This window comes from Vanacampus margaritifer, chromosome 2 (genome assembly GCF_051991255.1).
Source record: "Vanacampus margaritifer isolate UIUO_Vmar chromosome 2, RoL_Vmar_1.0, whole genome shotgun sequence".
In the NCBI taxonomy this organism is placed as follows: Eukaryota; Metazoa; Chordata; class Actinopteri; order Syngnathiformes; family Syngnathidae; genus Vanacampus; species Vanacampus margaritifer.
In genome coordinates, this window is record NC_135433.1 from 30,488,948 (window position 1) to 30,549,895 (window position 60,948).

Here is a 60,948-nt window from a genome sequence, read left to right on the forward strand (position 1 = left end):
ACATTGTTTGCGCCATTTTTTTATCTGCCCCACTGAATGCTTAGATTACATTGCAAGCACAGTCATATTTGCTGCAGTCATTTTCCCCTAAAAATGGGTTACTCCAAATTTAGCTATTATTTTTTATTCAGTTTCTTAATGAAATAATGGGTTCATTCAGTGATTTTCAAAGTATGGTAATCACTGAATTTTAGAAAATTATAAAAACAAAATCTATTTTCTGAACTGCTTATCAAATACATATGAAAAGTGTAATACAATGAAACATATTTCAATAAGGAAAATATCAACCAAAATAAAATCTAGTGAGATAAAAATTGAGACTTGTGATGTCATTGGCTACTCTAGTAAACTTTGGGAACATTGCTCTCTCTGTAGAAACAATTAAAGCCATATTTTTGCACACCTTTCTACTGAGTTGAGGTAAGAGGAGCCGTCATGCCCTCCTACAGCATAGAGCAAATCATCCAGGACACTGACACCCACTCCACAACGCCGTTTACTCATCGATGCAACCATCCGCCACTCATTGGTCTGAGGATCGTAACGTTCCACGCTGGATATGGCATCCCCACTGCACCAACCGCCAACTATGAGAAAATAAAAGCCGAATCATTATCCGTCTTCAGGAACAGGGACAATTCTAGGATATGAACCAATGGTGAGCTCAAAATGTCAAGGTAGTTTGAAGATTGCTTAAACAAATATATAGGCATACAGTAATTTCTGGACTACAAGGCGCACCTGACAATAAGCCGCGCTAGCTAAATATGGGGAATACTCGACTTTGTTACACATATAAGCCGCACCCGACTATAAGCCACAGGTGTTTTAATGTTACCGCACCGGGTTTCCGCTACTTTTTTTTTTCCATAACGAGGGCGCAAGTTGGCTTGCTCTCGTTCTGTCTCTCCTACTGTATTTGTGCTCACTTGGTTTGTTTTGCTCTGCCTGACGCTCTTGTGCCTCCTTTATAGTGCACCCCTTTGTGATCTAATGGATAAGCCGCACCTTTGTTTTAGCCACAGGGTTGAATGCAAGTGAAAAAAGTAGCAGCTTATAGTCCAGAAATTACTGTACAGTTTTGCTATTTCTTTGACTGTATTTCTGATTTAAGTTTGTTAGTTTGTGTTCAACCTGTAAAAATGGTCAATATTGATATCTAAAAGTTGTGTTTCCATTTTAACACTTTCAAAAAAAACTTACCTGCAAAAAGAACTTCACCACAGCGTATGGGTTTCCTCGGTCGAGTTCTTGGGCCCTGCATTAGTGGCCTTTCTTGTGGCAGCAGCAGGTAGTTCTTCGCCTCATCGACCAGGTCTCTAACAGCCACAGAACAGAGTTAATAGCACACACAATACAAACTAATTAAAAATATAATTGATATTGTGAGAAATGTTGCGAAATAATATGTGATGAATGAAATAATATGTGATGAATGAGAAGGGCCCAAGTGCAAATTTTACATGTTCGACCCATTCTAAGAATTACCTGCACTCTTCATCACTCTTGATCAGAGGGTCTGACCCCACAGTGCCCACCAGGAACTTGGGACTAAGGAGCGGTAGTCTGACATGTTGCAGAACCTAAAACGAAAACAAAATCAATGTAATCAATCAATCAATCAATCAATCCATGTAAATGTATCCCACTACACGGGTAAAACTGCCGTCAGTTGACATGCTTTTCCAACCAGAAACGAACCTGGGGTAGTTGCAGTCTGCGTTCCTGAATGCTATACTTCACCCAGGCCATCACAGCATTAAAAACTTGCTCCTCACTTAGCACATTAAGTTCATCGCTGGAAATGATATCAATCAACTGGTTGGCAGGTAGCAGCATGAACTCCTCACTTTCCATAACCTGACAAGACAACGAAAGAGCACGTGATTTTTTTTTTTTTTTATGTAGCATGAACTCATTCCACTGCCTAGTGCAGGTGGGTCCACATTTACAACTATTATTGCATTTCTTTTAATGATACTTTTGCAGTAGTATTGTTCAACATATGCATGTCAATAATAGTCCATTCCAACACTAACGAGAGAAAAAGAGTCCAACGAATATCTTAAGAATTTTTTTTTTTTTTTTTTTTTAAACGTAAGCTTATCCCAATTATTAGAAAGGGGAAAAATGCTGGAAACAGACACACGATAAACCTACTGATTAAGTGATTTGTCATTGCCATAAATTCCAAATACATGGAATTCCAAGCGCCTTGGCATACACTAACCACAATTCTCCAGCATGACATCCAGTGTTAAGGAAACATGCCTAACAAAAATAAACCTTGTTTAAATATTTCAATATCTAACAATAGACCAGTGGATAATACAAACTTTGTCAGGTGCCATGTATATACATATATTAGTGTTGTCACGATAAACCAAAATTTTGACTTTCATACCTGCATAAAATACCTCAATACCGTTTCCTGAAACGGCACCCAGACAAAAAATTAAAGCATCAGTAACACATTGAAATAACAGCTGACAGCTAAACATTTTGAACATTTCTTTTATTTGTATTAATTAAAATAATAAGATAAAGATACTAATTAAAATACTTAAGCTTTACTTTGTTTTGAATGACAGGTCCACCTTAACAATATCAACAAATGTCATTTATAGATACAAGGTTATGATAAAGATTTCTCTGTAATAAATAATGAGACCAGTGTTACTTGTGTACAACTGTTGTAAATGGTTAGCGTAAATGAAGGTTAAAAAAAAAATCATCACACATTGACAAGCCATAACCAGCCGATTTGAACAGCCTATTAATTAATCAGTCGGGCCCTATCAAAAATGCCCATATGATTTATTGTCTTTTAAATATCGTCACATTCGGTTGCTTATTAATAAGGGATGCAGATGACAACTGCTGGATCACTGAGTGACGTCTGCATTGTAAATGCCCTTGTTCTTACCGAGTGCGTGGAAATGTATTGAATTGAAAAATGTTCAACATGATTTGATTCTCACCTCTTGGAAATTGTGTTGAGTGAACTTGTCTGCAATGCGAAGCAGCTCGCGGCAGGAGTGAGTGTCTGCAAATGCCCTGATACCCAGACAGTTGGAGGGATCCAGCTGCCTCTTGAGGAACTCGCAGCAGGCCTCCTGGATCTCAGCAAGCTGGAGCAGACAGGCCGCGGGAAGCAAAGTCTGAACATTTCCCTCCTCTACAGTCACCTACAAGTGGACGGAGCACATCTCATTTAACCGGTGGATTTTTTGGGGGCCACGGATATACATTTACAAGTTAAAAGAAGTTTACAGCCAATAACACAAAAACACCTGTCATATAAATGTTACCTGCGAAGTGTAGGCAAAGTCGATCAATAGTTCCATTGCTCTCTCATCAATGTCTCGAATAACCACTTCTGTCTGCCTACTTTCAGCAAGCTCCCCAGTAAACATAGCCCTGAAAAGAAGAGCAAATAACATTTTACTTGGCATCAAATTGATTGACCATCATAATGCGCACCAGAATGGCAATTAACTAATTTCTCTGTTAACCAAATGGCCCTTTTACCTGAAGTAGGGGCTGCAAGCAGAAAGGATGACGCGATGGGCATAAATTTTCTTGGCACCCACCACAAGTACCACATCACAGAGCTCACGATGCTTCCTCAACAGGTTTATCACCTCCAGGGTCTGCCGCGGGTGTTTGTCCGAGACGTACGGCATGCGCGCAGGCTGAGGGACGCCTTCGGGAAGCTTGTTAGGGTCCCCCAGAGTACAGCGGCTGGTGATGTCCATTCCCGTGGTGTCTTGACGTGCGCCGGTGGCCCTAGAGATGAACCACATGGTCAGTCAACTGACTATATGTTTTAATCACGGTTCATTGTTTTCTCTTGTTAGTGTCACATGATCTGAAATCTCTCATTTGAATGTTGCTATATAGTTGAAAATGGGTAATATTTTCAGATTTCTCTAACGCTCCATGAAAGCAGACTGATTATCTTTGTTCAATCAAAATAAGACATTTGCAAACATCTAATTATACTTTGGAAAACAATGATCATCAATTGATCAAAAATATATATTTTTATCCAATTCATCAATTAATTGGAAAAAACAAACAACAGAATAAATAATTGATTATTAAAATAATTGACACAGCCCTGCATCCCAAATATACATTATTTACAAACATACCTGCGCATCAGCTTTGGGTCCATGCAAAGTAGAACAGTGTTTGGTACCACACCTTAAAAACCTGAAAACACAATGAAACTATATCAGAATATAAAATGGTGTGCTCCTCCTGCCTCTTAACAAATTCCGGTAATCTGTAGTAAAACAATGCTACATACAAAGAGCCAAATTATGACAAATGCCATGTCAAAAGGTGCTATTGTTTTCGCAGGAAGGCTGTGCCTGTTTTAGGAGTTTCTTCCCACGAGCACACCTGATTCATATAATCAGCTCATCAGCATGCCTTTTAACGATCCTGATCTTTAGTATTAGATGTGTTGGTAACTTGGTAGGCAGAAACCTGCAGGATTCCGGACCTCGAGGACCAGAATTAGTGAACCCTGCAATAGTAACAAACATCATGGGTTATATTTGTTTCACCCAAAGTTTGGTTGAAACCTTCAAAATATATAATAATTTAATCAGATTTAAATAGCGCTTTTAAGACGCTTTACAATGGAATGGATACATTATTCATGCATTCACAATGTGGTGGCGGTAAGCTACTTAAGTAGCCACAGATGCCCTGGGGCAGGCTGACGGAAGCGTGGCTGCCAGTGTGCGCCTACGGCCCCTCCGGCCACCACCAAACATTCGCATCTTCCATACACCAGTGTGAGTAGCACAATGTGTGTGAAGTGCCTTGCTCATGGACACAACGACACATGACTCGGGAAGAGCGGGAATCGAACAGTCAACTTTCTGGTTACCGAGCGACCGTCTCTCTCATATCCTGACTACTCCATTGTATCAGGGAAAAGAAACTTAATCTCAAGAGGGAGGGTTTAATTTCTTAAATCAAATATATATTATATATTGACACTGATCACACTCACTGTGTATATAACAAATCATCAGCCTTGAGAAGAAAATAGCAGCTACAAAGCAAAAGGTTGGCAACACCTTTGCAGATGTATGCATATTATATGGCTTATATAATTAGCCAATTCAAACAATAAACAGATCTCTTTTTTTTTAATTGGTAAAGGTAATAAATGCCGAATGTTGATCGAGTTTTTTGTGGCAGCTTGAGTTACTGCAGTATTTAGATTCCCCCCATAATTTACCTTACTGCGGTATTAGCTAATTTAAGACACTAGGTCGGCTTACTGAATGACTTTTCATTGGTTAGTGAACGTACTAGCGTCAGTCATTTTTCACAGAATACATTATATTGTTCGCTAATATTGTGCAGGTAGTACGTTTTAAAAATAACTGAAACTGTCCATAAAAATCAAACCAATCAAAAAGAAAAAATCAAAAAGTCCGAAAAGGCGAGTAGTTTCGTTTCCCGTTAACTGTTTGTAGCTTCGGCAAATGGCAGATAATGTATCTGAGCAGGGCATTTTGTTTCAGATCGATATTATGGACCAGTCAAATTCCAAAACAATCCCAACTACTGTTAACTTTATGTTAAATCAAAAATACAACGAAAGAATGGGACTGCTTTGCGGACAACTAGTAAATTAACTTGCATGCTATCAGTAGCCAAGTGACAGGAGCCACAGACGATTTCCCATTACGACTTTTGTAAGCAATAAAGAAAAAAACAAAGGTGATTCAATATAAGAATAATAAAACGCATTAACAAGAGTACCATTTTTCACGGAGCAGATATGTGAAAACTCGTAGCATTACCCCAAACTGCTATCATCAGAATGGAGAATGCCATGCTAACATGAACAGCCAACACGAAATGACCAGAGGTCTTATTAAAAACGCTGACTGTATAGCTGAAAGAAAGTGTATTTGTTTAAGAGGACCATTACCTTATATTTACATGCCCAAATCAGACGAAGCAAAACACAGGCATCTCGGGACGCTAATGTTTACAAGTTAAATGGTCTACGCAGCCTTACTTAATCGCTGGTGTGCGCATGTCTGACATCAGTGGCATGTTTCGCTTCCGGGCAAGGCGCTTTCAAAATAAGGGACAAGATTACGTCATCAAGTTAAACGCGCCAGACTAGTTCACGTTTATTTTGGTTGTGTACTTAGGGTGACTTATATATGAAGCAAAAAAAAAGTTGACTTTAAAATAAAAATAAAAGTAATTTCAGACATTCTACATATAAAATTAATACAACATCCCATAATGACGAAGTGAAAAAAGTTTTTGAAATGTTTACATACATTGAAAAATAAATAAAAGTACTGAGATATCGCATGTACTTACTGCCTTTCACGAAGCTCAAAATTGAGCTCAAGTGTATTATGTTTCCACTAATCAACCTTGAGAGATTCCTGCAGACCACCTGTGGTAAATTCAGATGATTGGACATGATTTGTCTCCACTAGATAAGGTCCCACAGGTGGCAGTGCATGCCAGAGCACAAACCAAGCACAAATCTGGGATAGGCTACAGATTTTTTTTTTTGCTGCTTTGGAAGTTCCAATGAGAGCAGAGGTCTGTCTCCAAAATCCATATAGAAGTTCCACACCACCAAACTCTTCATAGAGTTGGATACTCATCTGAGCAACCGGGGGTTAGCAGCTTTACATTTTAAACATTAGGGACAAAAAAAACGAATGTTTAGAACATTTAAAGTATTTTGTTTGGCGACAAGAAAAACTGTTTGCAAACACTAAAACTTTTGGATAACATCTGACAAACGTTTTTTTTTTTTTTTTTTACCTTGAATGAACCCTGATGGAAAAGTCAACATGAAAACAAGCATTTCCAAGATCAAAAGCCTGTGGCACATCTGTACCAAAATCACAACAGCCGCGCATCAGCTCAAATGTCTTACACTGCTCAGATGACTGATGAAAAAAAAAAAAGTAAAACTGCTGCAGTGGGTCTGAATAGTATTTTTGAGTGTTTTGTCTCGATGATCTACTTAAAGTTTGACTGCCTGCTTAAAGGAGACACTGAGTTACATACTGTAAATTAAAGGCAAGTTTTTTTTCTTTTTATTTTTGATTCCTATTTTTTTAATCTCACTTATTTTACAGGCAACATATTTGTTTTGAATGGAAAAAATACCTTTTACACTGTACTTTTGAAGAATCAGCACAAATGAGTAAGGCGTACTCATATGAAAATTTTGTGGGTACACAACCTAAGGGCAGTCAGTCTAAGATGATGAAAAAGTTGGAATAAATACTGCACAAGCACCATATATAAGTTCTCTTTTAGCTTCTGTCAGTGGACCACCCAAAAATACTGTTTCTTAAATTCTGTTCATTGTTTTGCAGATTTTGTTGTGTAGTTGACTAAAATATCAAGACAAAAGATTCACAAGAGTACACTTTGGTAAGCAGCCTAAATGAATGTACATTGACCTAACCATATCCTGTCGAGAAATGTCAGGTGAGATAAATAGCTTTGATAGAGTCAAAGACACATTGCTACCAACTTTCATCTCTCGTATAAGATTCCCTTCTATATTTATATGTTGTTTTACAAGACAAAGAGTGCAATTAATACATGTATTACAGCATTCACAGACAAATGAGACCATGTATTTTTGCTCAGTTTTACATTGTGGTAAGGCATCCTAGTGAAAATACATGAGAATTGAGTACAGTACATGAAGAATTGAACATAGAAATGAATCAAGCTTAGCTTGCTAAACAATCATTGCACATGAGTCTCGCCAGTCAAGAAAAGTGAGGCAAAGTACAAATGAAGTACTGTTTCCAGTATTACCGGTAAGTTGCAGTTGAACTTGTGGCTGTGAATTATGTAGTAGTATTAAACAAGACATGTTACATTCTATAAATATAAAAGTAGAAACTGAAATATCATCTTAAATCAAATATTCTACTTTGTGGTGCCTTATTTCATCATACTTGGCAAATAAATTAAATGTATAGCATACTTTTTTTTTTTTAACATAACATTTTAACAAATCAACACCTTCTCTAACTTCCCTGTGCGTCTGAAGGAAATTTTAAGTGCATGAGACCACATTCGGAAGTGTGAATTTTACAGTAACATTTGCAATATGTGATGACCCTGCGACTGGCTGGCAACCAGTCTAGGGTGACGGGTGAACTTGGCGTCTCCAGGAGTCATACGCATCTTAAGTGTGGCTGACGGGCAGCTGTGTCAGTGGCTGGGAAATGAGTGGCTGAAGTAGAAGCGGGTCTGGAGTTTGAACTGGAAATTGACATTACAATACAGTCTAAGTCACAATGAAAACCAATACAACTTGCAACCATTTCTTCTAGTGCTCCCAAAGTCAAAGCGTTAACTAATTAGTTAATCACAAAAAAATTATCACACTAATCATGCGTTAACGCAGATTAATCACACTATTTGATCGCAGATGATCCTTTATATGACAGCGGATGGTTATGTTAAAGGTAGCACAGGTTTTGTTTGAGCAATAATCATAAACTACATGCATTAAAGTTTGACATTCTGAATATTTGTTCTATTGGGGTCATTTTCCCCCCATTTTTAATTATGCAAGTAATTAACTGATTAGCAAAAGAGGAAGATGAGCATGTGCAGCGGCTAATTTTTTTTGAAGACGTTCTCATAACATTAAATGTCGAAAAAATTAACACATAACTGGTGCTCTTTAAATTTGGTGGGCAAAACGTGTTGATTTAAAAAAAAAAAAAAAAAAAGGCTTTTTAATGAAGCAAATTCTAAGATGTGATCAATCTGATTTAAAAAGAAATATGGTTTGACAGCTCTAATTTCTTCATAATTTTCTAATAACTTCCTGTATATATAAAATGTATACAATAACTTTCACAGTACTGAAGTCACTGATAGTGATAAGCTTCATTTAGTGCAAGCTATAGTAAGGGTTCAACATTTTTCTGTTCTGGTTGAGACGAGTGTGAAGTGAGGGTTCTTACCATCCACATAGGTCAATGTGGTGAGAAGAGGAACATCTGGGGTAATATAGGGCGTGTATTGCAAGTCATCCATTAGTGATGGTGTCAGTTGACCAGTAGGAAGTGATGTCATTGGATTGGAGGCAGAATTTGGGGTGTTGTTTTTTTTTTGACGGGCTCTGCAGTTCTGAAACCAGACCTGCAATTGAGAGAAATTGCCAGGAAATTAAGGTAGAAACCTAAAATACAATGTAATTTGTTATCATCAGCATGCGATCTGTGTTGAAATTAGTATGAGTAGAAAAAAAAACTCAGTTGAAAACAACAGATGGATAATTGAAAGTATTGGCAACAAATTGTTATGTAGTGCAAAGCAGCAGACTCTATGGGACCCAGAGATTGCTCTCATTAAATATTTGCGACTTAAAACCAATAAATCTGCTGAATTTGGATGATGCAAACACTGGTGGTTAATGGTTAGATCTTGATTAACCAATCACAATCAAGTCCTGATGCTTTCCATGTGAGCAGCGTGTCTATGTTGACACATATGCTGAAAAGCTAAGTTATGGCTACACTGTATCCAAAGGCAAGTTTGAGAAAAATATTTATGCTCAGTCTAGCCAAACAAACTTGTTCTCAGTATCATTTTAAGTTTTATAATAAGTGACAATAGTCCGTTATTTACTTAAGGTACGGTGCTACATTTGTGCTAGGGAAATGGCGGTCAAGTCTGTGAAAGAAAGCTCTCCGCTAATAGAAAAGCATTGGAGTTTAGATTTGTGAGGATTTTGATTTCAAAATGTGAAGAAATGTTTGAATGGCATTACAACTTGCTTGTTTTCACCGTGTAAGATAAGGAAGGCTTGCATCAGGCCTGTAAATCATGCATAGAAAATATGGTGGAAGCCGGCATCCCTTAGAATGGGCATTGATAACATCACCGAGTCCATGTCTTGTAGTTGAATGTTACTAGAGTGGCTTTCTTTGCAGGCGAAATACACATGTAGCAATGGTTCTCATAATATTATTTGCTGCTCAAAACGTCTTCAAAAAAGAAAGATTAAAAAAAAAAACGTAATTTATTACTTCAAGAGTTCTGGTATTTTCATGCAGCAACCTTTGTGCACTACCAAAAAAAAAAAAAAAGAGTTGACGGATTATTCGCTATTAAAATAATTGTTAGTGGCAGCTCAACTTGTTTTGACCCACCTGAATAACCCGGCGGCTTAGACCAGTCCTCTCTGACAGTTTCTGGAGAGTCTGAGCATCTGGGTTGTTGTCCTGAGAAAACTGAGTTTGCATTACCTGAAGATAGAGTCGAAGGCATGAGGTTCACATAATCAGTGTTCTGAACAATCGTGGGCCCCTCACACCCACATCTTCAGTGAATGTGAATACGAGCAAAACATGACTCTAAAGTGAAATGAACAGTTTGGTGGAAGGCTCGACATCTTAATATAGCATACAGTACCTGTAACTGATCCCCAGTAAAACTGGTCCTGGCCCTCTTAGCAGGTCTGGTCATGGTGCTGGAGTCATCTGTCGCTGCTACCTGCTCTCCATCTATTTTGGACTGGTCTTCAGAAATAACACACATAGAATTTCTTAGACAGTTTTTCATTGTAACCACCTTATTTGTGCAGTTTTCTTGTCCAAATGACATTTTACTTCTTTAGTGTTGCAATTTTTTATTTCTTCAGTAACGACCCTTAAAGATACACGATTATTTGATCATTATGTTTTCCTTTCATATGCTCACCATTTTCTTTCGAACGATTCATATTCTCCATCATAACATCATAGTGGGGTCGGCAGAAGACTCTGTTCTCCAATAGTCCACATTCTTCCCCGGTGGTCAGCTGACGCTTACAGGTGGTGCAGGAGAAACAAGCCATGTGGAAGGTGTTGCCTTTTGCCTGCCGCACCCAGTCGCTGGTATGGATGTTACGGCCACAACGTGTGCAGCGGGTCCCATACTTCCTGATAAAGAATATAAAATTTAAAAAAGGTGGAATAAGGACTGTATCACATGCCCTTGAACAGGCATAGAAGACCCAAGAGATACATTTGAATGGTGCATTATTCAGATGCCATATAGGTGTACTTGTACATGATTTTTAAAAATATATATATTCTCCAAAGTTGTGGGTACTCATCTGTGCAAAACACAACATATTGCCTATTCTATTGAGCTCAATGCCAACAAAAAAACAAAACGACAACATTCAAAAGAGCTACTGTAGATTTAATGTCCCTTTGAAAAAAATAAAAAATAAAATGCATTACCGGTACTCTGATGTGTTCATTTTAGTTAAACCACTAAAAAGAGTTAGAATTAGGTTAACCAATTCACGTGTCAACTTATAGTAGCCTATATACAGTATAAATGATTTTGTAATGAATACATATATTTCTCAAGTAAATGCCAACACAACCCATTTTGTGATATAAAACCTCGCAATACTGCTAGTGACTTACCTGAAGTAGTCCAGTTTACAGAAAATTTGTCTCTCTTTGATGTAGCAGCTCACATGTCTCCCAAGTGATGTCTTGCACACACAGCATGACAAGCAGCGGATATGCCAGCACAAATTATTCACCTGAAGAGAGAATAACGTTAAAAACATTTTCTGTTTCCATACAACCTTAACACAGAATATTGTCATATTTGGAGAGCTTTAACATGTCTGTGTGACAATGAGCTTAGAGTAGACCCATCATGACATTACCGTTAGCTCTTTGTTTACATGTTCAAATAGCAATAAATTATTTCTGTAAATGATCATACAAGTTGTATGTCACTTATATTTGAACCTTAACACTGTAAGACTCTGGGGGATTTTTGTCATCTGTGCTCCTATTAAGTTAGTCTCCATTGGCTTTACCTTGAGGAGATATCTGTCCACTATCTCCTGGCAGCAAGAGGAGCAGACGATTTTCCCCTGCTGAGAAGCCACCGTGGGGTTGGAAGAGGAGCAGGACAAGGAGCAAGGGGAAAAGGAGTCTTCAAAAAGGTCTTCAGAGCTAGAGGAACCCTGTCGTGTCAGAAGACGCAGTCGGATATGTAACTTAAATAACTGTTTACAAATCATACCATACCCTTAAAAAACACATTGACAGTTTACGTTTTGCGTTTAAATCACTTGAAGTGTATAAAATGTGACAGAAAAAACTAAAAAAACAATACATTATCGGCTTTGCTAGCACAGTAACTCTTGACATGTATTTGATGGGCGGCGGCACTTTGATGTGCGCGCTCAGCCACTCAGGGCCGTTTTACACTGTTTGACCACATAAACGCCGAATGTTTAGGTAACAGAACCCTAATATTGTTCTTTTAATTAAGAAGGAAAAACTTACAATGTCGACCAAACAATTTCCTAGTTGGACAAAGGTGTCCGTAGATCCGACTTGTGTCTCCGACATGTCTCTGTCCCAACTACTGACCGACTGTCAGATGCTATGACCAAATCAGGAAGCGAGGTTCATATTCCCATAACAACCGTATTTCATTCCATTATAACCAATATTGAAACAAAACTTTAATCTTCAAAATTATTCTCGTTTTTTTGGGGGGTGGACATTGCATTCGTAACATGACCACAATACAGGGGCCGAATTACAGATGAAACACTTCACAATTGTATTAATAGTGCCGGAGTCTCATCCTAAACACTGTCCTGCTGACGTGTGCACAGCTGGACGCAGTTTGTGAGTAATTGGCCTCACAGGTGCACTTGATTGATAAAGCCGCATTATCCCCAATGGCTTCGTTTCATAAAACAAAGTTAAACTTTGGGTGCAATAATTAAAAATAACAACAATAATTATAATTATAATAATAAATATCCTTCGCACAAATTGGTATTAAGATGAGTTGCGTTTGTATTATGCACAGAATGGGGTGGATTGACCATATAAATTAAACACCAAAAACACGGGAAAATACCAGAAAGTACTCATATTTTGACGTGCTGTTTGCGTATTTTACATTGACAAAAGTCTACTGTATACAATATATAAATGGACATAACTCAAGGCACTGCCCTAAAACGAAACTAAATGTTTAGCTCAATAATTAAATTAAATGCAAAATTAAAACGCATGCATCGATTTGAGTTTTTTTTCTTTTTCTGCACTTTATTATTATTATTATTATTAAATAAAATCACTTTCTAGTTTTTTATGCCTTTATTTAGGAACTTACCACGCTGTTGGAGACAGAGTTGAACATTTCCCCCATGAGCGTCAGACAATTTCAGCTTCCAGTTTACCACGTTCTTATTTCGTATTTCTTCTTCCCAGTTCTTTCGGCAATGTTTGTTTTAATTTGTTCTGTCAGTTGAACTTCATAAAAAAAAAAAAAAACTACTGCACCTCCCACTCAGATATTAGGCCCGCCCGCTACAGCATAATGAACCTCACACTTCACACAATACGTCTGAACTCTTATCTGACATCTGTCATTATTTCACGGACATGTACAGTATACAAGATATATGGATGCAAATGCACAAAACAATTCTATTCTGAGTACTGTTTTGTTTATTGTATATGTATGTCACATAAAATAGCCAATATATTTCCAAGTGCATTAGGTGTTCTGAAGTGTTCTGCAGGTAAGCATTTAGCCTCCCCATGCAGCTTCTTTGTTTTTATTTACAGGACTACCTTATTTTGTGATTATATTTTTATTTACTTAAGGTCAGAGGCACAGTCACATTTCCTAGTAAATAAGTGTTCGATGAAATAGGCATACATAATCTCAATATTCAAATCAAATACATGGACTTAGTAGTAAAAAACAAAAAAGTACTGCTTTAGTTCAATTTCCTCAATAATACGTTTGTAGAATATGAATTAAGCAGCAATAGCCACCCATTTTTACCCATCTCAGAGGCTGCCATTTTCAACTTGATGTCAAGTGAATATGACATCACATACTATATTTAAATCTATAAGTAATGTTTTAATGTGTGAAGCATGGTGACATAGTTGTTAGCATGTCTCCCTGCAGTCCAGAAGTCCTGGGTTCCCTCCTGGGTTTTCTATCTTCCCATTCCTAAAACATGCAAAATAACTTGTTCATAGTGGTGAATGTGACTGCATGCTTTTGCCCCGTGAGTGACTGGGGACCTGTCCAGGGTGAGACCTACCTCTCATCTAAAGTCAGTGTACAGTGGATATACTGTACTGTACAGTAGGCTTCCGTACACATGTGACCCTAACAAGGAAGATGGATGGGCGAATTATTTTCAATCAAATTTTAATGTGGGACATATCATTGAAGGTAAAGAGATGTGAAACAGCTAGTGTGAAGAATAATATATAACAAATAAAAGGCCAGTTTCATTCCTTATGAATGCAACAGTTCACATGTTTCACTCATGATGTTGAGGCTTGTGAGAGATGACTGTTTGTCAGCCAATGGGTTTGGCTTCCCCTCTTTAACCAAAAACAACCTAACATCTCGCAAACATTGAGTTGTTTTGCTTTAGAGCAGCAGTTGTTTTGTGGCTTGGTCATGTCATATTGTGAGTGTGTGTAAAAGTAGTTTTGTCACACTACCTAGTAACCCCTCTATTGCCACGTGAAGTGTGAAAATAGGACAAAAATGCAGGGTAATTGGGAAACAAAGTGTCTTTATATACAAAAAACAAATTAACGAAAGAGAGCAAGGCTGGACTCAGATGGCCTTGAAGAAAACTCTTGATGGAGAAACCTTGATGAAGAACCTTGAGCGGGATGGATGCAGAACACATGGACGACAGCTTGCATGGCAGGAACTTCAACATGTCGAGAAGAACCTCGACGTACTGACAAAAGTGTCATTCAGTAACTCATGCAAGAGCAATGCAGAATTATATATGACAGAATAAAGGCGTATATGACAAACTAAGAGTGGCTAGTACAGTCCACTTCTAAATTTGCCCAGATACACACCGTTCAGCCATTCACTATTTATGTTCATTGTTCACTAAATATTGTGATTTGTTTTATGACATATACTCCGTTTGCCTCATGATAAATACATTTTGCATTCTTTTAGGCTGCTTGTATTACCAAACTGTTCTTAACAAGTCATGATCATTTTATTATTGTGAGCAAATACAAATGACAGATCTTTAATTTTTACATGTCACCGTTTCTAAAAGAGGCCTTTTGGGGGGCACTTAAAAAAAAGGTGAAAATTGAGAGTATACCCACTTCTCCAGAGACCACTACACCACTGACTACAAATATCACAAGGGGCATAACAACTGCATTAGCAACTGACAACATCAATATCATAACAACACCATGTCATGTAATGGTGTATAAATCTGTGCAGATTGTTGACAACTCTCAAAACCTCAAATCAAGTATTCACGTTCAGTTAAATACCAATTTTGTATTACAAAAAAAGAAAACACAAAAAAATGAGTCCATGGCAAACATAGCATAGGCCTCTTTAACAGTCCCATGAATACTCTCTGGTAGATCCAGCATGCCATGTAGTATGAGGGCTTGATTCAATGTCACAGATCAAAGTCCGTCAGTCCACACAAGTAACACCAGATACGGCCAAAGCTTCAAGCTTTATTGTTATTACGAAGCTTTCACCACTTAATCTGTGCACGCATACCCCAAGACAATTGCTTGCCCAATGATATGATAAGCATGTCTATAAATGAGTTTCAAAGGTAGAGGAGAAATATTTTGGGATGTTTTCATGTTCTTTTTTCCTCCCTTTATGTCTGGACTTTCCTTCCTCTTTGTAGTCCTCCTTGCAGGTTTTGTTCTCTTCTCTCTTCAAACACATTTACTTACCTCACTTCAATTCTTTTTGCCCCCTCGGCCCTCCTGCTTCTATCGCTTCTCCATCTCTCTACCACTTCTCCCTGACATGTCTCTAAGTTTCCTGTCCTTTGTGAAACCCACTTCACAGTCACATCTTGTTTTCCTCCTTCTATCCTGTTTTAATTGAGTTCCCGCCCCCTGATATAGCAGAGTCACGCTATTGGAGGAAACGGGTGAACAGTGGCTGCAGAGTGACAGGTTATTCTGGGAAACGTGTGGAGATAAACATAGAGGGGTAATGGAGGTAAATGTCCGTTCCGCTGGATGGGTGTTATGAAAACAATGGGCCAGTAGGTTCTGGCATGACAGGAGCACAATTAACACTCATACTGTACTCATACTTTTAAAAAACCCTTCGGACCCATGAGAATCACTGCCATAGATGATTGTAGTGGACATGATATATTTGCGTGTCTAAACCAATAAAAACGCATAATTTGGATGATGTCAACACTTACACTAACCAATCACAATCGCAAGTTGATTTGCATGATATTCATGTTAAAAATGTTACATTTAAGCTTGGTAAGTTTACAACACGTTACAGCCATACTGTCCTGGCGACAAATAAAAACATGAGATAACCCCCCAAAAATGTCACCATGTTGTTAGTATTATTGTAATATTAATAATAATAATAATAATAATAATAACTCCCTCTGGCATCGTCTTTTTGTTAAAAAAATTTCCCACTCATCCCGGACAAGTTGGTCATCAGATGCATTGACAACAAAACAAACCCTAACCTAACCAATTAATATTAGTGTCCTGTGAAGTGAGGTGCATGCATCATTCAATAGTACAACTAAAACTGTTGCCTTTTCTGGTTTCTGTGTACTTCTTTGAAGCAGTTGGTAATGCTTCCTTTGTGTTAAGTGTAGTGATGCCATTCAGATAGGCGCAGACCCACTTACGCATGGCCTGGCCCATTTAGCAGGAAGTTTTACATTTGTCCTGTCGCTCTACGTGTTAAGGCATGTGCCTTGTCTGTGGTGGGTTATGTCTCCTTTGGCACACTACTTCCCTCAGTTAATCTAAAGAGTTGAAAGCAACGTATCACTCATGGGCTTAGTCATACAAACATGGTTTGCGACAGGACACCAGAATGAATGGAGTGATGACAGATGTAGCGTAGGAGGCTATTGTGGAAGAAATCTACAATTTCCTCTAACCTGTGTTCAAGTCCATAAGTGACGGAAGATAAATGTCTTTAAAAATAAGTTGTTTAATGTTTATATTTTTATTTTTGTAAATGCTTTTTTTGGTTATGTAACACTTGCAATTGTATTTTTTTTTTTTTATGTGGCTGTATTTATTATTTACAGTACTATACAAAACTCCTAGACCACCATTAGAGTTTATCTTGGGCCTCACCAAATTTTAATGATGTCTTTCTTTGCCCATGCATCAACTGCGTTTAACGATTTTTTGCACAGTCCATTTGATTTTCAATGCATGGTTTTACTCTATCAAAATGACAGCAGTGGAAAAGATTGATATGTTCATGTTTTGGTTTCTCGTTAATTCATATATGTTCGCTGGACTGCATTTTCTACTACTGAAAATATATCAAATATGTCCATCATCATCATCATCATCATCATCATCATCATCATCATCATCATCATCATATAAGTCTTGCAATAATTTATTGAAGTACAATAATTTTTTGGTAAAGTTTTGTAAATTTGGCAAATTACTCATTTTTTCCAATGTAAGAATGTACAAAAAGTGCTTTACAAATAAAATGTATTATTAAGGTACAAATGGTAATTAAAACCCATGAATTTCTTTCATGAATCAAAGTTGCACAAACTCTTTTTGTCCAGAAGAGGGTAGTGTGTATCCATGTTGTTGTAGGGGGCATTGTTTTGAGGTATGCTACTGTAGTTTTAGTGGACCACAAATGGATAAATTCTACGTCTTCACGTAAAAAAAAAAAAAAAAAAAGTATTCCAATTTGTTATCAGTGAATTCTGAAGTAACTTTCTTTTGTAATTTCTTATGCCCCCTATTTCTTTTTGTAGAACATTAACAACAACAATATTGATATGATCTTTTTCCCTAAAAAGAGATGGTAACACTGGTGGCACAGAATTGGTTTTGATTCATATTATTGTTGTGTCATGAGTTGAGTAGATTTAAAGAAGCCATAGAACACTTTTCATGATTAACAGTCACAGTCAGTTATTGCATGCTTTGCACACTCAACTTGTGTCCTGATGAAATTTTCCTCTTTGAAAAGATCCTGCCACACACTGCTGGGCGTGAGTATGGATTTCATTCTCATGATGACCAGGGACAGAGTTGGTAGAACATATGAACGTATGAATGTAGAACATGTAATTTTAAAATGCTGCTGCAGACAGCAAATTGCAAATTCCCCCCCACAACACGACACAACAGCATTTATTACATCTTCATTCATGGAGGTCGCACCAAGCAAATTGTACATGCCAACATGTGTGGACCTACATAGCATACTGTATGTGACATAGCCGTCTTTCAAAGCAGAAGAAACTGAGAATTCATTAGGAGAGACGGAACGTACGAGTGCTCAGAAATATTACCCTGTAACCTTGACCAACCTCCCAAACAACCTTTTGTAGACCTCAGTCTATTTTTTTTTTTAATGAAATAATCTCTTCTGGCATTCCCAATTCCCCATTCTGGTCTCATCCGCCAATCTAACCCAGACACCCCCTGCACAGCCTCACTCCAAATCCCCTTACAAATTTACCCACTCTCCCCTCCAAATCTTTCATTCAGCCGCACCCCCTGGGTTGGCCCGACAGCCAACATCACTGACTGACAGAAAATCTCCCCATAGATAACTATCTTTTTTAATGTAGATATTATTTTGTTTCTGGGAAATGTCATGCCAATTCTCTTGTCTCTATGATCTGTTTGGAAATTTGCATTCCAATACAATTCACTCTGTAGCTTTAATGCATGCTTTGAATTTTAGGACATTTTTAAAAATGATACATGCTACATATTACTGTGTCAATCTCTAAACTAAGCTCCAGCACTGCAGGGGTTCATTCCTTATTTAGGTCATCATCACATGGATGAGGTCTACTGGAAATTCCTCTGGATTGGTCCACAGATCTCCAACATCTGGCCTGTGTGGCCTATTTTATAATGTACTGTATGGTGTGCCATGCAACCACGCAAGTACTTAAAATTAATGTTAGTACACACATGCAATTAGTTTTGCACATAATTATGACATCATTTTATTGCGAGTGATGCTTTTGAAAGCTGTCAAGTGGGCCAGAAATAATGAACCTGTGCATTAATCACATTATAGCCCAAAAACACTCTCCTCGTAACAGTGTCAAAGATGAGCTACCAAAGAAAGTCAGCATTTTTTGACAGGTTTTAAGAACCGCACTGTATTTTAATCTGGATTTGAAAGATACGGTATTTGTCTCCCTGGATAATGGATAGTTGCTGCCAACTGTGGCCAAAGCAATGTTATGTAAACTGTTCACTGTTCACTGCCAAATGCAAAGTCACGGCCAGACTGCGCTGAACAATAAAGTCATTACACATGCTTTACAACTCACTGTAAAGTTTGATAAGCGCAGGCAGACCACAAAGCAAGATGCTACTTGGAGTTTCAACCTGGGTGGCATCTTGTTTGGTGGCCACTTTCCACATGGACCCTGATGCAGAACCCTGTTTTATGCACTCTTAGAACCATTTCCATGTTACCTTGAATCTGAGTTGATAATGCAGGTTGTCCAGTGACTGAAGATTTGCTGGTTCAAATCCCGGCTCTGTCTGTCTGCAGTAGAATAACCTTGGGTAAGGCACTCAACCCTAATTTGTATCTGCCCAATGGATGGATGGATGAATGGATGAATGAATGTGAGGATTTGTAAAGCGCTATGAGCATTGTATGTCATAAAGCACTATGTAACTCTATTTACCATCTAGCATTGACACTACTGAAGCCATCTCTTAATTGAATAGCAAATCAAATTACCCAGAATTGTAATTAAGACAACAAACAGCACAGATAGTGTTTGGGGTCTTTGAAGACCCTCTCCTTTCTGTTGATTCCGGGCAGTAATCCTTGAATTCTCCTTGCCCTCAGCTAAACTTTGAATAGTCAATCACAATGTTCTTATCAGCCATCTGAAACGGCGTACCGGTGTCAGTGATCTCATATCTGTCTAATAGAAATTTCTGTGAAAGGGTAGGTGAGGCCTGGCTGCCTGATATTGTCAATCAGGGCGTGAATGTCACCAAGGGCCCCATGCTTGCAATACACTCCTGGTAAACAGTGTGGGGGAGGCAGAAGGAAATCACCCTAAACTGTCAATACTGAAAGGCAAAATGGAGAAATGGTCTGTGATGGGAAACATTGGGGACAACAAAAAACAATGTATTTTATGTCAGTGGAGAAGAATTTCCTTCTGCTAATGCAGAATCTTGGCAGCATTCAGCATTTGAAAGGGCGTAATTTGTGAAATCAGTACCTGAGGAGCTAAAACAACCAGGCAAGTGAAAGTCGTGAGCCGTCTGGTTGGGAAAGGCATATGCATACGCGGATCCTGTTTGCAATGATGCTGAGAGAGTTACCTGTGCAACCTGCAGTTCAAGCTGCAACATCATAAACCCTCGAATCAGTGACCGCAGACACCTTCCATCAATCTTTAAGGCCTCATCAGGAAAGGCCTCATGCCCTAGCTGCACATAAAGACAGCCCACTTTCAAAAAGAGCTTGCCCTCCTTGGCTTTTTGAGTAAAAAACTTGCTTCTTGTTCCATCAGTACAACTCTTAGCGCTATCAGAGTGAAGCCAAGCCAGCTCTTAATCGCTGTTAAAAAAGTGGAAATTCAGTATCATTGAACATCAAATGCTGCAGGCAAAGCAAAGCAAAGCATCCACTGCCAGCAAGTTCACAACTAATAAAGTTGATACAGACATCACCGTAGTGGGTGTTGCACTTACAATGTATGGAAAACACAGCAGAAAGATATTTGAATTTGGAATGTATTTATTTGAAAAGGACAATGCACATTAATCAACATTTTACTATGTAAATGTGCCCATATGACTGGACAACTACAGCAAATGTGATCAGAGAGACAGGTAGGACAGTCCTTGGTGTGTCATCTGGAAGGGAAGGAGATAAGAAGACTTGGTGGTGGAATAAGAAGGTGCAGAAGTGGATCCAGAGAAAGAGGTTAGCTAAGAAGAAGTGGGACACTGAGAGGACTGAAGAAAGTAGACAGGAGTACAGGGAAAGGCAGCGTATGGTGAAAGTAGAAGTGGCAAAGGCCAAACAAGGGCACAGTAAGGAGGGAGAGATTGACCTATACAGGTTGGCAAGGCAAAGAGATAAAGATGGGAATGGCGTGCAACAGGTTAGGGTAATCGATGCCAGTAGTGTGATGTGAAGATTTAAAGAGTACTTTGAAGAGTCGATGAATGGGGAAATGAAAGAGAACGAAGAGTAGAAGAGGTGACTGTGGCAGACCAGGAAGTAGCAAGGATTAGTAAGGATAAAGTGAGAAGGGCATTGAAGAGGATGAAGTGTGGAAAGGCACTCGGTCCTGATGATATACCTGTGGAGGTATGGAAACAGTAGAATTTCTGACTGGGTTGTTCAACAGGATCTTAGATAGTAAGAAGATGCCTGAGGAATGGGAGAGAAGTGTGCTGGTGCCCATTTTTAAGAACAAGGGAGACGTGCAGAGTTGTGGCAACTACAGAGGAATATAGATAATGAGCCACACAATGAAGCTATGGGAAAGAGTAGTTGAAGCTAGACTGAGGGCAGAGGTGAATATTTGGGAGCAGCAGTAGGGTTTCGTACCAAAAAAGAGTACCACAGAAGCAGTATTTGCTTTGAGTATGTTGATAGAGAAGTACAGGGAAGGTCAGAAGGAGCTGCATTGTATCTTTGTAGATCTGGAGAAAGCTTACGATAGGGTGCCCAGAGAGGAACTGTGGTTTTGTATGAGGAAGTCTGGAGTAGCAAAGAAGTATGTTCAAGTGGTGCAGGACATGTATGAGGACTGTAAAACAGTGGTGAGGTGTGCTGTAGGTGTGATGGAGGAGTTCAAAGTGTTTGCAGATGAAATTGTGATCTGTAGTGAGAGCAGGGAACAGGTGGAGGAGAAGCTAAAGGCGTGGAGGTCTGCCTTGGAAAGGAGGGGAATGAAGGTTAGCCGTAGCAAGACGGAGTATCTGTGTGAATGGGAGGGACCCAAGTGGAAGAGTGAGGTTACAGGGAGAAGAGACCAAGAAGGTGGAGTAGTTTAAGTATTTAGGGTCAACAGTCCAGAGCAATGGAAACTGTGGAAAAGAAGTGAAGAAGCGTGCGCAGGCAGGCTGGAACGGGTAGAGAAAAGTGTCAGGTGTGATAGAAGAGTTTCGGCTGAAATGAAAGGAAAGGTTTATAAAACTGTGGTGAGACCAGCGATGTTGTTTGGTCTGGAGACATTGCCACAGAGGAAAAGACAGGAGGCAGAGCTGGAGGTGGCAGAGATGAAGATGCTGAGGCTCTCTTTAGGAGTGACCAAGATGGATAGAATCAGGAATGAGTACATCAGAGGGAAAGCACATGTTAGAGAGGCCAGACTGAGATGGTTTGGACATGTCCAGAGGAGAGATTATGAGTGTATTGGCAGAAGGGTGCTGAGTTTCCAAATGTCAGGCAGGAGGTTTAGAGGAAGACCAATGAGGTTTATGGGTTATGGATGTAGTTAAAGAGGACATGAAAGTAGTTGGTATGAAAGCAGAGAATGCAGAGGACAAGGTTAGATGGAGGCATCTGATTCGCTGTGGCGACCCCTGAAGGCAAAAGCCGAAAGGAAAAGAAGAATATACAATAATATTACACAAGTACATCTCCTGTACAGTTAATAGTGCTAACTAATCGCTCTCATTCAATGAGAGCAGTTTTGGCCCGACTTGAGCCACTGTTTGAGTTTTTTGTTGAAGACACTTTTATTCGTTTTCAATTTAAGTTCAGCGGGGAGAGCATTCCATAGTTTACTTTCCTGATAGCAGAAGCTAGACTGTCCAGAAGTTGTCCTAATATTTGGGAGCTCACAGTTCCCACTTGTTGAGGCTCTGGTGGTCGGTCTACAAACGCTTTGATGTCTAACCATGAGACCAGATAACAGTGGTGGCACACAGATGTACAAACATTTAAAAGACAGTTTCAAAATAGTAAAATTCACAAAATTTTCAAAGGGAAAAAGCTTGTTTTTTATCGATGATTTTACAATGATGCCAGCTCATTGGTTTTCTAACAAAAAATCTTAATTGCCCTTTTATACAGAGAAGTTATTGGCTTCAAAATGGAGGAGTATGTGCTGCAAACACTTTCACCGACAGGATAAATTGTCTAGAAAAGACCGTGAAAGAGGGAGTGCGTGCTCTGCACCCTAAAAACGGATTAGTCAAATGTACACACACACACAAAAAAAAGGTTAAATTTGACCAATCTAGTTGTTATATTCTTGTTTATTTTAGCCACTGTTTAACCCCTAACCGCCGGTTAAATTCTTAACATGCCGTTAACTAACCGACCGTTAAGTATGCATTGTTGAAAACATGGTTAGTAACACTGTTAGTTAACGGCACCGTCAAAGTTAACCGTGCCGTTTACCGCACTGGTTAGCACAGATATTACTTCCGGGTCGGCAAAAGAAATGGATACTATCCAAACGACAAACCAAACAAACGTTATTCAATCAATGGTTGAAGCAATTTCCGTTTTTGGGAAATATTTTTAATTTTTTTTAATTTTTTTTTATTTATGCTAATTATTTTTTTTCTAGTGTGTGTATTTTAAGGAAATATTTTGTGTTATATTTTTGCCAATGTTTTTGTAGCATAGAATATTGCATGTTTTTTGTTTGATTTTATTTCTCATATTTTTGTAAGTTTTTTTGGTCCATCCATCCATCCATCTTCTTAACCACTTGTCCTCACAAGGGTCGCGGGGGTGCTGGAGCCTATCCCAGCTGGCTTCGGGCAGTAGGCGGGGTACACCCTGAACTGGTTGCCAGTCAATCGCAGGGCACACAGAGACGAACAACCATCCACACTCACAACCACACCTATGGACAATTTGGAGTGTTCAATTAACCTGCCATGCATGTCTTTGGAATGTGGGAGGAAACCGGAGTACCTGGAGAAAACTCACGCAGGCACGGGGAGAACATGCAAACTCCACCCAGGAAGGCTGAAGCCCGGACTCGATCTCACGTCCTCTGCACTGGGAGGCGGACGTGCTAACCAGTCAGTTTTTTGGTCCAACGTATTGTAATTTTTGTGTAATATTTTTTGTTTTTGTCTTTACAATTTTACGTACTTCTAATATGTGTGTATTTTTCATCTCATATCTGTAATTATTATTATTTGTAATTACTGTTTTAAATTAAAATTAATTAAAATAATTATTATTATATTAAATTTAGATAAATTTAACGGAAATAATTAGCCGCTATTCACAGTGTTGTTGTTGTGATTATTGACCGCAGAGTTAACCACACTGTTAAAAAGTTAGCAGCGGTCCTTAGATGTGTTAACTTTAACAGCAAGTTAACAGACAGTTAAAGTTAACAGCGTTTTGAACAACAAGATAGTTAACAGTCGGTTAAATCGACTTAACGGTGTTTTGAACAACCGGGCCCTGGTAGTTATGTGTCCAACAGAGCCTTTGGTTAAAACAACCTTTCTAGAAGGGTAGATGTTTTCAACCAATATATATTGGTGATTGGGCCAACCGATAGAAATTGGTCATTCTGACCAAGAGGTTGGTTCATCTGTGTTAGAGGCCGACATTTTTTTGGGAAGCCTGCGGGTTTTGTGATTACTGAAAAAAAGTACCACTGATTGTCACACCCACTTAAGTGGGGCGAAATTCATACTCTGCATTTGACCCATGCCCTGGAGGAGCGGTGAGCAGCAGCAGGGGCCTCGCTCGGGAATCATTTAGTGATCTAACCCCCCAATTCTAACTCATAATGCTGAGTATCAAGCAGGGAGGCAAATGTGTCCCACTTTTACAGTTTTTGGTATAACCCAGCCAGGGAACCAACAACCTCCCAGTCTCAAGGTAGACACTACGTCACTGAGCTGGTCACGCTGAATGATCTATCTAGACACACATTTCCATTTTTAAACAGTATAATATATTGTAATCACATAATAATTGATAAATACATTTAGAATACAATACATTGATACAAAAAAATATTTCCAAGTGATCTATGTACAGTAGATTTACTTTTTATTGTAACGAATTTCATTGGTTGTTTGGCTAACCAATACAATTGGTATGCCAGTAACCACCCAGAAAAGTCAATGTCTGACCAATCTATTGGGTAATCAAGCCAATATGAGTTTAACCTACTAGATTGGTAGTTTTTTTTTAACCAATCAATTTTTAGAGCATGCCATCTACAGTAAGAACAATAACTGTTGCAGAACTGAGTAGACATAGCCTCCTTGACACATTAGTGAATAATCTAAATAAACATAAAACAATTAATTAATTTGATTATTTGTAATTAATTACACTGAATAACCTTTTGTTTGAATCATCCTGTCACATTCGTCAAATATGTTTACTGAAACGTGCAATACTACGGTAGATGAATATCATGCTGGAATTTAAATGACTTGAAAATTGAGGTACTGAAAACAGAGAGACAAGGAGCAGAATGATAGCAGATGTTTTATGAATACCATACTACTAATAATATTGTGTTCATTTGCCCTGAGAATGTGTTGCCTCCTGTAGAGAGAATGTGTCGTGAGAGATTATAATGTCACCTCCGTAATCCTAGATAATCCTATAGAAAGATTCACCCCTAAAAAAGAACACGAAGGATTTGGTTACTCAGTTAAAATATATTACTTGTTGTTTTCAGTTAGGCCACGGTTAAGGCAAATTTTAGTTAGAATAAAATAGTTGATGTTTTGTATTTAATGTTAATGTGCGGATCGAAGATTTGAATGACATATTAATGTCAAATATCACATCACAACACATCACCTCGCACAAAATTGGGCCCCCCACATAAAATGGAGCCTGCCACGTCTAGTGCATGATCTCTGATCTGTGTGTAGGGAGTGGTGACTATAATAATACCATTTTACAAATCGATCTGTGGGCATGTCACACACGGTGAGAGGTATAGTAACCTTTTATTCTGCAGACCGGTACAACCACATCTGTCAACCCCCCCCCCCCCACACACACACACACACAAAAAAGGTGAGGCAACATTGTATGAGGACTTGAATTGTGGTTGGATTCTATGAGTTATAACTGATGGCTAGCTAAACATACTTAAAAAGATACAGGGTGTGCTAACCTCCTCCACATCACCACTCCAGTTCGCGCCCCCAGATCTTCCTCATCAATCCATCTGACTGTTCCACCTGTCCACCTCAGTACTGTGGGTAGCAAGGCAGCGGTGTAGGGATCCATGGAGAAGTGGGGATACAATAAATGTTCACTTTTTTTTTTTTTTTTTTTTTAAAGGAGTCCAGAAAAACGTCCTCTTTTAGAAACGATGACATGTAAGAATTAAAAATCTGTAATTTGTACTTGCAATAAAATTAGCATGACTTGTTAAGAACAGTTTGGTAACACAAGCAGTCTGAAATAATGTAAAATGTATTTATCATGAGGCAAGCATAAAGTATATATTATAAAACAAATTACAAAATTCAGTGAACAATGAACAGAAATTGTGAAAAATTGTCTGGTTAGACTTCAGAATTGTCCCTATTTGTCCCTATTCTTGTGTTTCAATTTACTGGTACTTAAAAATCAAGTACCAGCCTACAGCTACTATAAAACTTACCTATAGCATGCAGTTAGTGTGTAACCGGCAGTGTCCACCCTGGGAATCGAACCCACGTCACAATCAAGTATTCTGTGTACGAGGGCAAATCAGTTCACCTGAGCTAAATTTCTGGGTTGCCATTGTGGCGAGGGGGAGCATTTGATTTATCGATGCCAAAAGCAAATTAAGAGTAAGCAGGGGATAGCCAATTAAAAGCAGAGGAAGGTAGGCCATGGCTGAACGGTGTGCATCAGGAGGGGATTTAGAAGTGGTTATATACTCAATACTGACTGAAAAATAAGTGGGTATACTGTACTCCGTATACCCGCGTATAACCTGCTCCCCAGCTTTGAAACTCTTCAAAATAAAAACTCACCTACACACTATAACCACACTGCTCTTTTATTGATATTTTATTCGTTTTTTTGGTCATAATTTTATGTATTCTGTAGCAATTTGTTTTAAAATTATTTTTATTTAACTGTTGTTCAGTGTCCTTGAGGGTCTTGAAAAGCGCTTCCAAATTTAATGAATTCTTCCTTTTCTTCTTCTTCTTCTTATTATTACTACTACTATTAATATTATTATTATTATTATCTGTGCTCCTGGATGCTATACTTTTGGGAAATTGACGTTTGTACGAACGCACTTGAAGGCAACAGCGCCCTGATGAGCCTGCAGATTGGGCCGAATGGTTTTTCTCTTTTCTGCTTCTGATTGGTTAAAATGGCTATTGTGGGCGGAACTGACTTCTGAGTCCTGGCACTTTTTTTTGTAGGCAGAAAAAGGTGGAGAGATATTTTAACCCCCCTCTGACTGACAGCCACACACTTTACGAGAAAACGAGACACACCTGCACCGTGAGTGATTTTATCTTCACTTTACATCGTGCTGTTACTGTAAGTGATCGCGTGCAAAACCTTGTTTTACTGCAGCGCTACGGAGTCTGCACCATCATTTGAAATGAGTGATGAAATGCGGGTGTTATTGATGGCAACACAGTATGCAGGTCTGGTGCTATACCAGTATGGATGTGGCCTATTTATAGCTCATTGGATGGCGGAGTAGCTATATGTAATTGTAGTATATACGATGCTTCCCCATCCACAATGGCAGAGCATGGTGGGCGTGTAGTGGGGGTGTTGTCTGTCTCCTGCAGGGATCCGTGAATCCGTTCCTCTTTGTTACAGTGATGCCGCAATCGCGATGATCCACGCACAAGCTGAAAATGACGAGGCCGCGAGGCTTCTGATTTTCTGATGTCTGTGGATACCAGCTATAAGAAAACAATATAAAATGGCACACATGTGATGTGTATGTGTTGACTATTAAATCTCAAAATGAGATATCCTTAACTACATTTCTATCTAATTTCCTGTAGGTCTCTCTCAAATAAAGGCAGGCTGAAAACCTGCTTATATAAAACACCCCTTTCTTATCCTATGCAGCAGGTAAAAAGTGTACTATGTTCCATAGGACTACAGCTTATTGTTATACAATGAAGCCCCTCAATACACACAAAGGCATGCACTCACATCCTGTATCCTCTCTGTGAGGATTATAGGCCTACACATTATTCTGTCTGTGCCCATGTCTGTCTAGTTGTCTCTCTTTCTAGACTGACGTTAGCTGATATCAGAATTGGGCCTGTTCTCGTGTTGAGATGGTACGAGTGATCTGATTGCAGACATTGCCATCGATGAAATAAACTGGTCTAAAGACTGGAAGTGCATCTTGTGGTGCAAGCATCATTTCCAGGATGGACGCTAGAGAACCTAATTTACCAATTTACCAAAGCAATGCAAGATGTCCTTCTTAATTTTGTCATGTTTCAAGTGGGGAAGTAGAAATACAACAACTGAGACATGTGGTTGCACAAGTGTACACACCCTCTCAAAACTGGTGAGGGGCTTGTGTTCAGAAATAGCCAACTACATTTAAACTCATGTTAAACAGAGTTATACCACCATTTAAAATAACGTGTCAAGACGAGACGTTTCGAATGGCACCATTTACCCTAAGAACACAAATAACACAGCTGAATAAAGAAATTATAAGAAGAGCAGTAAGGAAAGGAGAATAGGTAATAGTCATAAAAAAACAATTGTATCCATTTATTATGGAGGATTTTGGAGACATTTGATATGCTTATTCGGGTTTTTGTTGTGACAATTCTACAATGATGGGAGCCACTTGTCACATTGATATTAAAAGTCCCTCTTATTACCCCATATAAAATTCAGATGTTGCAATTTGCTCTATTAGACAAACCATGATATGCAGTTTCCTCAGCATCAGAGGATTCGTAATGTTCAACAGCCTCAATCAAGAAAAGGATGCATTTGTAAGGCATTAACTATACCATGGTACGCAGTTAAGACAGTGCCATCCCCAAAAAACTGATGACCCATCAAAATTGAATAAAAAAGGTGAGAAGAAAACTAGTTAGGAATGCTGCTAAGAGGCAAATAGCAATATTTAAGGAGCTGCAGGAATTTATGGCGAGTACTGGCTGTTAAGCATATGTGACAACAATCTCCCATCTTTTACATAAGTCTCGGCTACAGGATAGGGTGACAAGGCAGAAGAGGCCTTATCCGACAAAGAAAAGCCTGGCCCAGGCCTGGCTTGCAAGTACAATACAGACTTGAAATCTCCCATTCACATGTGGAAAAATGGGGTACAGCCTAGCGTAATCAAGGTTGTTTTTTTTGGCTATCAATACAGAATCGCCGAACGGCACAATACCTTTAATGGTGTTGTTTTTTTTTCAACTGAAACTGGGGCCTTAGTCAGGGTAGAGGGAATTCCAAACAGTTTGAAATAGCAATCAGTGTTAGCAAAAAAACCTTCAGTCTTCTGATAGAAAAAAAAAAAATCAGGAAAAGCCGAGTAGATCAACTGTATTTGCTGTCGACTGAAGATGACATCAATGTTGCTCAGTGCTCAGGCAAACACCAATCACCTGTTTTCTGAAGCTGAGCAGTGATTGGTTGTTAACTGAGACCTGAGCAACTGTGATGTCTGCAAAGTGTGTTCGGAGTGTCGATAATTATCGACGTGTCCTGCGATTCACATTAGATCTCGATGCTAGCTAGCTGAGAAATCGACTGCTAAGAGTTATTGCAGATTGTTTGGGTTGGGCCGGCTCGCTGGGTTACCTAATCCGGACGGTTGGTTTTGGTCGGTGTGCTATTCTCGAGAAGCAGTTGTGTATTTCATTTTTCCATTCACTTTATTTGCAATGCAGCGCACAGTGCAAATGCAAACATGTCGTCCAAATGTGCTTCTTCTTACTACTTTCTTTGTTTCTGTTCTTTATCTCTTCTCTGTGTACCACTAGAGTAGTTTGGTAAACCAGGGCCTAAAAGTCAACTTCTGAAACCGTTATTTTTCAGGTTAAAATGCCGCTATGTTACATGTACTATGGAGTGTTGCCGAAAACCCAAGCAAGGGGAGAACATAACAACAACCTTAACAAAGGTCACACTTTCACTTTGCCACTGCACCATACAAGATCCAATCCAAACGAACCAGAATTACTGTCATGTTGGTGATGTCACTATCAGACTTGAATCTTCTGATTCCTAAACTTCATTAGAGTTTAGAAACAAAACTATGAAATGGTGGCATTATAACTGCATTTGCATATTCACATCGTTATCTTTTACAATCATCCATATTTTAGGTTAAACATGCAGTTTGTTTTGTTGATATGAAATCATTACACAATTTAATATACAGTAATGCATTGTAAGTAGCTTTTGTGATTAATTTCTACGCTATACTGGACAGTTAAATGTTGTTGTTTTTTTTGCTTTATATGATTCTGGAAGTACATTTTAAGTCAGGAAAACACAATTTGAGAACGTTTCCAGCTAGGGGAGATCCATTTACTGTCATTTTACATCTGATTTTGAGCTAACAGTTCTGAGAAACGCCAGGAAATTCTCTTTGTTGACTACAATCTTTGATGAAAATGGAAAAATACAGATAAAAAAGACAGCAATGTACAGTAAGTGCGATTCAGTTTTTTATGAATTTTGGGGGGAAATAGGCTACAAGACATGCTCTAATAATGACTTTAATCAGAGATATTCAAATATATGTCTTTTGACATGATGATATATAATATGTACTTCGGGGATTGATGAGATTATATTCAATCCCTCTCAGATTACCAGTCAAGCGGGCAGGCATTTAGACTTGGGGTTATGGAGTACAGCTGGTACAGCGCACATTTTTCCCCCCATCATCCATAGAGTCTGAGTCATGTATTTGGTAAGCGAATAAAAAGGCACTAGTAGGTCTATCTCTTAGTCTTTCAAGACAAAAGCAGCTTTGTCTGTTTTAGTAGGTTGCTTCTACGGGAAAGGCGCCCTCTTATTCAGTACAGCCGTGTATCAGGCAGGGACAGGCAGTACAACAAGGATGACATCAAACAGCCGTATTGTCCTCAAAAAAACATTTTTAGTTGGTAAAAACACAAGATTGCACAACCTCATCGTCGGAACGTGCAGTTTATTATTGCTTAGTGTGTCGTCCCAGACAGTGATAGAATGAAAAAACCTGATGATTCTCATTTACTATTTTCCTTAGAATTAGGCGGCCCCCTCCTCTGGGAAAGAGGAGTGTGAAGATCACAATTAAACACAATTCAGTCATTCCTGATTGTTTATTATTATATTTTTTAACAAACAAAACATACAGCTACAGTATTATAAATAACCAAAACAGAAGAGTAGCTATCTATACTGTAATGTGCATATTTAATTTATTTTATGATCAGTGATTGTAAGTGACTTGCTGTTATTCAATCTCTGAATGAATACATACAGTATGAGTAATAATGTACACATCATTTTTTTTGTCTCCTGATAGATTATCGATACGTCTACGCAAGTATCGCGATATTTGTAGTTAATATACAGCCACTATAATGGCTTCATTGTTCATTACTTATTGAGCAATTACTTGGCAGGCCGCTAGGGGGAGCGCCTCATGAGAGTGGCGGGGAAATCTATGGAAGTCTTCAGGCGAAGAAGACTGAGCTTACTTTTACTCATGTAAGACATTTATTATCTGTCCAGCAACTGACTCAGTTTTACATGCGTAACATTTTAAAACACATTTTATGATTCGACTTTTTGAAGCACACAATTTCTGAGCAATATTAACTCATTCACTACCATTGACGGTTATAGACGTCAAAATTAATCTTAACTATTTCCATTATTTAAACATTTTGTCCACTTTTGTTAACAAGAGTATGAAAACCTAGATTTTTTTTATTGTACATTTAAAACAGATATAAAATTTGTGATTAATCGTGAGTTAACTAGTGAAATCATGCAATTATTTACGATTACAAATTTTAATCGCCTGACGCCCCTAATTTTTAAAAATCTTTTCTATTAAAAAAATATATATATTTGTTAAAATTTTTAGTAATCTTTTCTTAAAAAAAAATAATTTAACTTTTTTAATTTAAAATAATCATTTGAAAAAATCAACATTTCTTATTTTTTATCTTTTTATTATTATTTAAATCATTATTAAAAAATTATTATCATATTTTCTTAAAAAAAATATTTGAATTATTTTTAAATTTTCAACAATCTTTTCTATTTAACTCTTTGACTGCCATGGACGTTAAAAGACGTCAAGTAAAAACCTACGGAGGGCCGCCAATGACGTTAAAAGACGTAATCCAATTATTATTATTATTATTATTTTTGAAACGGGTGGAGGGAAGCCTTGGGCAGCTGTGGTGAAAATTTCAAGCAGATCTAGTTAGCCTAATGACTATTTTTGGCCCCTAGATGGCAGCAATGACTCTCTTTTGACAAGATTGGGTAGGCGTCAGTAGAAGACGTGAGGCGGAGCGAGAGGGGACAATGGCTGGGGAAGGGAAGAGAACATGGCGACCGGTTGCAAGCGGCTCACGCTCGAGCAGTTTTTTTCAAAGACGAAAAGCATCGACCAACGCTAAAGAGCACATTGATGACGACGATGATCATCATCGATGATGATGATGGTGACTCCGAGGTTGGAAGCATTGACGCAGCAGTAGAAGACGTGAGGCGCAGGTAGATAGATGGCTGAAGAAGCTAACAATGGCGACCGGTTTCAAGCAGCTCACACTTGGGAATTTTTTTCAAAGACGAAAGGCATCGACCAACGCTAAAGAGCACATTGATGACGACGATGATCCTCATCGATGATGATGATGATGATGGTGACTCCGAGGTTGACGCTGAAGTTGCAAGCGTTGACGCGGCGGCTATGACGACGTCATAAAGGTTCACCGGCTAGCGATGCTAACACCGGAAAACGCGGAGCACAACCGAGCACGCTCAGGCGCACGTTCAATCGGACAACGAAGAGTGCCCCGAGTCCAATGCATATTCATCGGAGGAGTGCGTACAGTCTGCTACTTGCTATTCCCCAGAAAAAAAGGCCGTCAAGAAAGTGTAACGTCTGCACGCGAAAGGAGCCATCGCAAGTGAAACGAATCTGTTGAGCAAATCCTGCTCCGTCTCCTTGCACGCAGGGGAGTGTTACAAAAAGAAAAACTGTATTTGAAACATCCACATAATTGTAAATAGTACCACAGTTGCACACATTTGTAAATAGTTTGCGAAATTGTTTTGTCAAATTGTTACACTGTTGAATGGAAATAAACGTATTTTGCAATCTAAAAACACTTTTTCATTGTTGGTGGTGGTGTATTACAGAAGTAAAGCACTATTTAGGTGTTTGTGGCATCATTCATGGACAAAAAGAAGTGTACAATTCACTAGAGTGCATGAAATAACATCGTTTCACAAAAAGCTCTTTTTCTCCACTTTTTGTTTCAAAACAGAGCATTTCGGTGAAACTAACCATTTTCTATTGTTGATTACTGAAGAACGGAATAAGGTAGAAACAAACTTTTTTTTCTGATGAAAGATGAGAGTTCAATCTTTCATTTGGTAGTATGTGTGTTACCATATTCCAAACACATTTTCTGTGGACCTTGAAAGATCAGTCAAAATGCTTAAATCGGCTGGCACTGGTCACATCCCGTTTCTGAAAACGTCTGGCAGTCAAAGAGTTAAAAAATATATTTTTTAATTTTTAATCTTTTCTTAAAAAAAAAAAAAAAAAAAAAAAAATTATTTCTTTCTTTAATAAAACATTTTTTCCCTAGATTTTCATACTTTTGTTAAGAAAAGTGGATTTTTAAAAAAACTTATAAAAATAAAGTGAATTTTTGACATCTATAGCAGTCAATGGCAGTGAATGAGTTAATATTGATTTAATTGGATTTAATTAAGTAAATTGTATTTATTTACTTTTGCAATGTTACACAAAAAATTGTCACAGTTTATAAAACGAAACAATTCACTATGTACTGTAACTGACTGACATGTTGTATGACAATGGCATTTAAGAAAGACACAAATTTGTTCACAGAAAGTGGTCTCTGTTAAGAAGACATTTGTATTTGTTTAAAAAAAATACACTTAAGTACTCACTGTGAAGAAGACACCAGTTTGAATATTTTGTTTCAGTGATGGTACAAAAAGAAACTATTTTCTCATTGAAAAAACATAAATTTATGTCTTGAGTAGTTTTATCGTGGATTTATTATCTGACCAATATATTGATAATCGCGGTATTGTCATATCGTGAGATAATCATTATCGTGAGCCTTGTATCGCATATCGTATCATATCATGAGGTACCCAGAAGTTCCCACCCCTACATACAATATCAACTCTAAATAGAAAATTATTTTTACAGTGTAACAATATCAAAAGTCAAAAGTTTTAGTACATTATTATTAGTATGACTGTAGTGCTGTAATGAACTGATAGCCCAATGCAACTCACCGTGGTATGAGATAGATGGAGGACTGTGACAGTGTTGCTACTTGAGTCTTGATTGTCCCCCCATATTCAATTTTCAATGTATCCATACAGAATTGGATGCAAACTTCCTCAAGTTTGCCCAATCAATTCCATTTTGCCATGAGAGACAGAGGTAAACCAGCAAAATTTACAGACACAATCCTTGCCCCTCAAAGCCTTGAGACAGGGTAGGTACCTAGTACTGGAATAATAGGCTGTCTAAGATATTCTTTATAGCTGGTTTCAGGGACAGGCAATGTGAAGGACTGCTGTCTGGAAAATAAATCACCATGCTACAAAAATAAAGGCTGATTAGTTTGTGATTGTGAATATATAAAATACACACTAAAACACGCTGGCTGTTTCCTGGAATTTTTTAGCAAAATGGGTTACTTTTACTCAAGGTTACTCAATATTTTGACCCATATTGGGTTGAAGATTGGACTGGGGAGGGTTGTGTCAGAAACTAAGTGCGTCTGCTGTAAGATCTATGCCAAAAATAGCGAGCGACTTACTGTGGTGACCCCCGACAAGAGAAAATTGCTTCTTCTTTTTAGAAAATGTTGATAATAATTTTTTTATTATTTTTAACCACAGATGTACTGGTAACCTGGTAATCCACTTTTTCAGCTAAGTTAGGGTGACCAGACGTCCTGGTTTGGCCTTGACAGTTCTGTGTTTGAGCCTTGGGTGCCGCGTCATGGCGGATTTTGCCAACATCATTGCTTTGTCCTGATATTGCGTAGGCCTCGTCCCGGCGTCCCGTTTTTTTCCCATGTGATAAACCCATTGGAAGTGTATTTAACTTTTAAATTCCTTCGTATTTACTTCCATATTCACGTTTGTGTTCTCAATCGCATCCACCTCTAATCGCTAGCAAGCTACTTCCTGCTTTCGCATCTAAGAATCATGGCGAATGTAGTCCTACAATACACTGCGGTCTCCACTCGCCGGACTACACAAACTAAGCTTTCTAGCGGTATCGCTCTATTGTTACAATGTGTGACCGAGGCAAGGTGAATGGCAGCCGGCCTCCAATAGCTGTCGGGTCGGCTCAGAGCATAAAAGCTTGGATAATGATGAGTGACATTGCTTTGTTTAGAGCTGTAGAACCAAGATAGCATTTCACATTGGAGATTGTAAACCAACGTACGAAAATACAAACCCAATTCCCAAAACGTTGGGACACTATACAAATTGTGGAAGAAAAAAAAATGCAATTATGTGGAAGTGCCAAATTTCAATATTTTGTTCAGAATAGAACATAGATGACAGGTCAAAAGTTTAAACTGAGAAAATGTATCATTTTAAGGGAAAATATGTTAATTGTCAATTTTCTGGTGCCAAAAAATCTCAAAAAAAGTTGGCACAGGTAGCAGGAAGAGGTTAGGTGAATTGCACAAAAAAAAACTGCTGGAAGAGTAGTTACCACTAATGAGCACCATTGGCAACTTGATTGGAGTATAAAAAGAGCTTCTCGGAGTGGCAGTGTTTCTCAGAAGCCAAGATGGGTAGAGAATCACCAATTCCTCCGATGTTGCACAGAAAGATAGTGGAGAAATATCAGAAAGGTGTTTACCAGCGGAAAAATTGCAAAAAGGTTGAAGTAATCATCATTTACAGTGCATAACATCATCCAAAGATTCAGAGAATCTGGAACAATCTCTCTGTGTAAGGGTCAAGGTCGAAAAATCATACTGGATGCCCATGATCTTCGGGCCCTTAAAATCACAGAAAGGGCTCAGCAATACTTCCAGTAAACATTGTGGTTGAACACAATCCACCGTGCCAGCTGCCGTTGCCAGATGAAACTCAACACTACAAAGAAGAAGCCACTTTTTAAAGCAGACCAAGAAGCACAGGTGTTTCTCTGGGCCAGGGGTTATTTAAAATGGAATATGGCCAAGTGGAAACCTGTTTTGTGGTCAGACCAATCACGATTGGAAGTTCTTTGTGGAAATCTTGGGCGCAATATCATACTGACTAAAGAGGACAAGGACAACCCAAGTTGTTATCAGCACTCCGTTTATAAGCCTGCATCTGTGATGGTATAGGGTTGCATGAGTGCGTGTGGCATGGGCAGCTCCCACATCTGGAAAGGCATCGTCAATGCAGAAAGGTCAATTCAGATTGGAGAACAACATATGCTGCCATCCAGGCATCATCACTTTCAGAGAAGATCTTGCATTTCTCGACACGATAATGCCAGACCACATGCAGCACCCATTACAACATCATGGCTGCGTAGGAAAAGGATGCGGGTATTGAAATGGCCAGGCTGCAGCCCACTTCTTTCACTTATGGAGCACATTTGGCGCATCATAAAGGGGAAGGTGCAACAAAATAAACCCAAGACAGTTGAACAGTTCGAGAGACGCCTGTTAGACAAGATTGGGACAGCATTCCTATTTCTAAACTTGTCCCCTCGATCCCCAGACGTTTGCAAACTGTTGTAAGAAGAAGAAGGGATGCCTCACAGTGGTAAAAATGAAAAACTTTTTGTTGACACCATGGAATTTAAAATCAACATAGTTTTCCCTTAAAATAATACATTCTCTCACTTCCACAGAATTGCATTCAGTTTTTATTCACAATTTGTAAAGTGCACCAACTTTTTTGGAATTGGGTTTGTATCTGAAATACTCGGATGTTCGGACTTGTCAGTAGTTAGTTTCTGTGGTGACACTTTGACTGTGGAACTTGGCTACATTCCTATGTTTAAAAAGAAGAAAAAACACATTTTGTTAGCCCATTCACTCATTCACTGCCATTGACGACTCAAGGATGCCAAATTGTTGTAACTGGAAGGGATGGCAGTTGAGGAGATTGAAAAAGCTCACTGTGCAAACACATTGTAATTGTAAAATCCATACACATAATGCTCACGTAACTTTAAAAAAACAAAAACATTCAATCGTCAGGCAGGTTGAATGAAATACCTGCATCATTTTCATTCCCTGACAGTGTGATGTGTGTATAAGTGTACAATCTGTGTGTGTTGTGTGTGCACTTAAGGCGACAGTGTGTTGTCTGTTGTAATCAAGATTTCTGCTCTTTAGAGTCACAAGCTTGTGCGCGTGCCAGAGCTCGTGCCTGTCAAGAAGGACACATTGACGAGATGCTGAGTCACCCTGCTAACTGACTGCTGGACAGCCATGCACGGTCTTGATGAACACATTTAATGCACTCAGATAGAAAAGGGAAAAGTTGTGGTGTCCCTTTTGTCCTTGTATTTCCATTTGTTGCTTTCAATGTCAGAGTCAAAGGACTAATCATAGGAATCAACAGCAAACAACGCAAGGAGACAGAAAGGCAAGAAGAAGCCATAATTTGCAGTATAGGGCCATCTGCTTCGAAGTCTGTTTTTAAATATATAATATGGTTTATTTATATTATTATTATGGAGTGATTCATTATTAGTTACTTTTGTTATCCTCAGTGATATATATTTATATATATATTAGGGGTGTTAGAAAAAATCTATTCGGCAGTATATCGCGATATTACAGCGCACAATTCTCTCTCTCTCTCTCTCTCTCTCTCTCTCTTTATATATATATATATATATATATATATATATATATATACGTATATATATATATATATATATATATATATATATATATACACACACAAATTTTTCTTAATTTCCCGCTAAAAATAATTAATAGGTGATTTATTGTGAGTAAAAGGTTAAAAAAAAAAAGTAGACTTAAACATGCTCATAATTAAATGATTTATAAATATTAAAATTACACTCACCTAATTTAGGTGCAGCCATGTTTTTCTGATCGCAGAGTTGCACAGGCAGGAACAACTTTAACAAACACTATTGAAGTAAATAAATAACTTCAGCTCTATTTTTCATTTTTTGTGTGTGTATGTCACAGCTACATTTTTTGATATATTGTGTCACATCAATTATACTCTATAGTTAGTGCAGTCAAACTTTGATCAGCAAAGTGCTTAAAAAATCGTAGGCCTTTTAATAAACAGTTTTATCCTTTTTGGGGGGGCTTTTACTGTTTTTACCTGCTAACAGTGAATTAAGTGGCTCAAGCAAAACACTACTACCTAATCAACAAATTCAATTAAGTGCAGTGGAAAAGTGTTTGCTTTGCATTTATTTATTTTTGCAGAGAGTCTCCACTTTAAAAAAAGAAAACACCACTTATAACTCATTTTCCACTATTCAATTAGGCATTGTGTATAAAGAATACAAGTGCAACTATCTCTGCATCTTTTTCACGGATTAGGGCGTCTAGGTTAGGGACCGTCCACAATTTACATTTCCAGAGTGACCGTTGTCAATGGTGACTTGACTGGTAACTTGAGCCTTTGTAACGCGACTGAACACTGTTCTTTCATATTTGAGAGTTATTTAAAAGCTGAGATTACTGTTGTCATAGGCAGCCATCTTGTTTTTGCAACTTGCTTCTTCCATAGCATGAATGGATTACATTTTGTAAATCGTTTTATTCATTTATTTGTTTGTTTATTCACAACACTCCATCTGATATATTTATTCCTTGTCTTTGAATCACTCCACTTCCTAAAATCCTAGAACACTGAAATGCATCTCGACTCAAGCAGCGATTTATCCAACATAAACTAAACACAAATTAACATGGCCCGTCATTAGTATTAGTGACGTGACTCTTTATTGCTTTTCCAGCGAATATAATCCTATGAAAGCAGGAAAGAGTTTCTCCTCGAGGCCACTAACCTCTCCATTCATTGCTGTTACGTCACTAGCTAAGACCACGGATGTTGTACAATGACTCATCACTTAGCCCCACTAACCTGTGGCTAGCCTGTAACTGCTTTCATAGAGGCGGTGCCAATCCTGATGCATTCCACTTTGACCTCTGAGGATACTTAGGTGCACCGTAAATAAAACATGCAACCAAATATGCTTTATATCAAAATACATTGACTGTATGAGCGTTTAAAAATTGGTCCCCTCCTCTGTATTGAACACAGCAGAAAATGTTCTCCTGTTTGCATGCATGTGTCTGTTTATGAGTGCATATGCGTAGTTTGCGTGAGAGCTCGCGGTGTTTTGGAGGCTGAGATGATTATGAAGCAGGCGGGTGGGTTCCGGGAGGGAGAGGTGGCTGGCGGATGCTGGAAGCCAGGGATTGTGAGTACCGAGATAGGTTTTAATCTCAGAGCTCAACAGCTGTCTCACAACTCCACCTCCTCCTCGTCATCTCTCTCTCCCTCTCTCTCTCATTCTCTCTCTCTCTCTCTCTCATTCTCTTTCTCTTTTTTTCTCTCTCTCTCCCTCTCTCTCATCACCATGCACACATACACATTAGACATGCAGAGCTTTTTGCTTGCCACCAGTTACATCATAATGCCACCCTCTACAGAGAACTTATATTGAAAGAGGCTTAATATAGCCAAATATTTATAACACAGTAACCTAATCTAATGTATTTAATGTGTACCACAAGCATTTAGTATTTTATGATGTACATACTTACTTGTGAAGTACAAACATTATCTTCACATACACTCCATTGCAGTTAACTAGTTCTAATAATTATTATAACTAGGGATGGACAAGTACTGATACCTGGTATCGGTACTCGTGGCTGATACCACTATCGACAGCCCTCTTGTGGCCATTTTACCATCAGGAAGTAGAAATGAGAAATCAGAAGAATTCAAAATTGATATTAATTTCATGCAATTTTTGGGAAAATGTTATATTGGTATATATAGGGCTGTCTTTAATATTATGTAATTTTTGTCATGGGGTGGCGGGGGATCGGGGTTATGTATAAAAAATACTAGTGGTATCAATACTTGGTATTGGTATAGGTGACTACTAAGAATTGAGTACTCGTGTTGGTATCAATCTGAGAAAAAAATGTGATATAGAAAATCCCTAACAATAATAACAATTATTACAATTAGTGAGAGACCGTTGTGTTTTTTTTTAAATGACCTTAATCATATTTGCTAAAAACAACTTTTCAAATGTTCAACATCTTAAGTTTAAAAAAAAAAAAAAAAATATTTAAGCATGCAGAAAATAGGCAGCTTTATTTTTAACTTGTATCAAAAAAGTAAACAGTTCCCAAAAGGTTTTTACAGTAAATAAAGTTCTCCAAAATTTTAAAAGATTTATTTTAGTTTTAATTTCTAAACAAACAAAAAGTGCAGGGAGTTCCCAGTGGCAGCAGCATCTCGTATAAAGTTAAGTGAAAATTTAAATAAATACACAAAAAGTTCCATGAAGTTAACCCAGTTTTAAATTGATGACTTAAGCTGGTATCTCACTGACTGACGGATGCTTGCGGGCAAAACAAATTTTGAATTTTCATCAGGGTTCGTAAAAGTTTTTCAAAAGATGCTATCAAACAGTGAGAAAAAATGTCTGAACATGTTCAAAATTTCTTTGTGACAACAAAAACTGACAAGTAAAAACAGTTTTGAACATCTTTGCAAGATTTTACAAACCTGACAATACCCAAAATTCACAAAGTTTGCAAACATTCACCGCTCGGTGAGAAAGCTTTAACGGCCTTCAGATTTGTAAAAAAAAAAAAAAGACAGATGCCGATATGCGTCAAAATCCCAAATATTGGCACTGATTATCGGCCTGGTCTGCCCCTTGATACAATCATAATCATCATCACAAATTTAACATGTATAGAGCTCAGGTTGTCTTAAAATTCTAATTTTGTGTGTACTGTAGCAATAGCAAGTCCAGATCATGTAAACACAGCAAAATAAATGAAGCTATACAAGGGTCCATTTCACAAAGCAGTTTTAGTGAGAACTCTGGGTCAAGAAACCCTGAAATCTGGGAAACTCTGCGTTTTCCGTTTCAGAAAGGGAAGTAACTGAAACCAGAGGAAAAGAGGTAAGTCTAGCCTGTTTCATTAAAAAGAGGTCATTCAAGCTCTCGGTCAGTTGCCATAGTTACAGAGTCCATAAATCAAACCTGGTCAGGAGCAGGTTTTTCACAATGAACCTCGAGTTTTTCTCTGTCCCCGCCTCCTTTCAGCCACACACGACATTTCATTTCCTCATTGATTCAGTCCACTGTGGCGAGTTTTTGCATAAATACGCCTATAGTCTAGAGCAGGGTTGGGCACACTCGGTCCTCGAGGGCCGGAGTCCTGCAGGTTTTGGATGTTTCCCTTCTCCAACACAGCTGATACATTATCAGCTCATCAGCAAGCTCTGCATAAGCTTGGTAACGATCCTGTTGATTGGAATCAGCTGCGTTGCAGCAGGGAAACCTCCAAAACCTGCAGGACGCCGGCCCTTGAGGACCGAGTTTGCCCACCACTGGTCTAGAGCATAAAGTCCACTTTTGTCCCGAACATGGCATGTCCTTTTGACAATGGCCCTATTGATGAAGGTGCCGCATTATTGTGCAGGGAATTAAATATTCGTCGCGAGATTGTTATTAGACCGCGCATAGGTATGCTGGCATTTCCGGACAGTTATCTTTTTGAACGGTACCGTTTCACATCTCAGTCCATCATCTACGTACACAACTTAATCCATACTTACATTTGCAACATTACCAGCCGTACGTAGTCATGCGCTCAAATCACAGCATATATTGTGTGTTGAGCTCCGTTTTCTTCTTATACCCGTTTGAATAATGTTTTTAATATATTTCATCTTTAGTTTTTTATATTTCATTATAAGTCAAGTGCGCTTCTCCCCCGCAGGACTGCACCTAAATGAAATTAATTAATAAGCTACCATTCAACAGGTTTCCCCTGTAATATTATTGTGATTGCAAAGGACTACATTTAAATTTCCCTCTGCTTCCCCGTTGCCGTGGTGACTCATCGAAACGGGGTTCCATTAATGCGGTCTTTTTACTGTGGTGGTAACTCCAGGTGAAACTACTCTGCGTTAGTAAAACTAGCTTAAATCAGCAAATCAGAGTTTCCTCTCTCTCAGTCTGTCAACTCGCTGTTCAGGGTTAGTCTCAGTGTTTGTTGAACCTGCTTTGTGAAATGGACCCCTGAAGTGCTAAGATGTCTAGCCATGCTAACATAAATGTGTTCACTTGTCACAGTCAGTAGGGTTGCATTTAACTCTATTAACATTTAGAGGATATTTGCGTTGATAGCCACTGTATAGCTCAGTGTTTCCCAACTTTTATAGAAAGCCCATCATTCAGATTTGTTTTAAATTAAAGCACAGAGTGACATTCGTTTACGCAAGTTTCTAACAACAACATAAATATGTGAGTAAATAACTAAATAAGGGCATCAAATTGGGGTCCTAAAGGTCAAAGTTCTGGGAGTTCAGTAGGCGAACTGATGTGGCTCTGCTCCTCCAGGTCCTACAGGCCGGAAAGTGTAGCCTGTAACTGGATTGCAGCCTCTCGATTTCCTGGAAGAGAGCGTGGGAGGCATCCTTCCGGATCCGGGCAGTCATGCCACAAACCTGTTGAAGTCATAAACAGTTGTCCGGGAGCGAGTGGGAAGTCCAATGATGTTATTCTTCAGGCAACTATTGTCGTGAGCGAATCAATATTGCTCTGCTGCTTGAAGCTTAACGTGAAAACGGAGCAGTTATTAATTAATCAGTGAAAGTACTGTATAATTATTTGCCAGAATAACAGTCCTTAAAATTTTTGAAGATAGACAATATAGGATTGCCCAATTAGCTGGATACTTAATTTCACATTGTTGATCTCCATCTTTTTTATAATCTGACACATGATGACTGATGTAGGATTGGTCAAAGGTCAAATCAAAAATGTAAACCAACCATGCATGCTAATCCTATACTTTCTTGCATCTCGCATTTTGGTCCAAGGTCTTATATTTATCTAGGTGATAGCACCCAAATATAGAGTACAGTAGTTTTGTAAAAATATCTGTTCATTGCACCGGAAAAACCTGTGCAGGATGGACGAGAGACAACAAAGAGCTCTAAATTCAGGCCACTGAATATTTTAGATTATGAAACTGTTCTAACGGTCCGCTGAATTATTAGAGACTAATACATTGGAGAGTGTTGTGAAGGTCAGAAACTGCCGATTCATGACTACATCCTTTAGATGATAGAATAATGAAATGGTTTAGTGAGCAATTAATTCATTCTTAGCTGAAGAAGACTAGAGGAATGGGGGGAAAAAAATAAAAATTGGTCTCCACTGTACTGCGCCATTTCCCTGAAACAATGGCTTACAGTTCCCTGCTTACACTACTGCATGCCCTCAAATTGGATGCTGGCCAGTGTGTGTGTGTGTGTGTGTGTGCGTGTGTGTGTGTGTGTGTGTGTGCGTGTGTGTGTGTGTGTGTGTGTGTGTGTGTGTGTGTGTGTGTGTGTGTGTGTGTGTGTGTGTTGGAAGTTGAGACAATGACAACTTGTTGCGCTGGGAGGCTGGACATGGGGATGTAAAAAAAGTGATCCAAAAGAATGAGGGGTTTGTTGCAAGGTCAGGGTGTCAAAGTGTCAGGACACCATTTATACCTAATATTTGTATCATTTCACATCATGACAATGAATGAACTGTTGTTTTTTTATTTCTAATTTATTTTGTGGACAGTTCTTTCCATTTCTCGGATTTGATAAATCCACAAATTGATATTTCATTTTGAGCACTACAATTCTATTTATCAGCTCAGCACATACTCAGATTTGACTGAGATGGATTGTCACCCAAAATCACTGTTCTCTTGTCTTGTTAACTTTCTTTTGGCGAATGGCAAATGTGGTAATACACCAAATGTATTTGCCAACTGCCAGAAAAAGTAGAAGAAGAAATGGAGGAAGAAGGAGAAATAGTACATTCTGCAGCATTTTTTTTCCTGATGGGTATTGCTTTCAAAATTTATTGCTCTGAAAACATGATGCAGATGAATCTTTGAGTGGCACTCGGAGATATACCTTATAAGATTTTTTTTATTTTTTTGGGGTCATATTTTTAGCAATGAAATCATGACTCATTGGTTCAACCGTACGCCACATACTGTGGCATTTTTTACGTAGAGACAGAAAATAATGTGAAAATCAATTCAAGTCCATTCATCTGTATGTCCGTGGTGACAGGCGCAAATTATACTCTGGAAAAAATTATAGTCGTGATTATAGTTAGTTAGTCTAGTAAAAAAAAAAAAAAAGGCGGAATTAGGATTTTGACTAAACCCATAATTTCTGCCAATACCTTTTGTACATTTGCGTGCTTTTACTTTGTATGAACAGTTTGGGATTGGTGTTTTTCTGTTCCAGTATGATTGTGCGCCAGTGCACAAAGCAAGGGTAATCAAAACATGCTCGAGTGAGTTTTGTTCTGGAAGAACTTGTATACAATCTTTATTTGACCTCAGTCTACAACAGAGAGGAGACAGATTGTGGAGAGAACAAAAAAACTCAAGAAAAAAAGCCTATATAATACATTTTTAATGTAGGTTCCTATTTAAAATTCAAATAATTGCTAATCAGTGATTATTTGGCATGTGCTATGCGTCCCTGTCTTTTACAGTTTTATGTAGTCAGGGGTGCGCGGAACAATTTTGGTCTGATTCTCAAAGGAGCACCAGAGCTTGTTACTTGGTGCTTATTTTTTCTTGACCCACAGACCTCACTGGCAGGATTTATTATTAATTAGTAAATAATTAGTGCATTATTAACAGATGCAGCTATATCAATAGCTTGACAAATGTTCTTTAGCTATAATCTCATTGAATAAGGTAATAGAGTTGTTACTGAATTGAATAGAGCTAACAAAATACACATGATCAGATTTCACACATGTATCAAGTTAATCATACAATAATTCCTCCTTTAAAAATCGACTTGTTTATGACACTAAAATGGGTTTACAAAATGGATGGATGGGTGAATTTATTTGGCCTTCATTAAACTGTGAATAGTTGTTAGTGAATCAACAGTTTATGGGAATGGAAAAGGATGCCTCACCAAATGCATAAAGGAAGATAGAAGGGCTTTATACTGTACTTTCTTGTGTGTTCAAAGGATCTGGGGAGTTGTTAGGCCATTTTAAAAACTATGCTATATACATAGCTATATACGTTAAACTATCATCACTTTAACTTATATGTCTTTCACAGAAGGTACCGCTAACCGGTGTAAATGATGCAATTTTGTTGAGCCTAAATAGTTAATGAAAACCCCATGTGTCACATGAGCATGAATTAAGGAACCCTGTACGGTTTGCAACCATCTCTGGCTCATTTCATTACCTTGGCTACCTACTGTTTGTTATAACGTCAACATTTTGTCAGCAAAATGCACACACAAATAGCAAGAAATAATGTCTTGTCATTGGGTACTTTGGACCACCTTGCTTTTACCTGCGGCGCAGCTCACAGGGGCGGGGTGGCGAAGGAACAGTTCTGTGTTTGTATGTGGAACGGTATCGACTGTATATATTTAAAAAGTGCATCACTTCCTGAGGTTCTCTCTTGCTTCTGCCCAGGCAACACCTAGAACTCTGCCCACTCCTGGGCTCTGAAAAATAAATAAAAAAAGTTAAAACACTTAGTGCGCAAATGCGCAGTGACAGTCTTGCATCTGGTACACCGCTTATGTGAATCCCTGTATCTGAGAAGAAAAAAAAGAAGAAGAAGAAAAAAAAGCCCAGCACTAAACTTCTTCCATGACTTGTGCAACCATTAGTAATCTAATGGCCACACAGCTGGTGTGGTCTCAATTCTCTTTCAATTGAATCAACTGAGGGTGTAGTCTGCATCTCACTCAAAGTCAGATGGGAGAAGCTACAGTTTCATTTTATTCGGTTTCAGAGACTATGGGCGAATGAATTATAGGGTTCCATAGGTGCTGACTGTAGTCACACATTTCAATTTTTGCACAATTTACACAGTAAATTCTGTAGCGTAAATGTGACTCTATTTAGAGTGGGACTAAACCGACTCAGTTTTAGAGTAATATTTACATTTGGAAGAGAGTAAAATAAATAAATGAGGGGAAAAAAGTCCCTCAAGGGTTGAGGAATTAACACACAACCTTCAGCTTGGGAGACAGCTGATCTACTCCGTGCCACACAGCATAACGATGTTTTTGGTCTCCTCTTGGAGATAAGCAAACAGTAGGAGGGGCGTAGCTCAGGTGGTAGTGTGGCAGTCTCCCAAGCTGAAGGTCGTGAGTTCGTTCCTCAACCCTTGATTGACGTTTATTTATTTATTTGTCAATTTTTAATTTTACTCTCTTTCAAGTGAAATATTAGCTTACTCTACAACTGCGTCTATTTGGTCCCACTCTAAATAGAGTCAAATTTACTCTGCAGAATTTACTGTGTACACGTCCATTACTACTTGTGACTGTCAGACAGACACGTTTTAAAGTGACGCTTTGAAGAGGAAGAGTAAAATAGCTCCATTCTGAGTAATATGGTTTGTGTTTCTCTATTTGATCTCTGCAGTTAGAAGACTATGGACCTGAGCCTGCGAGATGCTCTGGGTGGGGGTGGAGGTGGGGTCCCAGGTGGGGCCCCTGCCGAGGCTCTGATGAAGAGAGACTTTATGAGTGCGCTGGAGAAAGAGAGTTATGACGACAAGGTGGGAGAGACAATGACCAAGAGTGACTACCGACCTTTACTGGATGGAAAGGACACCAAGAGTGGTGAGTCACTACAAACATTTCACTCAAAGACTCCCAAGAGGAAATTGTGTTTTTATTAAGGATGTTAATTTCTGCATTAAAGAAATTGTATACTTTGTGTGTCTCATTACGCAAAACTTTAAGCTGTTGGTGTGCTGGTATATTCCAAGACAGATGTTTGTTTACTGGATGTTGGCTGAAAAGCATAGCTCAGGTTTTCTGTAACATGTCGCAAACAGCCAGAGGATAAACGTGATCGTGAGGCTTCACCAAATGTCTCACAGTGTCTTGTGAGATGTCGTCTGGAATTTTGAGGAAACTGTCATTATGATTTTCTGTCCAGTGGTTTTGTTGTTCTCTACTGTGTGAGTCAATTTTTTTTTAAACAACCTTTTTCAGTCCACCTTCCAACAACAACAAGCTCCAACATCTTGATGATACACTTCCCCCAAAACAAATTAAAACACGCAGTGTTAAATTGAGAAAAAACAACAACAAGAAGACATGTTTATTGTTTTATGTTTTTAAAATAGAGTACATCAAAATTAGAAATAATTTGTGTGGTCACAATTCTTAATCATGTAGCACGGAGCCCTATTTATATTGCCCTTTGAAAAGTAATCGATAGAGTGTGGGATATTTTGAGGCTGTGTATGCTTCGGAGAAAAAAAATCTGAGCTTTATTGTTCTGATTTTGGTGCGTCTATGACAGAGATTTTTGATCTGGGAAATAAATGATTATATAATATTTATTTCTGTTTGATACATTGAATGAGTTTTTCTATATGTTTGAAATATCCAACTGTGTGAGTGGTCATTGTAAGCACCAAGAGTTGTTGTCGAAAAATACTACAGACTCTTATGTTCATGCTTTATGGTTATGTACTCCGGTTATGTATTTCTGGACTAAAGTCTTAGAAAAACTTTCCGCTATTTTGGACTGTGGACTTTGACCTTTATCTCCAAACTTGTGTTTGCTAGGTGACCTAACAACAACTGACTTACCACATAAACAATTTCAATCTACACTTGTAGCCCTTACTATCGCTAAAAAAACAATTCTTGTTAACTGGAAAAATAAACAAACTCTGAATATCGACCAATGGTCTAACCTACTCATAAATCACATTTTAATGGAAAAAATATCTGCCTCAAATAAAAACCAAATATCAAAATTTATAGAAACATGGTCTACGTATATAGAATTTTTTAACCTAATTCTGGTTACTTAATTCTGTCTGGTAGCGAGAGCCACTACATCGTGATAACTTACATTGATGTTTCTGCATTTGGCAATTTATTATTATATTATATTATTAGTATGGGATTTTTTTTAATGGGCTTTAGGTGAACTGATGAATACACACACGCACGCACGCACACACGCACATACATACACATACTCACCCACATACAAAAAAAAAAAATATATATATATATATATATATATGTGTGTATATGTATATATATATGTATATATATTTAAAAAAAAAAAAACACATTTATTAAATTTTTTTAATTTATTTGTTTTTTTTTAAAAAAAAAAGGAGAGCAATGATGATGTCAAATCGAATGAACAATACTGAGCTCTCCTGGGAAAAAAAAAAAAAGAGTTGTCGAACGTGAATGACGTGCTTGGTTTTCTTTTGCTAATCTCCACGTATCTCTGGATCGTAGAATGTAAGCACTTTTCCCCCCCCAAAACCTTGTTTATGTAACTGACAATCACAATACATGGGTTCTTTATGTCTTTAAATGAAAACAAACGTTGTAATGTCCTATTCAATGCATGCGCACTTTACATTCAACTACTCATTGACCTCCTGAGGAGCGACTGAGAGTTCAGTATATTGCTCAGAGATGTGGTTACAATGGCATGGGATCGAACCCACAACCACTCCACCACTGAGCCACGCCGCCAGTACTCTGTGTACTTTGTGTATATTACAAAATATTTCCCACCACTTATTTAAGGTTGAACAAATGTTCTTGTGTATCACTATTTGTCATTCTGCAGGGTCACACAACATCTGGAGTCCATATGTTACATGTTTTGATCAAGCTGTGAAGTAGCAATGTTTGTTAGTGTGCTTACATATATATCTGCGTCTACAGTTTTAACTTCTGTGCATTCTAAACTACTACCACATGCGACTGCAGTTTAGTGGAGCTTCAACATCAGCACCCTCACATTCAAGCTGTCTGCGTTTGGTTCTCTTACGCACCCACTCACACACAACTCGGCACTCACGCCATACACGCATCTTGTCCTAAGCTGTCAGAGCCCATAACTAAGATGGCTGTGCAAGTGTGCTGAGTCCAGCAGATATGTTAAGGTGACTATGATGTAATGTAAGTGAAGCTTTTCATCACAAAAAGTCTTTGACATCCTCGACTAATGATTCTTAGGTCTTATTTTACATAAATAACTAAATGTTATCTTTAGGGCAATTGAAAAAATTGAAACAAAGCGCTGTACATAGATAAAAAATTAACAATTTAACAGAAAACAAAAGCAATAAATCGGGTGTCTCATTCTGTGTAGAGAGTAAACATGGACAGTCTGTCCATGTGTAGAGACCCCTAAATGGTCCCAATCCATAGTTTAGGACTAACAATAGAAAGAGTTGCAACCCCATTGAGCGTCTGCTTAGGACTGGTACACACATACAGGCTTTTCATCTGTTACAGACCCCATACATAAAGATAAAACAAAAACAATCAAGCATTTAACAGTTTTGGTCCTACCCCGTGTAGTGTGCTACGATAGTCTCAACTAGTTGTTCGGGAAATGCCAGTACTGTATCCAGACTACTACTAGGGTGCTTTTGAATAAGGTGCAGAAGGTGACAGATATAGGTTGAATTTGAAGTATTTCAGAACACTTCAGGTGGGGTGGACAGATTCCAGCGGTGGTTTGTGTGTTTAGAGCACGCCTTGCTCACTAGCTAAAACCATTTGTTTGCTCGCCGGTCTGACGCACTGCAGTGGGTTTTTTTAATACTCACATGTTGAAGGCATCCATTTTGACTGATATTTGTATGTTGGGAGGAGCTAAGACGACAAATTTATTAAAATACCTGACTGTTCAACTGTAAGAAGATGACATACCACAGCCATGCACTGTCTGCAATTTCAACAGGTAAGTTTACGATTAACGAAACTCAGCATTACGTGAGTTGCAGTGGGATCTTGTGTCACTAACTTAAGATATTAGTGTGTAGCTTTGTTTTATGGCTATGCACAATAGCTATCTAAATCTACAGGTAATGCGGAGAAAGAATTTCGCCCCACTTAGGTGGGTGTGACAATCAGTAGTACAGATAAAGCGTATCGTTAGCTAGTAAAGACTGTGCAGTAGCAACAGTGGTGAAATAAAAATATTTAAAGACACCCCTTAATTTACCCAAATCAACTTGCTGCCATCTACCATGATTGAGTGTTTTTCTTCTTGTTTCCAGAAAAAAGCCAAAGCTCTGCCCTTGAGGAACTATTTGCTGATAAGGACATGGCAGTTAAAATAAGACAGGAACACTCTCCGCATCCCACAGACACAGCAGGTTCAGAACGAGATACAGCAGTACAGAATCAGATACAGGCCAGCCATCAACTCGAACCTTAGTGAATCCGGTCACCTGGTGGTGAAATGTGAGGTACACTCTGCCAGTGCTATCAAACTTGGCAACGAGGTAGCTTTGTTTACAAACATCATCCACATCCTCAGAGCGTAGATTTTCAACCGTTACGGACACCATCAGCCATGAACAGATTCATCCAGGTCCCGAGAAAGACAACATAGCCTTTTTTTTTAATGCACAAAAAAAAAATTGTTTTATGTTTTTCATGTAAGGTAACTGCTTGGATTGGAAAAATACCAAATCTGAAAAATAAAAGTCAAGATTTGTACCATACTGAGTAATGTAGCGTTTTGGTAGAAATGATATTGTAAAATTTTTAGATTTAAAAAATAAATAAATCTGGATCAAAGGGGTATCAACGAAATTAGCACATAAGGTTAAATAACTCACTCATAGCCAAATAATTTGTGAGCAACACTTTCCGCAAATGGTTTTAAGTCATTAAATTGCCCTATGGCGTTTACACACAATAATACATTTGAGTGATTATGGGAAAATTTGTATCAGCTGCAGGAGAGAAGTAAAAGCAGTGTTTTCAATTTCACTTTTGACCATGCACAGAGGTGCATTCAAGTACCACCAACAAAACAGGACATCTGAAATGCAGTTAAAAATAAAACAGTCAATGAATTAAGGCAAACAGCAAAACAAAAAATCCACAAAATGGTCCCACCTTTCGGTTGATGACGGAACGGATGCTAATTATACATTATTACAACACTACCAGTTGGTCATAATGCCATTTTATTTCATGATGTTAATCACTACACATTGCAAGAAGCGTTGCACCCCAGCAGTGTTTATGTATCTTTATGTTTATGCTCTGTCACAATAACTGAGTTGCCTTTCAAGAGCCTTTCCCTGTAAATGTGTACCTGCACAATAAACTCAACAGGAAAAGGTCAGCTTTGCATCTTATGAAAAACTGCAGTATATGATGTTGATTTAAAACCTCTCACTGACACCCACCCACCCACGCAATGGGTATCTATTTTTGGGGTGGTACCCCACTTTGGAAGCTTTTACTTGGATGAGAAATGTAAGGAGAGCTTTCAGTTTAGTGATGCAGAAATGCAGTTTGGCTTAAAAGATGGAGTTTGACCTTGAGCATGGAGAACGACTGCAGTCCTCAAGAGGCCTGACTGGATTCTAGCTGTGCTGCCCTCACATTTAGTGTGTGCGCACGTGTCTATAGCTCGCTGATGCACAAGATGCATTGACTTTTTATAAATATATATCTATATATATTGAAGCATGAAGCAAAGCCATTGCACTTAATGCATCACCTTCATGCAAAACATCTTGCATCAAGTATGGAAGCTGGCTGAGAAGAAATTTGGTCTGTTCCAGTGAACATTTGACAGGACTTCCATTTTCTTTCAGTTTTTGAGACAGATGACAGACTGCTTTGTTTTTAGCGCTGATTGTAGCACTAGCATTCCTAGTCAGATGACAGAAATACCTTTTCGCTTCTTGTTTTGTCAGTCTGCAAAAATTTGAAGGCACGATGCCGACACTTAGCGGCAAATGGAAAAGCAATAACTATTACGTGACTTCATGTACAGAGGTGTAGAAACTTATTTTCAGATTTTTTTGTGTAATCATCACACTTAAATTTTTGTTTCTGATCGTCAAGGCACTCTTAATATCTAAAAAAAAAAGGCAATCCAAATAAATACAAAACACAGCTTCTAAATGATAATTCCACTTATTAAAGAAAAATGTATTCAAACTTTTCTGGCCTCTTATGTAAAAAATAAATTGCTCATGAGTTGATTACGATGTGATTAATCGCACATTTTGAAAAGCTGAGTTGAATTACACTGATTACCACCAGATTTGTTGAATTACAAAATCATGGTTCTTCCTCTTTCTAAAAGTCAAGTAGGCTACAAGAGCTCAACCGAAACACTTCATGCCACAGTCCAAAGAAATTCAAGAACAAATGAGAAAATTGAAAGTGATTGAAAGCTGTATTTGCAAAAGGAGAGAAACAAATAAAAACAAAACAAACTATAGGGAAACTGCAAATAATAATAAGAATTTGGGAAGTGGGCAAGTACTTTTTGTGTATGGAAATGTTTTATTGCGCTGCCTTCTGTCCAATTATGAAATTATTCATGTCATGCTGACTAAATGTATTTTATTAATTTTACTTTGATCTGAACTAAGTGTAGTAAGCATTGTTGCACTTCTTCTTGTTGCACTTCTTCAACCATTCTCTCATATGCATGGCTCAAGCTCAAAACCACCGGTCTAAAAGAAAAAAGCGCTTCTCTTGACATAGTTTTACTTCTTTCTGTCCCCTTTTCATTTCTTTCATTTTTAAAGCGTGAAATAAAACAAATGAATTGAATTGAACCTGAAATAATTTATTTCTGAATGTTTTGGATACATACATACATAATACCATTGTGTTTAGCCTATATTACTACATTATGTGTTAACAATATAGAATATTAATAAACTGTATATTTCCCTCAATCCTGCAGATATATGAGTCGTTTGTGTTTTGTGCAGCCATATGCTAATAGTTGCATATTTTACCATTGAGTGTGCGAGTAAGTGTGAGTGTCACGAGTAGTATGTCCTTCAGTGACACACGCAAATGTGATGATTCTCAGACACTACTGCCAAGAGCAAGTGTGGCCGAAGGAGCCACAGATGCTGTCGTCCTCTTCTGGTGTAACCATGACGATAGACCCTTCAGCGACATGTTTTGTCTGCATGCGTCATTGTCAAAGATGCACAAATACTCGCACGCATCGGGAGAGAGACACTTACTGACTGCTGCAGACGGTTTTGGAAAATGTTTGGTGTGCAAGTGGCAAGATCTTGTCAGGTGATGAATAGGGAGAAAATGTTTCGGGATGACAACCATGTTTCCGTCCTCCACAATGATCCCTTTGGTTAAATGCCTGGAGCAAACTGCTGCCCCTGATGGCCTCCATAGTCGGTGAATCCACTAGCTTGGGAGAGATTTACTGGTGTATACATACTTGATCATTTTTCATAATGATTTGTGTTTTTCCCCGGGCAGGTCTTGGGATGACTTCGTCAGTGATGTTACCAGGTGGACGCCAAGACCCACCTGGACAGCCAGCATTCACTTCCGACTACCTGTCTGGTAAGAGTTTTCTGATGAAAAATCAATTATTTGATACCTAATGCTTGCTTTAACTCAAATGTACAGAATTGTTATCTTGTACACCAAAGTAGCTATGACTTGGCTGTTTTTAAAAAAATATATAGTTTGGGTGAGTAAACCTCTTGATAACTGTACGGCATTTTACGAATAGTTCTAATCAGGATGTATGCTTGCCTGTAAAACACAAAAATAAATAAATAAATACATAAATAAATAAGGAGACCAAGTAACTTGTGCAATTTAGAATAATGGCCATCAAAACTTTAACTGCTGTTCACCTCAAACCATCCATCCATGAGTATGCTATTACATTGACAACATGACTAAGCAATTTGACTGTCACATCTGTACACAATGATAACAGGACCTGTCATTCTGATGGCGATGACATGTTCACATTTGTGCTTTTGAGAGATGAACTATGGATTCTGAGCCAGACACTTTTGCAGGTAATCCATGATGGTTTTTTTTGGGGAGGGGAAATGCACTATTTTGCAAATTTCGAGAAAGTTTCAAGAAATGTAACAAAATGACTGAGACAAACTGTAATATAGTGGCATACATAAAGTGCAGCACTTTTTTAAAAGTCATCATTAATGTAAGTTATTTATCAAACAATTGTGCTAAGAGTTCTGTGTGGTGGAGTGGAAGCAAAAACAGGTGGACTCAGTTGCAGGGAAGCAGACAAAGCAAGGCAGTGGTGCAGGAGAAAACATTTGTATTTACAAAAGAAGAGAAACAAGCTTGCTAAAGAGCCAAGATCAAACATGGTAATGAGTATTCAAAAAAACAAACAAGACACAAGGACCACCAGGAAAACAGGGAAGAGACTTATAATGTTCAGTGACAACAGAATGACCAGAGAGCAAGTGAACACAGGAAACTAAATACATGAATTAATTATGAAAAAGAAAACCATTATACAGTATTTATTTTTCAAATGACACCAAGTAGTTTTATATAACATCAGGTAAAATCTTTGATGTGGGGAATGGAGGAAATAATCTGTACAAGGCTAAACTATTACCATTGTCAAGCCCAATGTAAAATACACAAACTCAGCATTGAACTAAAGCTAGCATTAATTTAGCATTTATCATCCACTGATGCTATCACACCACAACAAAAAAGGTAAGGTATTCTTTATTGTGGGTGTAAATGTAAAAAACATAAAAATAAATTAAAATTGGAAATTTCTGTTTTTGGAACTTGGGAACGGATTAATTGCATTTACATTATTTCCTATGGGAAAAAATGTTTCGGAGGTTGAACAATTCGGACTTTGAACACTTTGCAGGAACGAATTATGTTCAAACTCCGATGTACCACTGTAGTCCCCTTTAGGAACTCGTGGTTGTGCATGACATGATTTGCATGTCTGCATCATAATAAAAAGTTCTTGGTTTGAATCTTAGCTCTGACTTTTCTGTGTGGAGCTACACACAAGCAAGCTTCTCATTTTTGCATAAATTTTCTTAGGCTTTTGTTTTTCTTCTCACATGCCAAAACCCTTTTTTTTTTTTTTTACCTGCCCCATGATTGACTAGTGAGTGACCAGTCTAAAACCATTACAAATGTTCTCATTCAAATAATTATCTCAGGCCAGTATTTTAGTTAAGGAAGAGGCACTACATTCATCTAAAGCGCTATCTGTTTATATAGCATAAAGTAAGGTAAGGCAATCCATGTGTGATTGGGATTGAACCCTGCCACAAATAATGAAAATAAATCGGCTGTAACTTCCACTAACAACCCAGGCTAAACTTAGCTCCTCCCCAACATACACAGATCGCAGTCAAGACAAAACGCAAAGAATATGATGAGGTGAATTTTTCAGGGAATAGCTGGGAATACGTTTTACACGCACGCGTGCTCGCGCGCGAACACGCACGCACGCACGCACGCACGCACGCACACACACACACACACACACACACACACACACATACACAAGTTTGTTTCACTATCTTTGTGGGGTCATCTCATTTACATAATGCATTTCCTAGCCCCTTCCCCTAACCCCAACCATCAAAAATTATTGCCTATCCCTATTCCTTACCCTAACCTCAACCATAACCCAATTCAAACCTAAACTCTAAAACCAAGTCTTGACCCTCAAAAAGAGGTCTAAACTTGTGGGGCCCACCAAAATGGCCCCACATGGATGGGTGGACCCCACAACAACAACAAAAAAATCTGAAATCCCAGAATGTTGGCCCCACTATGTACAAAAACAAGACCACACACACACACACACACACACACACAGCAAACTGCATATTGGAGGGGTATCCCTTTTCTGTGAAGAACTAACTTTATGATGATTCTGTCTACCTCACTTTTGCTTTCCAAGGTCCTATGATGGGTGGAATGACTGGCCAGTGGGGTCAGAACAATACCAAGGACACCAGCATGCCAGACTCATTTTTAGGTTATCTTATTTTTCATTTCAAATTTCTACCTCAAGGGAATTTAAAAAGATAAAATGTAACAAATAGAATCTGAACTTAAATATTTGTTTTGTACAAGAATTTCATAAAAGTGATTCCTAAACCTCAGTTGCTATGAAATAAAAGTAAAACAATATAGTGTGGACTAGGTACAAAATAAATAAATAAGATAAACAGCTACCTGTTGAACATCTCTGTTTTCTTTCCTCAAGGGTTCTCTCAGTCTGGAATGAGTGGGAATATGGGTTCCAGCATGCCACCATTTGGGACAAATGTGAACTCCACTCTAGGCCAGATGGGGATGGGAAAAGCGACAGACTCGCAGAAGACCTCCGGTCTCTTTGGTTCAGAGCCCCAAAAGGTCAATATTACCAGTGGCAACAATCCCTTCAAACCGAGTGATCCATTTTCATCTGGTGCTCCTGGAATCCATTCGTCGGATCGCAGTCCAGGTAACAGAAATGATTTGGATGCATGTGTGATGCTGGGGCAGAAAGGATGGTTGAAATGAGTGAAGAAGTGATGATATGACGTAGTTAAGCCGCATGCATTGTATGCCTAGCCTGAAATTGTGAAATGAAAAGTGCAAATATGACTTTTGTCCCTGGTGATGGCCCAGTAGGTGCAGTCAGAAGCAGTGTCATGTGATCACAAAGGAAATACTTTGAGCAGCAGAGGGCAGCCTTTTCGTGTGACTGAGCAGTTACAGAACAGTGCTGTGTTGTTGTCACGTTTACTCCTATCTTTAGTTTCGCTGCTCTTTCATTTATTAATTGGAACCACGCAGCTCAATAGTTTCTGTAGCATGAAGAAAAAACAAGATACCATATCAGCCTATTCAAATTAGAAATTGAAAGGAGAATTAGAAGCATTCATTAATGGCACGCCAAATCATCACACGGCAAATAGGAACCAATCAATGAAGTGAAAAGTCGGATTTAGGGTGGAATGCACCTTTTCCTAGGTTTTGATTTATTTTATTTTATGATGTAAGACCTAAAGGCTTGCTGGAAACGACAGAAGCTGAGATATTTTAGACAAAAAGATGACGTGATAAGCAGATTGAAAAGATCTGGAGGAGGTTCACTTTGTTTTTTTAGCATTCTCTATTTTCTGCCTCTCATTCTGTTTTATCTGGTAAATCGATATTTAGTAATATTTTAAAAATATGAATACCAGAAGTGTATATCTACTGTAATGACAGGTCAGATAATGAGAGATAGAAAGAAAAAAAAACACGATTGGATCATTTCAAGAAAGTTTATATGCAAAATATTATTTGTTAATTTTTGTACGAATTTGCATGCATTGTTTGTCATTCCCTTGTTTGTGTTATGTATTTCCAGATGTTGTATTTATATGATTTTTTTTATTTTTGTGTCAATGCATGTGTAGCAATGGCTCATTGTATCCCGTGATGCTTCCAACACGCATGAATTGGTTTGGAATCATGCATGTAATACTGTGCTGTATTCACATTGCACTACATTTATTGTTATATTCGGTATGCCTATTTTGCTATGTTGTGTGTACCTGCTTCATAAACAAGGCCTTTTGTACCCTGGGTCATGCTGCTAATGATGATGTCATTTAAATGTGAATCAAACTTATGTCTCCTTCATACCCAATCTGACTGGTTACTGAAGTGTGCTCACAGTGCTATGACTCTCAAAACAATTTTACAAATGATATTATTAGTGAATGTTATGGATGATTTTGTTTTATAGTACCTCTAAAAATAATTCATAAATGTTGGTCAATAATTTGATTTTGTTCATAAAATCTTTTGGACATTGACTAAAACTATTCCAAAATTAATCTGTCAGTTCCCTTTTATAGTTTATGATTGTCACCTTATTGAGTGTAAGAGTTGATCCTTCACAACCCGAAGCCTTGACGAGATATTTCATAAAAAGCAATGCAAGATTCTTTGTGCCTTTTTGAGGCATTTTTCCTGCAAATTTTTGTTGACCTACGTTACAATTATAAGGCTCAACTGCTGAGACGTATTTCAAGTAATAGCATACATTTTCGCCTTTCATTTAAAGCAGCCAGACAAAGGTCCATGAACTCATTAGTGAAACTAATGATTATATTGCAGCCATATACACACAGTACATACAAATAATCCATCCATCCAATACAATTAAAATAATGTACTCTACATCTTTATTGGAACAAGCAAATAAACATTTGGTAGTATTTGTCCAGTTTGTCCACACCACAAAACTATATGTTGTCCATACAAATGCACTACAAAGTCCAAGCATTGTCTATCTTAACAGGTTTTGCCCCCCAAAAAAGTTCTAATGAATATTCTGACTGAAATGTGATATTTTCTTGTCATAGAAAGGAGACAAATCTTCAGAGACTTAATCATTCTTACATACTAAAATAATACATGATGCATATGACGTTTTAAAGATCAAAACCCAGTCAAGCAAAAATACCTTCAGTCATGACAAATTTATTTTTGGTGGTTGATTTTGATTTGTGACACAGTATGTGACTGGTTCCTGCTCTTATAAAACCTTCCCCCCTCAGCAGCTCCCACCCTTTCTCCCAGCGGCTCAGTGGATGACAGCAGCCCCACTTCCTCCACTTCCGAACCCCTCAGTCCTGAGCGATCGGGGTGCGAGGCTGGCAAGCAACAGCAGAGGCGGAAGAAGAAGAAGAGGAAGGGCCGTGATGAGGTGTACAGCTTCTTGGATAGGCAGGAGAAGAACGGCCATTCCGACAAACATGGCTTGCAGGAGAAGGCTGGACAGGATGTGGAGGAGGAGGAGGAGGATGAGGAGGAAGACAACTGGGAGTGGGAAATCCGAGAGAGTGGAGCAGGAGGTCGAGTGAAAGGCAAGAAGTTGAAAAGTCGGGCAAGACTACCAGAGGAGTGGGGAGCACCCCAGCAGCCAGTGTCTCCCATACCAGCTGTAGTTGCTCCTACCTGGGCTACAGCAACAGACTTTGGCCATTTGGACTCCAAGTCTGTCAAATCGGACCCCAGTCAAGCTTACTCCACGTCTATGCAAACACCGACAAGTTTGACCAATCGCTCCCACGATAGACTTGCAGCAGATCCATCTCTCAGCTCTTTTGAGCCCATGTATGTCGATGGTGAAAATGTGACGAGCAAACCTCAACCGATTAGCTCACCTGGCAACGCTACCAATAAGAGTAGTGCAGTTGGAGTCGTTAGTGGGAATTTAGCATTGATGACAGGAGACAATCTGAGCCCGGTCTCCCAGACATTCTCTTTTCTGGATTCAGTCCTCCAGACGCCGCCAGGTTCTACCCCCGACTCACAGAACACCACCCCTATCACCAACACACCCGTACTTGCCTCGTCCACATCAGCAGATGTCGTTGTCCCTTCTTCACAAACCTCCTCTGGTTTCAATCCAGATGTCCCTCCATCTTTTGCTGCGTCGTCAAAGCCCAGCTCCTCACCTATCACGCAATATCCTAAAACTGCCCTTGAATCTGTCCTCAACGTTGATGCTAAGCCTTTCATCCCCTCAGCCTCACGCGTAACCCCCGCAACTGCTCCCAGTCCAAATGCTGTTGTTAATGCGGCCGCCTCCACCGGAGGCGCTGCAGTCACGCAACTGGCTTGTCCTTCTTCCACTATCAGTCAAGCTGTAAAGCCAACATCATCAGACACTCCCACCAAAGCTGCAGCCAGCCCCGCTCTGTTCACCACACCCGCAGTCCCTCCCTCTGTCCTTACACACCCCAAGCACCAGGAGTCCACATCACCACTGCTCCCCCCACTGGAAGGTTGGTGAACTACAGGGAAGAGTGGGACTAACACGGGGCTATTAATCTAAAGTCGTTCATGCTTCTATAGCAGGAAGTTGCTTATATTTGTCTTGTGCTCTGCATGCCTTTTTGTTTGTGGATTAAGTGCCATGCTTGCTGGGTCCTTGGTCCATATTTTTAATTATAAGGGCCCGGCTGGTGAGCATACAAAAGCACATAACTTTATAACTTGACTAGAAGGCTTATACAACAATTGTCTTTATAGTTTTGGACAGACTCCAAATTAGCAAACCTTCAAGTTTTATCTGAGGTTGATGGTTCCACTCTGCTTTGCTATAACCTCATCCATAACCTTTTTATTACCGAATCTGCAAAATCAGATTACTGAAATTATATAATTTGCCACACTGCCCTCAAACCTTACCTGATCGAGTCCTTGCAGCGTGTAGCAAGATGGCAGTAAAATGTCACAAATGTAGAGTTCTCCAACTGCACGGTCAATATTGGAATGTTGTTAAAAGTAGGCATGATGGTCATTTGAAAAATTCGGCCTTATGCAAAAGATGCGTTCACCTGCAGTGGCTGTGAAAAGTCTGTTGTTAAATTCCAGTGCTTTTGTGAAATTGAAACATAAGACCAAAATAAATTATTTCAAAACTTTTCGACCATTATTGATGCCTATAACCTTGTGAAATGCCCCCCAAAAAAACGTTTTTAGAAGAGCGAAAAAACAACTGTGGTTATGTATTTGCGCAAGTGTACACACCCTCATTACTTGATGTGGCTGCGCTGAAAATGAACCAGTTACATT

The 60,948-nt window shown here is 38.5% G+C and overlaps 3 protein-coding genes across 8 annotated transcripts in view; 1 reads left to right on the forward strand and 2 right to left on the reverse strand.

Annotated features, from left to right (window-relative positions):
• The window catches only part of klhl20 (kelch-like family member 20), an 11,221-nt gene extending 4,765 nt beyond the window's left edge, over positions 1-6,456 (reverse strand). Inside the window, exons 1-9 of one of the 4 annotated variants that reach the window (XM_077558500.1) lie at positions 6,376-6,456; positions 4,161-4,221; positions 3,535-3,792; positions 3,315-3,423; positions 2,985-3,191; positions 1,705-1,863; positions 1,492-1,586; positions 1,207-1,322; positions 407-590 (exon numbers count right to left, since the gene is read on the reverse strand). In XM_077558500.1, coding sequence (XP_077414626.1) covers positions 407-590; positions 1,207-1,322; positions 1,492-1,586; positions 1,705-1,863; positions 2,985-3,191; positions 3,315-3,423; positions 3,535-3,792; positions 4,161-4,183 — 1,151 coding nt within the window. In that variant the 5' untranslated portion in view covers positions 4,184-4,221; positions 6,376-6,456. Of the gene's footprint in view, positions 1-406; positions 591-1,206; positions 1,323-1,491; positions 1,587-1,704; positions 1,864-2,984; positions 3,192-3,314; positions 3,424-3,534; positions 3,793-4,160; positions 4,222-4,318; positions 4,338-4,413; positions 4,475-5,968; positions 6,122-6,375 lie in introns of those variants that run through there. The other 3 variants (XM_077558499.1, XM_077558501.1, XM_077558502.1) reach the window with 3 other exon arrangements.
• A 1,109-nt stretch (positions 6,457-7,565) lies between these two features.
• LOC144043877 (LIM/homeobox protein Lhx8-like) lies at positions 7,566-13,350 on the reverse strand. Of its 2 annotated transcripts, none has more exons than XM_077557949.1 (8): positions 13,207-13,350; positions 11,885-12,034; positions 11,478-11,599; positions 10,759-10,979; positions 10,471-10,577; positions 10,209-10,304; positions 9,018-9,195; positions 7,566-8,304 (listed from the first exon to the last, which is right to left on the reverse strand). In XM_077557949.1, the coding sequence occupies exons 1-8, from the start codon at positions 13,240-13,242 to the stop codon at positions 8,228-8,230; spliced, it is 987 nt and encodes a 328-aa protein (XP_077414075.1). In that variant the 5' UTR covers positions 13,243-13,350; the 3' UTR covers positions 7,566-8,227. The 2 variants fall into 2 exon arrangements, with proteins under 2 accessions (XP_077414075.1, XP_077414074.1); XM_077557948.1 differs by lacking the exon at positions 13,207-13,350 and adding an exon at positions 12,360-12,697.
• Positions 13,351-27,409: 14,059 nt separating this feature from the next.
• On the forward strand, positions 27,410-60,577 carry LOC144042874 (uncharacterized). 2 transcript variants are annotated; one of them, XM_077555911.1, is made up of 6 exons: positions 27,410-27,531; positions 46,964-47,163; positions 53,821-53,907; positions 56,282-56,359; positions 56,591-56,830; positions 58,923-60,577. In XM_077555911.1, exons 2-6 carry the CDS (start codon positions 46,974-46,976, stop codon positions 60,161-60,163), a joined length of 1,836 nt encoding a protein of 611 aa, XP_077412037.1. In that variant the 5' UTR covers positions 27,410-27,531; positions 46,964-46,973; the 3' UTR covers positions 60,164-60,577. The 2 variants fall into 2 exon arrangements, with proteins under 2 accessions (XP_077412037.1, XP_077412038.1); XM_077555912.1 differs by having other exon boundaries at positions 58,926-60,575.
• The last annotated feature ends 371 nt before the right edge of the window (positions 60,578-60,948 follow it).

What these genes read in the sequence shown, in the direction of transcription:
- LOC144043877 (XM_077557948.1), bottom strand. Translation starts at nt 12,425, where the DNA reads ATGTCGGAGACACAAGTCGGATCTACGGACACCTTTGTCCAACTAGGA. An exon ending in TGTAAACTGGACTACTTCAG is followed by an intron (nt 10,980 to 11,477) that starts GTAAGTCACTAG and finishes ATTCTTTATCAG; the next exon opens with GAAGTATGGGACCCGCTGCA. An exon ending in CACATTGACCTATGTGGATG is followed by an intron (nt 8,305 to 9,017) that starts GTAAGAACCCTC and finishes GTCAATTTCCAG; the next exon opens with TTCAAACTCCAGACCCGCTT.
- LOC144042874 (XM_077555911.1), top strand. Translation starts at nt 46,974, where the DNA reads ATGGACCTGAGCCTGCGAGATGCTCTGGGTGGGGGTGGAGGTGGGGTC. An exon ending in TGGAAAGGACACCAAGAGTG is followed by an intron (nt 47,164 to 53,820) that starts GTGAGTCACTAC and finishes TTCCCCGGGCAG; the next exon opens with GTCTTGGGATGACTTCGTCA. An exon ending in CACTTCCGACTACCTGTCTG is followed by an intron (nt 53,908 to 56,281) that starts GTAAGAGTTTTC and finishes TTGCTTTCCAAG; the next exon opens with GTCCTATGATGGGTGGAATG.